The 72,089-nt window shown below is 35.4% G+C and overlaps 1 protein-coding gene across 5 annotated transcripts; it reads right to left on the reverse strand.

The window, feature by feature from the left end:
- Nucleotides 1-20,533: 20,533 nt before the first annotated feature.
- Nucleotides 20,534-60,515, reverse strand: LOC134854188 (uncharacterized). 5 transcript variants are annotated; one of them, XM_063870341.1, is made up of 4 exons: nt 60,437-60,515; nt 27,928-28,176; nt 22,309-22,451; nt 20,534-21,054 (listed from the first exon to the last, which is right to left on the reverse strand). In XM_063870341.1, exons 2-4 carry the CDS (start codon nt 28,106-28,108, stop codon nt 20,806-20,808), a joined length of 573 nt encoding a protein of 190 aa, XP_063726411.1. In that variant the 5' UTR covers nt 28,109-28,176; nt 60,437-60,515; the 3' UTR covers nt 20,534-20,805. The 5 variants fall into 5 exon arrangements, with proteins under 5 accessions (XP_063726411.1, XP_063726413.1, XP_063726410.1 ...); XM_063870343.1 differs by lacking the exon at nt 60,437-60,515 and adding an exon at nt 60,116-60,374 and having other exon boundaries at nt 27,928-28,143; XM_063870340.1 differs by lacking the exon at nt 60,437-60,515 and adding an exon at nt 60,116-60,371.
- Nucleotides 60,516-72,089: the final 11,574 nt, after the last annotated feature.

A 72,089-nucleotide genomic window follows, 5' to 3' on the forward strand; every position in this document is an offset into this window, starting at 1 on the left:
TTCACCAGGACCACGTAAGGTCCTTCCCAGGGTAGAAAGAACTTCTTCGATTTCATTTTCTCCTTGGCCCACACCCAAACCTTGTCTTCGATAGAGTAGGGTTCGCGGTTTACTTTTTTCCGATACTGGCCTTTCTGGCTTCGCTGATTCGTTCCTAGGAACTCCCGGGCGCTACTATGGGCGTCCCTGAATTGCTCATCCAGCCATTCAACAAGACCATCTTGAGTGGGTAGCTCGTCGTGGGGTTCGGGGTTGAAGAGGTCAAAAGGATATTGGCACTCTTGCCCGTGAACTAGATTGAAAGGGGTAGCTACCGTCTTTCTGTGGATCGTATTGATATACACAAAGTTGAGGTACGGTAAATTGGTGTCCGATATCCTCGGGTTGTCGGCGAAGGAATTCGAAACGACGTCAGCAATCACCCTATTGTGACGCTCCACTTGGCCATTTCCCTGCGGGTGATAAGAGGAGAACCGGGTCTTGTCTATCCCTAGTAGTCGGCACATATTCAGAATGAGATTGCTTCCAAAGTTCCTTACCTGATCCGTATGCAGTTAATTCGGAACCCGAACTTCAGCACCCAGTTCTCTACTGTCTCTCAGGCTACCTCCGCCGAGTCGGTTTACACCAAGGGTACCGCAACCGCGGTCTTGGTGAAAAGGTCTTTCATGACCAAGATGTACTTTTCTCTTGTCCGGGTGGCAAGGGTCACGGGTCCCAAAATATCTGCTGCCACCGTGTTGAATCGAATTCCCACCTTGAACGGGACCAGACCAGCAATTCTTCTCTTGCCTCCCGTGCTGCGGGCTGCGCAAGTCAGACACCACTGGACCTTCTTTTTATTGTCTGTCGTCATCCTTGGCCACCAGAATCGCTGGCGTATCGTAGCTAGCCTCTTTTCGACTGCAAAATGTCCCCCACTGGTTTGGGACGAATGCAGCGGATCTCTTTACGCCCGGCAGTAGGAACAACCGTCTGAAGGACTGGCCGCAAGTCATCCTTTTGGGAACCACTTTTTCTAAAGGACCCCGCCCGGATGCTCAGTCCGCTCCATCTCGACCAGTATTCCAGGGCCTCGGAACCGTACTGGATTGCTCGCTCCTTAGGGATAAGGTTCGTCCCTAGCGACGGCAGATCGCTTGTCTCCTCCTCCGTCTGCGCCCAATAAAACACCTGGGCGATCGAATCGTCCTCCCTCTGTAGAGCGGAAACCCCGGTGGGGGTCCTCGTCCAGGAGATCACCTCGTCCCCATCCTCTTCTTGCCCGTCGTCCAGGGCCGCGACTGTCTCCGATTGGAGCCGGGAGACCCTTCGCAAGGCTTCCTCAAGAGACACTGGCTCCGGGCATGGTCGAAACGCCTCTTCCCTCTCACCCGGAAGCCTTCCCACATCCTCGAAAGGTCATCCGCGTTGCCATTGCGTTGCTGCTGCATTCTGAATGTCATCCCGTACGGGTCTTTTTGTTTGAAAAGCCACTGCAGGCTTGAGTGGTCCGTTCTCAGTACGAACTTTACTCCCCAGATGTCGGACTTGAACCATTTGACTGCCTGCACAACTGCTGGAGCTTCCCTCTTGGTCGTCGAGTAATTCTTCTCAGTCGTTGAGAGCATCCTGCTAGCAAAGACTAAGGTTCTCTCTATTCCATGAATGACATTGGACAACACGGCTCCCAGGCTCGTGTTGCCCGCGTCTTTTTCCACTACAAAACTTCCGCCGTAGTCCCGGAACTCAAGCATCGGAGCTGTGATTAACTCCTTCCGTAGTTGATCAAAAAGGCCGCCTGGCACTCATCTGTCCATACAAATGGCACCTTTTTCTTTGTCAAGGAAAGGGGGCTTGCTGTTCTACCGAAGATTCTCACAAACCGGCGATAGTAATTGCAAAACCCCAAGAAAGATCTGACTCCCTTCACTGTCGTGGGCAACGGCCAGTTGGTTACAGCTTCCACTTTATTCTGATCCACTTGAATCCCATCGTTCTCATTGATGTGGCTCAAGTAGGTGACCTTTTTTTGCACTAGTTAGCACTTTTTTGGCTTTAGCTTCACATTCGCCGCCCTCAGTAGCTGAATCTCAGTCTGAAGGTGGGAGAAGTGATCATCGCCGGACTGGCTGTAGACTAGTACATCGTTGAGGAACAATAGCGCCAACTTCCACAAGTGCTCCCGGAACAGCTTGTTCATTAGTCTCTGGAAGGTCCCTGGGGCGTTAGACAGTTCAAATGGCTACATGTCGGGGGTAACGAAAGCCGTCTTGTGGCGATCCTCCTCTGCCACGGGTACTTGTCAAAATCCGCTGGCCAAGTCTGAGGTCGAGAAATATATCTGTCTCTTCAAAGCTTCAAAAGTCTGTTGTATCCGGTGAATGAGGAAAACATCTTTAATCGTTACATCGTTCAGCTTTAAATAATGCACGCAGATTCGCCAGCTCCCGTCCTTTTTCTTCTGTAGAACGATTGGGGCCTTGTACGGATTTTTGGGTGGCTGGATTATTCCTTTCTCCAGCATGCTCTGCGCGTCCTGCTTGATAATCGGCATATTCGCTGGGGACGCTCGATGAGGAGGGATCTTGATGGGGCCCGTATCCCCCGTGTTGATCCGATGGGTAACTAGATTGGTTTGCCCCAACTCTGCGTCTGTTAGGGCGAACACGTCTCTGTGTGACCGGATGAGTTCTGCTAATTTGTCTTTCTCCATGCCTGTCACGCCAGGGACAGTCAGCTCCAGGATCTTCTCATTGTCCTCGTCCAAATGCCGTCCCGCTTGCGCATGTAGATCGTTTTCGCCCATGTCCCTACCTGCCTGAACCTCGTGATCTTTTTCGTCGTCGGTCCAACACTTCACTGGGTCTCCAGGGCCATATGTAGGCTGCTGGGGATCTTCGGGAGCCTCTGAAACTGTCGGTTAGGGTAGGGGCGCAGCCGCGCCTGCTGTTGGCTCGGGAGGACCCGGGGCTGCTGAAGTCCCCGCGGCTATGTCCGCAGCGGTTCGTAATGCAGCGGAACTATCGGCCCTTCTTTTGGCCCTGTCCACAAGCTATCGCCGTGTAAAGCCAGTGCGCATTCGTTTTGCTTGAGTGATCGCATGGCAGGGATCAATCCAGCCTTCAGCTCGGGGACTATTAGCGCCTCGATGTCGTCGTCTATCGATCCTAGTTTCAGGTTTGTAGTAACCCAGCCGTCAACGCTCACCGCGCGTCCATCCGCTGTCTCAAGAGAACCATTATATGTTGGGGGCGGTGCTGCTACGAGTTTACTGTATACGTCGCTTCTGATGAGAATGATGGTAGCTCCAGTACCCACTAACGCTCTCACTGGGGTTCCCCCGACACAAACGTCTGCCGTCAATCCTAAAGGTGCCTTAGCTGCTTGGCCCACGCCGACGAACTCCAATGATGTTTCCGTCTGCCACTGGGTACTGGACACCTGTTTAGAAACCATGTCGGCAGGTGGGTGGGGTTGGTGGAAAAGTGACTGCACTTGCTCCGATCCAGTCGTCCTGTCGTTGCGTTGCAGGATTCGAGGGGGCATCTGAGAATTCGGGGTTTGTTGGGGAGAGCCGCTATGAGGTGGGCACCCACCACTTGACTGTTGGTTCTTGAAGTTGGCCGGGACGAAACCTCCTTGGTCTCCGATCACTGTCCCGGCCCTCAGTAGTTTAAATGATCCGCGGTTTTCTGGGGGCATTCCTTCGCGAAGTGCCCTAGCTGATGGCATGCGTAGCAGTTGCCGCGGGGAGCCTGGTTTTTCTTCCCGTAGCGTCCCACATTGTTGCTCTGGTAGCCCCGATGGTCATTGCCAGTGTAGGGGTCGTACAGCTGCCGCGGCCGCTGAGTCTGTTCGGGTAGGGGAAGATTCTCCGGGTGGAGGCGGGAATAATAGATTTAACGAACCTACCCATCATTGCCGTCATGTTCTGCATTTGTGTCACAGGATCACTCTGCACACTCACCAGTTGGTTTATCCTCGGGTTGTCGTCCCGCAACTATCGTCCCTGGAGTAGTCCGAGCGTTCTGCCCCTGCCCTCCACGACTGACTTCGGCCACTGGCGCCGGTACATCCTTCGCCACTCTTGCAAGGTGCAGCCTCTTACTGTTCCTGGCTCAGGACGATTTATTCACCAGTTCCAGAGCCTGGGCGTAGGAGGAGGTCCTGTAGTTCCACATCAAACAGTCCGTCGATAAACTGTTCGCGATTCGCATTCGCCACGTCGCCAAGGGATCTGACACTCTCGCATTCCTTCCTTGTCATTCTGCATCAGGTATTTGAACGCTGCCCTGGCGCCTGCCTGTGTCTGGAATGACTTCATTCGCTGGTTGAGTTCGTTCAGCATTCCCCCTAAAGGGGGTCTGGTATGCCGTCGACTTCCTTTCTGAAGTGGGCCGGCATGCTTGAGAATTTTTCAAGGGCCCAGCCCGTCAAACAGGTGGGCAGCACCATCTTGGCCTGTTTGTCTTCCCACCAGTTGGCATCGGCAACCCAAGCGAAGTGCTTACTCCAGTCCGCCCAGTTCTGGTAGCTGTTGGAGGAAAACCGGTCAAGGCGGATCGTTTCAAATCCGAACATCCCCTGTTGCCTTTCAAGAGCATTTTTTGCTGCCACTGCAGCTTCGGCCATCAATGCGCGTTCTTGGTCGTTCATTTTCTGTCAAAACTGTCTCGATCAACGCACAGCGTATTCGTAATTACAATCCAGAATATTGCTAACACAGGAGCGCCAATGTAGATTTAGGTCATTTGCTTCTCTAGGTCCGTTCGCAAATGCTTACTTAACGGAACCGCAATGTGATCTCTCGGGTAATGAATTCAGCGAGGCGACCAAGATTCACTTCTATCCAAAGGGTTAAATTGGTGGCAAGTGTTCTGTACCGTACTATGTTACTTGCCCCTTTGTGCAATGCTCTTTGGGCTCTCTCGTCCACTCAGTACAATCGCAAGAAATTCCAATCGTAATTTATTTCAGATAATATAATTTCAAACACAGAAGGCTATAAGTGACCAAGATAAAATCTTATAATTTATTCAGAGGAAAGGGTCCGCGATTTTTTAGTATATTGTCCTAATTACCCAATTAAGATTTGATTAACTCTCTTCTATGATTATGTTTACTTGGAGAACCCTAACAATCAATTACACACAGTAATTCCTCGCTGTTTCTCAGTTCGACCTGCTAAAAATAATAGTGTCTCAACGAATTACTATTCCTTTGAGGTACTTAAACTGATCTCCAAACTTCGCAGTTTCTCGTTCTTTTACTCTGAGAACCAACTATCTGCTAGTTTTACTATTCTTGCTCTCTGCTCTGAGAACCAACCACTCTCCTAATTAGCAATGATTGTTCTCTCTAAAGTTAGGACATTTGATGATCCCTAGATGTTTTTCTTTTTAAATTTTAGTTTAAGTTAGAATTCAATCGTCCCTAAAAGTCTTGAAACTTACTTTGGCATCTTTTTCGCAAGGTTTCAACCGAATTTTTCCTCTGACGACATCATTTCTAAATTCCAAGCTCATCAAAGGTATCTCTATCTAAGTTGTGTGCAAATATCAAGTCCATTTCCACCTCTAAATCGAGTTATGTTTATTTAACCAATCTTCCCAAGGATCTTATTTAATTATCCGATTAACGTTCAAACCTCCCAAGGGTAGGGGAAGACCCTTTTCCTGGATTGCTAATTCATTCCCAAGCATCTAAAATTCCGATATATACCCGGTTCTATCTCTTGCAGCTTCTCAATTATTTCCCAAAAGGAAAGTCTCCTCTCAAATATTAGTAAAGTGACCAATTCTCATACCCAAGGGTTGGGGTCGAATGAATACGCCACTTTCCGGTGTTAATCCCGTTGTTTTTTATATAAATTTGGTCCTAAAAGCCCAAAGGTCAATTAAAGGTCACCCCGGTGTCGCACGGAGTCAATCTTCGAACATCAATTTTAGAATCCCGAGGGGTCCTACCTACCAAGTTTTATCTATATCCCATCGATACTTCCCAAGTTATCCCATTTCTAAGGTCCATTATCACTTTTCCCGGGAAAAGCTATTAACACCGGAAGAAGCCGTAGGAGGGGTTTTACTCACCAGGAGTCTTTTTTTTTGAGGATGAGTTGTAGTGCCTATTGCCGCCGTAAAATCAATATGCCCTCTTTATTTTGCGTAAATTGCCTAATTTCGGTTTCTTTGGTATTTTTCCCAAGTGCTAATAACTTCAGGTCCAACCGCGGGATATGGTTCAAATTACAATACATGATGCACTTTGACACTACCTATGATATCCCAAAATTTTAGGTCCCTCAGTTCAGTGGGAACCGAGAAACGACTTCCGGAATTCGGGATGGGGACTATTTGCATAGGGCGCAGCACCGGAAGTAGGGGTCCAGGGGGTCTAGGATTCTAAACTTAAACTTCCCTCAACTAGGAATGTAACATACTTCATTTCAGTTCCATTCCAAACGCTAGTTACTGAGTTCTGATTGGGCTATTCGCACTTCCGGGGACCGTTATCACTTGACGCGGGGGTCCGAGGGGTCTGGGGTTCTTGCTTGCCCTGGTCAAATCATCTCTACATCTCTAATATTCGAGCTATGAGTTTCATAAAGCTAACCCCGGTAATTTCCATTTGGGGGGTTCCGCCGATCTTACTTCACCTGCGTTTTCCGCCATAGGAAGGACTATACCTTTGGAGATTCGAACTATTTTGAACTTCACTGTTTGTTTACTTTTCTATTCATCTTATTGACTAAACAATCTTCATAGTACGCGCTTCCTTTAGCTGTACATTATTTTCATTCACAAAATACATTCATTATTATGGACTACCAAACCTATAAGGAAATTCTTGCGTACCATAAAAGTAACCCACGAGGTCGAGAGGTCCTTCCCCCTAACTTAAATATAACGCAGCGGAAAGCGTTCCCCGGAAAGCTTCCAAATTTACGTTCAGGCGGCAAAAGTTATATCGGGACGGGAAGGTCGTTTTACAGGACCGGAACGTCGACTCAACCTTAAAAGATAAAAGAGGTACACATGGTCACTTTGAGTCATCGAGGCGGCTATCACCAACTGGAACAGGAAGTCCACACCAGGTACCATATAGAGTACTTGCGCCAACATTGTCGGGCCCTCTGCATTGACTGCGAGCGCTAAGCCGAAAAACGCAAGACTATTGTTAGTGACGGAAGATGATTCACTTATCAGCGGAGACGCGAGTCCGAATTTGCCGAAGGTTGGGGTTGGGGATAGGAAGCAACCCCTTTATAACGGAGAAATACGCCAAAATCGACCCCTTCCGATACGAGCCAATGGCTGTAGAATGTGCTCATCCCTGGTCCAATTGCTTACTAGATTGCATCCACCACCTTCTTACCGGGACTATTGATCGGTCTACGAGGCTTCAGGAGTTGCTCGCGGAACAACAACGGATGCAAATCACCCGTTATCAGTCACCTTTTTACCCGCAATTCAACTATTCAATCCCGGTCAGAGTGTCGTTCAACGCGGGATACTCGAGTCGGATCTTCACGTTTTGGCCGAAATGTTGCGAGTCCACATCTGCGAGTATCGACTCGAGCAGGGTCAGGAGGCTAAATGGAGTTACGTCGCCGAGCATACGGGGGTTCGGACCGGGTCGGAAGCCATTTATTTGCTGTACAAAGTTCAGTCTCAGTCGGGGGAAGGCCACTCTTTACTCGTTACCGGTCTTCGTACGAAACGTACTTAAGTAAGTCTAGAATTATCAATTCTACAGTCTTCAATTGGGCACCAATTTGATCGGGCAATCTCTTAGGACGCTTCAATTATGATCCCTATGAAAGTCTAAGACATCACCTATGACCCTCGGTCCATTGTTGTATATAGTTAAAGTATATTGGGTTAGAATTTTGGAAATATGCGACAAATCGTACATTTTGAAGTTATTTCAAGTCATTTTCTATGTTAAATAGTCTGGATTCATATTTTCAAAATAATTTAAATCAGATTCCATCTTTTATTAGGTTAGATTGCTTATCTTATCGGACAAACTTTCAAAAAAACTTCAAATGAGAGTTTTAAAAAATTTTTTGGGACTTATAAATCATCATGTCTCTGGATAATGATGTCATTCGAAGCGTAATCCCCCAACTGCACATCTATAAGCTCATATCTGGTTTTCACTTACTTTTAGGCAGAAAAACTTAACGTTTGTGTTTGCCACGCTTACACTCTGTGATGCAATCAGTTTTAGGAATTGAAAATTAGTGAGTTAACTAATAAAAAAAAAAGTCAACATTGTGCTTTGTATCGCTGAATACGCTGAATACGCAACTGAATACGCAACTGAACACACAAAACTACGATTATAAGTTCCAATATATACTAAATTCCAAAAATTTATTTCGATGCTGAAATAATGCAATGTCGGTCCGAACTTCGGGACAGCACGAAACCATTGAAATATCTGGCGGTTCAATTTACAAACTTTTTTCAACAAAACCGAGCGAGGCTGTCAAAAAATTCCCGCCACTTAGCCAGCCGATATCTGAAAGAGGATCTACTTAACAATCTCCCCCCTCCCCCCCATGATATCTACTTAAGAATCTCCACCCATAAAAATAAATACAGAGAAATAGCACTGAGCTTTTTATTGAGAAGTTAATTTTTGCTGCATTCTGATCGGTCAAAAAATCAATCGTTTTGATCTACTTAACAATCTCCAACCCACTTTCTTGAAAGGGGTGGAGATTGTTAACTAGATCCCTGAAAGAAGAGATTGTTTTTCTGTTAGTACTCTTTTTCTGTTGCTTTTCAGCGGCCGAGTTATATGCGACGGATGCATTTCACATGATCGCCTTCCTGTTGGCAATCGCCGCCTTACCCATCTGGTGTATCATCATGTGTGGTTGTTGTGCCCAGTCGTCTCAGAAGGGGAGCGGCAAAAAAGGAGGATGTTCATGCTGTGTGTTAACTGTCATCCTACTCACTATGTTCTGCAGTAAGTTATATATAGAGAGTTGCAAATAATTGGAACAGACAAAAGTAATAAGCAAGAGCAAATGACATACTTCATACAATTCTTGGGTGCGAAAGCTAATTTTTTGGCCAGAAAATATGTCACCTAAGACCTTAAATTTGCATGCAACAATTGCTCAAAATGCTAAAGTTGCTTTTTGTTCCGACTATTTTCAAAGAAAATGACGGAATATTTGTGCTCGAAGTGGTTTTTTTTTCTCCGGACGAATTTTGATGTTTTAACTTTTTGGAGAGTTATTTTTTGTGGACTACTATGCCTAATCTGAGATTAACAGTTCATTTAAACAACGTGTATTTGGAGTTTCTCCAACATAAGCTGCTAATCCTATAATTCAGTACGGAAAGCGCTAAGATTCTACAAAACACGATATTTGAAATTTTAAAAGTTATCCCTCTCTCGCATCAGTGCAACTTTTTATGAAAGTAAATTTGTCAAAAAGAGCCTCCAGATTTAGCTGGGCCACTAATTTGTACTTATTGTTCAGTTCATTTAAACAATTCATTTAAACAACGTGTATTTGGAGTTTCTCCAACATAAGCTGCTAATCCTATAATTCAGTACGGAAAGCGCTAAGATTCTACAAAACACGATATTTGAAATCTTAAAAGTTATCCCTCTCTCGCATCAGTGCAACTTTTTATGAAAATAAATTTGTCAAAAAAAGCCTCCAGATTTAGCTGAGCCACTAATTTGTACTCATTTTTTGTTACTGAAAACTTTATGAGGCAGTGAAAAACAAAATTTTGATGTATCGTTCGAAATTGTTTTCTTTTGTTTTAAGCAAAATACACATTGCCGGCGCTGAGTTTATGGGTTCAAAAACAAGATCATGGTGCAATTATGTTCCCTGCATCAGCAGTTACACTCTTAACTTTGTAAAAACCTGGTCAGTTTGGAGTTTTTCTCTTTTTGGACATTTTTAAAGTTTTCTTTTTTTTCAACGAACGGTTCTGTCAATTTCATGTTTGAAAGAAACAAATATTATAAAAGATTTTTTTTCGAGACGCTTAGGATTTGTACTTTTTGAAAAATTTGAGGTTTTTCCCAAAAATTACTGCAACTTTTTTTTAGGAACAAAAATTTTTGCTCTATTGGAATGTCTGGCTACTCTCACGTGTGCCTCCATATTCCGCTGGTTTCTTCTTACATTACACCGCGTTTTACGGCCTTCAGAATTTTCAGTGGAGATGCTTTGACCCGAATTAAGGAAACGTTGTTTCTTGATAACTACCCCGCCAAGTTTGAGATTGAAAGTTCAATCGAGAGAAGATGTCATGGGAACTTCTCCTGCATAAGCCGCGCTGTCGTAATATTCCTAGAGTACAAAAAAGTTATTTCCTTAAAAATGTTCAACTTTTCAAACACTTACAGTGTTTTGGAAACTATTTCACTTCTCTCAAAAACTACCCGACCAATAATGAGAAAACAAGTTTTTTTTTATTTAACCTGTGATAGTCGTTTTTACACCATAAACGGCTACCCGTTTTTTGTAGAAAAAGTTATAACCATAGAAAATGTCCAATTTTGACCAGCTTATGAAAGTTCATGACTTTTCTTGAAAACTTTTGTACTGATGAAAAAAAAGACAAGTGATTCATAAATTCCGTACTTATACAGCTACACCATAACTCTTGTAGATAACTAGTTTTGATCTGAGAGGGAAAACATTTTTCTGCAAAGTTGCCCATTTTTTGGAAACCTAGATTTTAAAAAAAACTACCCTGCCAAATTCGGGATTATAGGTTTCATCACAAGAACAAGTTGAGCTAGTTTGCTTTGCAAAAACGGTTTTTCTCAAAACTTTGCAGTAGAAGATGTTCAAAAATTGAAATTTTATCAGTTTTTATCAACTTTTGCTTTTTCTGGAAAACTACCTGACCAAATCTGCGATTAAGCCATCAAAAGTCCATTTTTTGAAATTTTGAAAATTGAGGTTCTTGTATCGCATCAGTAAATTATATTTCAAAAAATATCAAACAGGTACCTGCCGCTTTAGTTGGGCCATTAGTTCGACCTTCTTTTAGTGTTGTGTGGGGTGATTGCGGCTGGAGTGTGGACGGGGGAGGTGAAGGGGAAGTTTGGGGGTGTGATTGTGGGACTACTTTGGGCCTGTTTTTCACTCGCCCTCATCTGCTTCGTGATCGGAATTGCACTCTGCTGCTGCTGCGGCGCCAAGTTAGTCCTAATTGATAAGTTAGCGGTTCTTTTGCTTCCCCATTTTGAAAAACTTATTGTAACAATATAATCTTACACAATTTATTTTACAATTTAATTTTATCTTACACAATATATTTTACACAATTTTATCTGAAAGCGTGATGTTACGACGTCCCGGGTCGAGGTGCTCGACTTAAGTTTCGACCAAATACGGTCGCGCGAAGGGGATTGCGATCGAAACTTTGCAGTCGCACAGCGGTTTTTGAGTAGCTCAAAGTTGCGCAAGGTCCGGAAAATTGCAAGTGCATTTCCGCAAAGGATTATTAGGTCATTTCTTATACGTATAAAATATGACGTAAATATCCCACCGCAATTGCTAATTTGTTGACCAGCGAACTTCAATTGCGTTGAGACAACGCTAAGATAGCTTCTCAAAATGAAATTTCGGTTGCGATGGTGAAGGTGTAAAAAGCCAGGTCAAAGTAAAACCATAGTAGAATAAGACAAATGCTAGCATCAAGTTAAAACCCCGAATGAAAGATTTTGACTGCAATTCAAAGTCTCTCTGTAAATTAACTCTTTTAACCTGGCATAATTAGCTCTCCCAACTTTGCTCCAAATTATGAAAAAAAGTTTCAATAGCGCCATTTGAAACTTTTTTTCAATTGACTGGAAATCAAAACTAAAAGACTTCAAGATGATGCATCAATTCAGAATCAGTTTAGCGGTGCTTTGATGTTATTGAGTTTGTGTTAATAACCACCGACGAGCATCTGGGTTTTCAGCTTCTAGCAATATTTCCAACCTTCTGTGTTGGCTGTATTTTTTGTTCAATTTTTATCTAATTTTTGAATTTGTTTTGCCATTAGAAAATCCAAAAAACAAGGGGATGTGGGCGACGGAGAAGGTGAAGAAAATGAAGCCAGAGGAGCTTACCCGAAGCAAGAGGGAGCTGATCAGTTCAACAATCAACACGCGGGGGAACAAGATCAAGATCCCAACCAGACATCAATTAAACCCAAAAAAATCGGCTATTTTTTCTACTCCTTAACCCTTTTATCTTGAACTCTGATTGCTATTTTTCCCCAAAAGGTCACCTTTAGTACATTTTAGGACAGCAACTTCTGACTGACCAACACTAAATTTCTAATTATTTTTCATTTCGTCAAGATGTACTGATACCGATTTGAACTGCTAAAAACGGCAAAAAAAATTGTCGAAATTTTAGGCCTAAACATGTGTAAAATTTTTCTGAAAACACCGTCCCTATGTCAAAATTTTTTCCTGTGACTGCCACAGTAGGTACCCTATAGACAAATAGGAATACGCCAATAAGTTTTATTGATCTCTAATCATAGCAGGGATACCCATACAATCAACAATATCCGCCGCAACAGTACCCATATGATCCTAATCAACAGCAGCAACAGCAGCAGCAGCAGCAGCAGCAGCAGCAGTATCCCTATAGCCAACAACAGTATCCCTACGATCAACAAAATTATCCTTACAATCAACAACAACAACAGGTCAAATGGTACATGAGCTGGTTTTGAAAAATGTGAGCTCAAATAGAGAAAATGATTAACTTTCGACACATAGAAGTGGCAATTTTTTGATTTCAAAGAGCAAATGAACCAATTTTTTCTTCACGTTTTTGTCGTTTTCTCTGCAATTTTTTACAATAATGTTTACACGTAATAAAATTTTGACACGTAATGGATGGAAAGAGCTAGATGGATCCAAATTTGAGAAAACTTGTTTTGAAGGCGTAAATTAGCCAGTATATCGGAGTGCATCTCTAGTATTAGAGTTTTAGAGTTTTAGTTCTTCCTGTGGAAACAACCTCGCAAACAGTATAAGGAAATTGAATATATGGGCTAAAATTAGTTCTATGGGAAGCTGATGAACCTGACTTACTCTTTACACCGCCGAAAAATTATAAATAACACAATCAACAGAGTTACTTAGTCCGGAGTAAAAAAGGCTAAATTTTTATGAATAATTTTGCGCTGACGATTGAAATCAGCCATCAAAAATTGTTCTAGCAAATGTTTCAGAAAAATTACTGCTCCAATCCATGCACAGGACTCTCAATAGCGTGAGAATCATTAGCGTGAGAATCATTAGCGTGAGAATCATTAGCGAGTGTATAAGTTTTGTCAAATTTTCCTAGATGTTTGAGTGAATAAGTCGACAAAACAGACGTAACCGTTTCTTGACGCCGGACCAAGTAACTTTATTATTTCTGTTCTCTGTTAATTTTCGGCAACATAATTCCCGCTAATCAGCTTCCCAAAGAACTAATTTGAGCACTTATGTTAAAGTTTATTAAGCTGTTTGCAAACTGTTTCCATACCAAGAACACCTCTAAAACTAGTTATTAGATAGCGACTAATTCACGCCTTCAAAACAAGGTTTTTCCTGTTTTGGTTCGGCTAAGCCATTTTAAACATTTTCATCTACTTTTTGTCAAAAGCTAAAACCTTTATCTTAAATAGTTGCAGAGAACACAAAAAAAACGTTAAAAAAATTTCGTTTATTGGCTTGGTTGTATTATAAGAATCTGAACTACAATAACTGACTCTTAAACAAATGACGTTAACAAATCGAAAATAAAAATCAAAAGTTAAACTACAAAAGATCAAACTTTGCATGATCAACTTTCAAAAACATACACCTGAAAAAAGTAAACAAGCCTGGAAAAAATGGGAGCTGAAAAAAAAAACATACACTTTCGTGAAAAAAAAACAAACCTACTTGAGTGTTTTTACTACAATCATTAGCATTTAATTTGAGAAAGTTTGTTTTGAAGGCGTTAATGAAAAACAGACTCGAAAACTAATAAAATAGACTTGCTCTTTATGTTGCAAAAACGAGAAAAAAAAAAGAAATTTAAGATATACGTGGTCCGGCGTCAACACAAAGTTAGGCCTAGCTGAGCAACATGAACCAACAAAATAACTGTTTCAGCGAGTATTTTTGAAAACGCGGTGCTCTGATCCATGCAAAGGATTCTAACAAGCGTACATGTTGTCTGTCAACTCTGTCATATCTGTCTGGTATAAGCACCTAATACCTTCTAATGTCTCTATCGTCAAAACAGATACAATCTTTTTTTGACCCTTGACCAACTTTTTCAATCTTTTGTTTATCGTTTCTTCGAGACTTAAGAGAATTCAAGCTTACATTCTTCACGTTTTTGTTTTTCTTTACTGCAACTATTTAAAGTATAGGGTTGCAATTTTGACGCACATTAGATGAAAATAAATGGATTAAAGTTTGAGAAATACTGTTTTGAAGGCGTAAAAGAGCCAATATGTCATTACTGAATTCACGGGTGTTCTTGCTGAGGAAACATCTGCGCAAACAAAGAAAGGATTTGAATGGATGGTCTTAAATTGTTCCATTGGGAAGCTGATGAGCTTTGTTCACTATTTATATAGCGGAAAAATGACAGACAAGAATTGAAGTTACTTGATCTGGCGTCAACCAGTGGCTAAAAATGTTTGAGTAATTTCACGCTGATTCAAAATCTTTGTGCTGTTTGCAAGGATGTTTGCGCAGCAACAACACCAGGGAAATAGTTGTGATACTTTTGCTGTTTTGGGCCTTTACAACAAGATTTCTCAATTTGTGATTTGACTTTTTGACCTTTCTGATAACTTCACCTAGCATGCCACAAAATTTGCACCCTATTTCTTATATAGTTGCAGAGAAAACGACAGAAACGCGAAGAAAGTTTTTGATCATTTGCCCAGTGAAATCAAAAAGTTGCCACTTCTATATGTCTTGGCTAGTACGGCTTGATAGTGAATTGAACTTTGTGAAGTTTTTAACACCAAACCATTCGTCCTCTCCGTACCTAGTGTTTGAAGGCTTCTTTCTGTGTTGTCAAACAGTTGCATTAAGAAAAACAATATATGGTAACTGTGAAAACATTTCACACAGAAAGTTCCGACAACAGGGAAGGAAACTGATGAGCTTTCGTCTTAGAAACATTAAACTATGTGCAAATGCTCATAATCTGCTTTGCAGATTAAATCGACAATAATGGTATCCTTTCGTGGTTACATGTCAGTATTTAGACAGCCGCGTATTCATACTGGTCAGTATTTAGACAAATACTGTTTCAACCAATCAGAATCGAGACAAAGAAGAAATTAATAAATAATTATTATTTATTTTGGATTATTTATGTTTTTTCTCGATTCTGATTGGTTCATACAGTATTTGTCTAAATACTGACCAGTATGAATACGCGGCTGTCTAAATACTGGCTGCACTCCTCCTTACGTATATTTCACTCTGGGGGAGGGGGGCTTTAACATTTACCTAACTTAGAAAGTACACCACATAAAGTACCATTTGACCATTTAAAAGTTTCCCTTCGATCCAAATAACCCCCAGTACCACCAGAACCCGTACCCTGGCCAGTACCCGTACCCTCCTAACCAGGGATATCCTGACGCCAGCAACAATCAGTACCCTGCTAACAACCCACCCTACCCGACGGATAACACGGGGGGACAGTCTGTACCCTACCCACCGGTTCCGGTTATGGCTGCTGCTACAGGTTATAACAAACTCAATTAGGGTTTTCTTAGAATGTCATTTACATTCCTCATAACGGTACCTGCTAACGGATAATCAATCCAGTAATAACTAACCGCTGGTTAAGTATCTACGAATACTGTGGGGAGTAGTATAATAACGGGGAAAAGCCATAAAATTTTTCCAGCCCACAAATGGTTTTTACTATTCAACTGCAAATATTTCAATTAAACAAAAATCATTCAAAAAACAAAATTTATGAAAAAATTTGAAACACATTTGGGGAAATTTATTCCATGGAATTAACTTCTAACGATCAATTTTACTGCGTTTAGTTGATCTGTTGTTTCGTTTACTTGAACTTAATGTTCAGGCTATTATCGGACCATCAACATGTCATCATCACTAGTGGCTTCCGGTTTTTTCATGATCATCCGTTTTTGACTAACAAATTTTATTCAGTTTGCTAGTCCATAAATTATGAGCCAGCTCAAACTGTTTCATATTGTGATTATAAAAACTCAAACTCAAGCAGATTCGAATCAAGTAGTAGCATTTGAATACGTGACGCGGCGAATATGAAAAAATTGCTGAGAAAGTTTGTTTAGCGTAGAAAATGTTACATTAAATTGTGCAGGTTCTGCCGCGGCTAATGAAGATAATGACCAGTCGGACCCTCCGGAACGTTCTGTGAAGAGCGATACTTCCGGCAAAGCAGACCAAAAAGACGAAGACGAAGATAATGAAAAGGCGAGGTCAGCCAGTCCAGACGCTGACAAAGAAGAGAGGGGAGGGGCATCGGACGGGGGAGAGGAGAATGAAGATGAACAACCAGCGGCGGCTAAAAAAGGGGAGGGTGATGATGAGAAAGATTACACAGCTGCTACGGGAGAGAGCTCTGCAGTGTAGGTATTTGGCCAAGCAAATAAATCTTTCTCATGGGAACAAATGTTTATCAAATTTGCATGAAATGAAAAAAAAACCATTCAAACTTCACGACAAATCAAAGCTGTTCCGCGTGAATTTCAACATGAACAGATAAACCGAAAAAAAAATAGAGAAGTTGTCAACAAAATATCAAAACTGTTACACAATTTTTCAAAGTTTATTATCACTTTACGCCGTAAACTGTCATGCTTGATTTTTAGGCGAGATCATAAAAATCAGTTTGAAATTTTTATAATTATACAGGCTTTGAAGTATTCAGACAATTGTTCAGACAACTTTTTGTTTTCTAAAAGTTTTTTGTTTTCTAAAATTCTAGTTTGTGGGTCCCATGAGAACTTTTTGAATCAGCGAAAGCAACAATAAGAATAAAGTGAGAAGGAGGTCGAGAAGAGTTAGTCGAAAATCAACTACTGAAAGTCCCAAAAAAGAGGAGCAAGTAGAAAAACCAACGGAACAAACCACGACAACAGACGAAAACAAAGACAGCAGTTGAATTTTGTTTGAATTCATCAAAAACGATCAAATACTAAATAATTGATTAAGATTTGCAAGTTCAATTTCAGTCAGGCTTTCTTCTTCATCCACATCCAAAGGACCGTACTTTCAGATGGTAACGGGGCTAAAATTTTTGCTACTTTTTATACTAATTATGAGGTGAGCACACGCCAAAAAACAATCGTTTTTGAGCTTGAATAATTTTCAATAATTTTCTTTTCCACAAATTTCCATAGTAGAGAGTGCTTTTTAGCCTATAGTTTTGCTAGTAAAAATTTTATGCAAGGGATGCAGTCTGGGAGTTATGAAGTGTTAAGTGATATCAAAAGGTAAAATAGTTTCATAAACTTCGCTCAAATTTTTAGAAAATTACTGTTTTGAAAGAAAAAACTTGTATTTCCTGATGCGCTGGTTGACTTCTATTGTTCTGTATTTTTTTTGTACTTTTTCATTTAAATAATAGCAGAGTTATCGTAGTTTAAGGTAATGTTCGGCTCAAGAAGATGATATCGTCTTTTAAAAAATGAAAAAAAAATGCTTGTTATATCGGTTGTCATCTTACGTCGTTAAAAAGCGAAATTAGATTTGCCTCTTTAAAATCTTTGCCTCTTTAAAAACTTTTGCCTCTTTAAAATTTCCACTGATGTTTTTCCAGCATTCCAGCTTTTTTTTTTCACTTGGTAGCTTTTGTGTTTTTTTTTTCTATTAGCTGCCATTGTTGCATCACAACTGTTGCGAAGGTCAACTTTGCCTCTGTGTAATCAATTTATATTCGTTTTCAATGAACCAGTTTGATTTTTTTAGGGACCGACCATGAAAATCCAACATCACTGAATGTTCCTGCATCCAGTTTTGAGCGTTAATGATCGATTATTTTATGGTTTCAGTAGCAGTCTTACAAAAACTGAAAAAAGAACCGATTTTATTCAATTAGGAAATTATATTTTTTTAAAATCAAATAATAATCAATTATAAAATGTTTTATTCAATTTTAATCGATTCCTAATCCATCTTTTGATACTGTTATTTGATACGGTCATAATCGATTATTTGTCCTAATTTGTACATCATACGGTTTGCACAAATAGATAATAGCGGAATATAATAGATAAAAACTGATTATGATCCTTTTTTTGCTCATTTCGTCTTCAATCTTGCTTCTGTATTGCTTTTGCTTTATCCTTTTCGTAGAGATTGGTTTATGTGAAAAATGAAAAACTTGTTTCAGCAGGGTTCAAATCAATTAAAATTTATAACGTTTTCTTTTCATTTGTTCCCGATTAGAGTTGTTTCAAGATGCACATTTTGAGTTTTCAACCACCAAAATATCAGCACATTGCTTTAGTTTGCTGAATTATTTCGATTGGTTATTTTTCACCTACCGCGTGAACTTTTGAACTAAATTAAAGGGATATCTGTAAAAATTTTGTTTCGAGCTAAAACTTTGTGCTCAGATGAACCAAAATGTGACAAGTCATCTTATTTTAGACATTGTTTTTGACAAAATAGCTAATTTATTTTATAGTTCATTTCTATAAATGATTTTTGTTTTGTGATAATATTTTGACAATAAAAGGGATTATAATCTATTGTAATAGGTTATAAGAGATTCATTACGAGGCCAAACTGTGCATTCTCTGCATTGTATGCGGAATCCGCAACAGGCCAAAGTCAGATTTGTCTGGGAATCGGCAACATTGCTACTTTTCTTTGATCTTCTATGCTGTTTTGGATTCCACAAACAAATATCTAAATCATTGTACTGCTCAAAATCGCTCGAAAAAAAGTCGAATTTGCGAAATCCGCAACTGTAGTTGCGGAATCCAGAACAGTTTGTGGAAGTTTGTATCGTTAAATTGAGCTGTTGTGGAATCAGCAACTGTAAGTGGAATCCGCAAATTGTAAGTCGAATCCGCAAATTGTAAGTGGAATCCGCATTTTGTTTGCGGATTTCCTTTACATATATTTCTATAGGTAGTAGCTTTTAGAATTATATTTTTTAAATACATGATTTGATTTCACTAGAATAGAAATTTACTAGAATAGAAATTTACTAGAATAGATCAGTGTTTGGGATTAATGGAATCCCAAAAATTGACCAGTATTTGGAACCGATGGAATCCCAAATACTGAACTAATTTGACGATTTGCTATGCGTTGGGTTTCTAATCACACTCAACCTAATGACTCCAAATAATGGATATATTCCATATTTATTCCACATTATTCCAATTTTTGGGATTTCATCAATCCCAAATACTGACCAGTATTTGGAATCGATGGAATCCCAAATACTGACCTACTTTGGCGACGTGCTCTGTGTTGTGTTTCCGTACACTCTCAACCCAATGACTACAATTACTGCATTTATTCGGCGTTATGCTTCCAAAATCAGCATTTGGGATTGACGCAATCCCAAATACTGACCTAATTTGTCGATTTGTTTTATGTTGTTCCATACAGCTTTTTATGTTGTTCATGTGCAAGTTCAGTATTGAACAAAATTCGGAATCCACTTACAGTTTGCGGAATCCACTTACATTTGCGGATTTCGCTTACATTTTGCGGAATCCACTTACAGTTGCGGAATCCAGAACAACTAGCTATATTTGCTTGTTGCTTGTTGCGGAGACATGTTTTAAGAATTGTCTCTGGAATCCTGGAACATACAGACACAAAGTTGTGCTCCTATCCAGTGCACAGTTTGGCGTCGCAATGTTGTAAGAATTTTTCGGAAAAATTATATTCATTTATAATTGATTATAATTTAATTTAGAGCCAACAACAGTTTTATCATTATAGTGGATTACAAATCGCTTAAACATCTAAAAATGGAGCTTATCATTAATTAAAATTTTGATAAAAGTACAATTATAATTGTAATATAATTGATTAATTTCTCTTTTTAGTGAGTGCGGGTTATCCATGAAACTCCAGGCATGAAACTCCAGGGGTTATCCATGAAACTCCAAACGTTAATAAAAATTAAGCATACATTTATCATAACTCGAAACGGCAAATTTCAAATCAAAATTAATTCATAAATAGTTTTCGGTGAGAGTTCTTTTTAATTTTGATCTCAAGAGATCCCTTTTTTTTAAGATGGCATGAAAAATTGTGTCAAAACTAAATGGCGTCAAAATTATATATTGAAGAAAAAACCAACCAAGTACAATTGTACTTCAGTACCCCCATCCCCCACCCACGCAGGATAAAATATCTCTCAAAGCACCCCCACATCATATGATTTTCCTGATTGTACGCAAAATAGGATCTTCAATTCTGAAAATGCTTATTTTCGAAGAACTTTTTGGTTGCCTCAAAATTTTACAAACAGATCTGCACTCTGATCTTGTCCAAACAATTTCTTCAAAACTTACAGTACAGAAAAAAACCATCAATTTACTAATAAACAACAAACACTATTAAGTTAGGATGCTAACTTGGTTACAAATATTCATAGCTATCAATCTACAAAAACATTTCCAAATTAAACCGTAATTCTGTTTTTATCAGTAAGCTTTATTTAATTGTTCTTAAGTCTCTAAGTCTTTTATCATTTCTTCAATGAGTGTACATCTTAAATAATTATCTTTTCTTGACATCCATTCTTATTTATGGTTATTTTTTCTTGGTTTTCAGTTTTTTTGGTGTCTAAGTAGAACAATTGCTGTCTCGTCTGATGCTGGCTCTTCGTTCCTGCATCCTGGCCTCATTTTTGGCAGTGGGTACCAGCATCACTGGCAGTAGTGCCATCTGAACTACGAAGTTAGCTACACCGCCCCCCTTGAGCAACTTGTTCTTCACCCCTCCCCACCCTGTACTGGCCATCACTATCATGTCCGCCTCGAACTTGTCCGCCTCCTGGCAAATCTCAGTGGCCATGTTTTCCTTCCCTGTCACCTGCGACAAATTAACCCGTTTTTTTCGAATTCAGAATATATTCAGATTTTTATTAAAATATAATATTTGTGTAACAATTACAACATTTTTGTGTAAATCTTTCGGATCAATTTTTAAGCTTTCAATGAACTTCCAAACTGAGCTAAGAATTAGGGTTAAAAGGTCAAAATAGATGAATATATGTGAATCAAAGAAATTTGAGAGAAACAAATATTGTTCAAATTAAACAAGACTAGTCATTAAAAAACCATAAGGTATATATTAGTTGCCAGAGGTTCAGGGGAGGATCTAGGATTTTCTCGAGGGGGGGGGGGGGCGGATTTTGTTGACCTTTTTTTTTCTAGGTCGACTGAATTGATTTTTTGAGCTCGCCCTAAGCAGGTTTAGTCCCTGTTTTGTTTTGGCCAAATTTTCTGAGCCGCAGGCGAAACTTTGAAAAACAGTCGAAAAAGGCGTTTTTAGGCACTTTTCGGAAAATTTCGACCAAAAAATCTCGTTTTTTCGGCGCGCGCTCTCCCCTCAAAATTAGTATATTTTGGCGCCAAAGGCGCCTTTAGAAAAATTTAAGGGTCGGTCGGCTGAAAATGGATTTCTAAAAAATACCAAAGGGGGGACCCCTTGGGTCGGCAGGAGATCGAATTCCTGAGAAGAGGGGGGGGGGGGCGTCAGCACCCCCCCGCCCCCCTCCTAAATCCGCCCCTGCAGATGTTTGAATTTCATAAACCAAACTGAAAAAGATTGATAGATCAAGTGCATCTAGAAAAATATTTGTCATAAAAATGATAAAAATTTTGGCAACAACAAAGCTCGAAAAGGTAGATTAATAATCTCTTGGTTGAATTATAAATCAAACTTTACGAGCTTGATTTTCTCGAGGGGAGGGGGGGCTGATTCTCAAAAAATAATTGAAAATTCTGTCGAGCTCTCACAAAGCACTACAAAGACCCTGTTTTGACCAAATTTATTGCGCCGTAGGCAAAGTTTTGACAAAACAGGCCAAAAAGGCGTTTTTATGCACTCTATAGAAAATTTTGACACAAAATTTGCGTTTTTTCGGCTCGCGTTTCGCCTTCAAAATTATTACATATTGGCGCCCAAGGCGCTTTTAAAAAGTTTTTAGGGTCCGTCACCAAAAACAGATATCTCAAAATAGTACAAAGGGGGACCCTTTGGGTTGGCAGGGGGTCGAATCCCTGAGGGTGGGGGGGGGGGGGACGCTTCTGATTTATAGGTTGATTGATAGTTCCTCTTTACCTCATTCTGTGAGATGAGTACTGATCCATTTGAAGCTAGTTTGCAGCTGATTAGTTTGTAGTTGTAGTGAGCTTCCAATTCGGTCACTTTCTTCAGCTTATCCTGCAACTTATTTTCCCACTTCTTAAATGGAGTGTTCACGCCTGAAACCATAAAAAACAAACGAGCCTATGAACAGTAATTATATAATCCCACTTCACTAGAAATCATCAAAAAACTGAACGCTAATCAAGTTTTTTGCTCAATTCCTTCTATGTAAAAGATCAATCGATCGAGAATTCTCTTTCGCAAAAGCTCGAAATTTTTGTTGGGTTAAAATATTTCAAATAATGTCCTTTCAACAGTCTATTTTATGATTTAAAAAGTAGTCGTCTGAGACTGAAACTCTAAATTCCGTCAAAATAGCTCTTCCAGGATTAAGATGGCAATTTCGGAATTAGGGAGGCAATTACGCGATTGAGTAGGAGATAACTCCGGAATTTGGGAGACAACCCCGGGATTATTCCTCAATTTTCAATAGTGGTTTTTTTTAAATATACACTGTCACCAGCGGATTTAGGGGAGGGGCGGGATTGGCTAACTTCGTTTTTTTTTCAGGGATTCGACCCCCTGCCGACCCAAAGAGTCCCCCTTTGTACTATTTTGAGATATCCGTTTTTAGCTGACTGACCCTAAAAATATTTCAATGGCGCCTTCGGCGTCAAAATATTCTAACTTTGATTTCGCTAAAAAAACACAATTTTTGATCAACATTATCCAAAAACGGCCTAAAAGCGCTTTCACAATGTGCATAACATCTGCTTCTCAAAGTTGCCTGCGGTGCACAAAATTTGATCAAAATGGGCTCTTCATAGTGATTTGCCAGAATTTGCCAGATTTGCAATCTATTTAGTCGACCTGAAAAAATGCTCGACAAAATTTGCAAAAATCCGCATTTGACACTGTGTATATAATTCCGCTGGTAAAACTGCGTATATTTAAAAACACACTACTAAAAGTTGAGGAAATATAATAGATAATTGGAAATCCGGTTTAAGCGTGGTCCTCGGGTTCCAGTATCGAATCTGGAAGCAAAAATTTTAGAATCAAGATCATGCAGATTTTTTTTATGGATTTTTTGAGAGGTTTATCATGAAACTTACAACTTTTTTCAAAGTTATCTCATTTCCTGTAATGTGCAGTTGCTACGTATTACGTTTCATAAAATGTTACATTTCACCTTAAAATTTACATATTTTTTGCCTCTACTTTTCATTTCATCTCAGTTTACACCCCACTTTTTTCTTTACCCCCCCCCCTCCGTGCCAGTTAACCACAAAGTCCATTCATCCCCCCCCCACCCCTTACGGTTGAACTTGGGGGATTATTTATTGGTAGAGTTTGGTGAAGTATGTTAGTGGTTAAAAATCCCCCCACCCTAGCTTACCCACCCCCCCCCCCCCCCCCCAGTCCCTCCACCCCAGTCCCCCCACACTAGTTCCTTCCAGTCCCACCGTTCTACACCCCCCGTTTAAAGTTTACCATACCCCCCTCCCACCAGTTTAACCCATCCCCCCGTTTAATCAACCCCCCCCCCCCCCCACCACAGTTCACTCCCCATAGTTTAGCCTCCCTCCCTCAGTTTACCACCTCTCTTTTGTTTGCGAGGAGTTTAAAAAACTTGAGGGAAAGACGTTGAGGCATTTACTATAAGACATGGCATACAATTTCAAATTTTTGCTAAGTTTGCAAAACTTCTGCAAAAATAATCGAAATTAGTTCTGAAAATAAAATGGATTATAATCGATTATAATGGACTATAAAAGATTTTTATTTGAAAAACAATCAATTATAATGGATTATCTTGGCAAAGCTAATAGATTTCTTTGCCGAAAATAATGAATTATAATAGATTATAATGGATTATAAAGGCTATTATTTTTTTCAAAATAATCGATCATAATGGCAATAGAATCAATTTCGTGGTGCGAATTTTAAATCTTTAATGGATTGCAATTGATTATTTTTGTCTCGGGAATCCATGGGCGCTCAGTGCGAGTGAGCATTTTTTAAGAAAAAATCTCAGCTAGACAAAGATTAAATCGACTTCTTTCTCTAACAGCGTTCGGCGTCAATTTACTAGATCACTACAAAACAGTTTCCATGAGTTTCAACATGCAATAGTTTCCTACCAACAATTTCAGCCTGACCATTTGGAAGTTGTTGTGAAATACGAAAGTGATCGCGCTGACTTTACTGAGTCTGATTGATTGGCTGAAATTGTTTGGTATGATTTCAAGGTGATTTAAAAAGTTACATAAAAAAAACATTAATTAATGGTTAGAAAAATGTAGGTATAAAAATTTAGACACTCGAACAAATCATTCACAACGATTCCAGATTATAAGTATTGGCAATTATTTGAAACTGTTCTTAGGAACTTTTTCCTCAATTGACTGCGGAAAAACTATTGAAAATTTTCAGAGATACTTGACAATACACTGTCTTTGGATGGGAATAAGACATCATATCGATTTAAAAAGCTTTTCAAAAACGAACCTACTTAGACAATTTTAGTTGACAGAAAACATCAGCAAAGAGAGACAAATTAAGTAAGTAAAAGCAACTGTTGGTAGAAAAAATATCAATTCTACTAACAAGTATGTAAAGGAAGAAGGAAGGTTTTAAAAGAGCATTTGAACCAATTGAAAATGAAACTAAAAACTGCAGAATACAGCAAAAATGATAACTCTCCTCGGCAAAATTTATCAAAATCGAAACAAGGATAGCCAGTGGCTGTGCATCTAGCACCGAACGCTCCGACCATATTCGTAAAAACTATTAAGAAAAAATTTTTCTATCTTCAATTTAGCGTTGCTTCATTTGCATGACGTGACTATAGTTAGTATACAAACGCAGAGAAAAATAGTGAGTTACGCATGAAACGCTCCAATTGACTTGAAAAAACAAATAAACGAAAAAGTGAAGAAAAATACTTAAGGCAGCTTCCAAAACCGGCTATATTTTTGCTAAAATCTTTATTTTTTCTACCTAAATGGCCAATGGTTTTGTATAACAAAGGTTACTCGATTGCTTTACTCGCTCAAAATTGGACTAAAACTTCAAACTTTCAAACCGTTTTTTCTCAAGACTGGGAAACGTTTTTGGAAATTTTTAAATGTCGTTCGAATCGCAACTGGAAGGGTTTTATTATAAATTATCGCTGTACTGACTCCAATGATTATTTGTGGTGCGCAAAGATTTCTGAATTTGCGAAAAAAAGGACAAAAAAAAGAAAAAACCTAAACTCAACCTGAATACAAAGTTATCTGATTTTGCGCGAAAAAAAAGGAAAAAAAGAAAAACCTAAAATCTACCTGAACACAAAGTTTTCACACATTTTCCAAATGGTCCGAAAAAACACGCGTAAGAAAATTATATTGAGTGTTTCATCTAATATAGAAAATTTTAATGTATATCAGCTTAAATTATTCAAATCAGAAAGCTTGATCAAACTTTACTCAATTAGCAGCGCTTTTTTTCAGAAAAACTTAGATGAGACTCTCAAAAATTTTACCAATTTTTTTTGCCTTGCAGTGTTAGTGATTTACATCTCTAGGAAATACCAATAACTCTGTGCAAATGGTTGAAACTGAAGATTCCGTTGAAGCCTTGCAAAACACATTTTCTCAAAAATCTCACGTACCAAAAAAACTAAGACCTAGACAAGTGTTTTAAGTGCTCAAAAAACAAAAAAGTATCATTAATCATACAAATTGGCCTTAGATCAACTTTGAAGAAACAATATTGGATGACTGATCAACTGAAACTAATTCATTAACCAGACCTTTATAGATAACGTAATAATCAAGGTATCATGATTCGGCAAAATTAAACTACAGCTGAGTTGGTTGAAGTGTTTAATGTTCAAATCATCAATTTGTTTTTTTTTAAGCTTTCAACTTTAAAAAATATATCGGCTGGCAGCGGCACTATGCTTGTCGTCTTTTTCCAATTTTTTTTATCCTTTCGTTTTTACTCGATAGTTTTGTCTTTTAGATATAAATTATTGAAATGAATTGAAATAACTTCTCACTTGTCCCAGATAAACGAATAAAAGTACATGAAGACAAAACCTTTTGGATTGATAACCAAGTTAAAATGCAGCAATCAATAAGAATTGGCTTAAAAGTCTTTTCAAGATAAACAGGACTGCAGAGGCTAGAGATAAATAAAAATTGCAAATTATTTTGGTCAAAAATATGAGAGCAAAAAGTAAAAAGATTTTTATCAGAACAAACTGCAGACGCAAGCCGCAAAAAAACAGAAAAGCATTTTTTCAATTGTTTGGTGTTTTGACAAGTGTTTTGCCAAGTGAGAATATTATCACAGATGCAGATTTATTCAACAATTATTTTGTGAATATAGGCAAAAAATTGTGAATATAGGCAAACCCTTTCCATAAACCACACATCAGACAACAGCAAAAAAGATGTAGAAAAAGCAATGTTTTTGAGACCAGTGACAAGCTATGAAACTGCACAAATCTTAGAAAAATTGAAAAAGAAATTCAATCTGTATTACCAAAACATCAATCATGTTTACATTCTTTCAATAAGAGAAATTTTGAAGCCTCTTCTAACTGTTTGATATCAGAAATGTTCTGGCAACAACATTTTTCCGAGCTCATTCACAACTGCAAAAGTGATACCTACACATAAAGAACGGAAATGAAAACGAACCTTCCAATTTTTGACCTATATTACGTTTTCCTGTCTTTGGCAAAAAAAAATTAGAACGAATAATATACAACCGAGTTTTAGATTTCGTTAATCATCAATATATATTACATCAATTTGAGTTCGGATTCAGACAAAAAAGAAGTACTATTGACGCTATTATCCAAATTAAAACCTGCTGTTCTTTTTTGCGCTCAGAGACGTCTGAAAACATGCAGAAATTGTCTAATGACGATCTCCCAGAAGGGGTTCTTTCAACTGGTCATACATATAAATTATATTGATCAATGTGTGAACCTATACTGGAAACAATCTATTATTTTAATATTATTGACATTCTTTTTTTGAATCTAATGGCCTTGTCTCATTCAAAATTAAATTAATTAGAAAATATACAAGAAAAACCGGTTGCGGTGTAAATATCACAGAAAATTTAACAGCATCAAAAATGACCAAAGAACTTATATAACTTTTTAAAAATTGCGCAGTTTATTTCAATGCAATCTTGAAAAGAACTCTTTTCTAATCAAGATTGAAAGGGCTTAAGTATGATATATCACTCTGATGAATTTCGTAGTACCTGATTTTGCGAGGAAAAACTTTAAAACACATCCAAAAAAATACTTCCCCATTTTTCAGTGTACAAAACATCAACTTTGTATATTTTATTTAAGAATCTGAAAACAATATTATTATAATTTTCACCTTTGCCACCGCTATAGTTGAGCTATGTAAGTCCCAATTAAGACATATTCGATAAACATACTTGTTTCGTTAGGATTTTAAAGCCTACTGATATTAAAGCCTACTTTACTCATAAGTTAAGACCTACACTGCGCTTCACAGCAACCGAAAAAGACAAAGAAAGAAAGAAGAGGTCATTGGCATTTTGAGAACTAACCTTCGCTGAGGGTGAAGAGAGGGAGGGAGATTGGTTCGGGTATGTGGAACACCCGCACTATGTCCGAGTCCTGCTTCATATTGGCAACGTACCACGTGAACGCTCTCTCACTGTCCGGACTCCCGTCTACCGGAACTAACACCTTCCTGCTCTTCGTCGGCGACTCAAAAGGATCCGTCATGGTGATTTCTGCGACGCCGACTTTTTTTCTGTTTCCTTAACACGCTTTTGTAAATCAGTTGCAATTTTCTGAAAAAATGTATAGCCTTGGGACATAGAATTGCAACGTTTTATTTCAAACAGCAAATAAAATGTCTTTTTCTTACGTTTTTGTGGTTTTCTCTGCAGCTATTTAAGATTTGAAAGGGACTAGCCGGAACAAGGCTTAAGATATCTTGTTCTGAACAGGTAAATTAGCCAGTATATCGTAACTAGTTTCAGAGTTTATCTTACTGAGCAAACATCCTCGCAAACCAATCAAGGAATTAGGATTTATCGGTTCACAAGGGTTCTTTGAGAACTTGATGGGTTTGAGGGCTTGAATTACTCTTCAGGTTGCAGTAAAAGTCGGAAAAAGAGTTAATAATGGGTCCGTCGTCAGAAAACCAACGTGTCTGTTTGACGACACAGACACATTAAAGTGTTGGGTGCTTATACCTCAATAAATGGACAAAAATTGAGGATAGCTTATTTGCTTATTAAAAACCTATGCATGTATCAGATCAGACTAGTCACTTTTGTAAAACTTTTTGGTTAATCTGTTTTTTTTTGTTGGCTTGTTCCGGTCATCATCGCAAAAATACTCGAAACAATTTATCCGAACAAAGCTTTCAACTTTTATGTCTGTTGTTTTTGTGAATCATGATAAGCAAGTCAAGCTCACTCCACACCTAAGTAAAAAAATAACTTTCGGTTATGATGCGACGAAATTGAACCCCCCCCCTCAGGGATTCGACCCCCTGCCGACCCAAAGGGTCCCTTCTTTGTACTTTTTCGAGATATCCATTTTTGGTGACGGACTCTAAAAATGTTGTAACGACGCCTGTGGCGCTAATATATACTAATTTTGAGGGGGGAGTGCGCTCCGAAAAAATGCAACACCCCCCCCTCACGGATTCGACCCCCTGCTGACCCAAAGGGTCCCTTCTTTGTACTATTTCGAGATATCTATTTTTGGTGACGGACCCCTAAAAATTTTGTAACGATGCCTGTGGCGCTAATATATACTAATTTTGAGGGGGGAGTGCGCTCCGAAAAAATGCAATACCCCCCTCACGGATTCGAACCCCTGCTGACCCAAAGGGTCCCTTCTTTGTACTATTTCGAGATATCTATTTTTGGTGACGGACCCCTAAAATTTTTGTAACGACGCCTGTGGCGCTAATATATACTAATTTTGAGGGGGAGTACGCTCCGAAAAAAAAAATCTAAAAAGTGCGTAAAAACGCCTTTTTAGGCCCGTTTTTTTCAAATTTTTGCCTGCGGTTCAGAAAATTTAGTCAAAACAGAGTCTTTTTAGTGCTTTCGGAGAGCTCGGAAAATCTATTTGGTCAACCTAAAATAAGAGTCGACAAAGTTTTCGAAATTTTTTTGAAACACCCCTCCCCCTCGAGAAAATCTAAGATCCGCCCCTGGTTGTCATTATAATTGATTATGTTTGAAAAAAAAAATCCAGTATAATCAATGCTAGTCCATTAGTCCATTATTTTTGGCACCAAAAGTTTTTTTTAATCCATTACATTAGATAGATTATTTATTAAAATAAAAAAAATCCAGTTTGAACTATTACAATCGAATAAATTGCATATTATTGAATATTCCAGTTCGTCTTAGATCTAAAATTAGTCCTAACTTTTTGCAGAAACCTTGCAAGAAACCTATATGCTATGTCTCTAACTGCTGTTGCTAAAAAAAACAAATGCAACCGTTGTACCACAACTTGCCCTCCGTCCACGTTCACCAACAACGCCCGCCACCTTTACCAAGCTTTAGTATATAAAAACCGGCTTTGAAAATTCAACATCAATCGTTCGCATACTAGTATAGCATGGTGATTTTTATCATCCTAGAACAAAGTATAACTGAAAATCATAAACTGATAGTTTTTAGGAAAGAAATTCAAAAGAATCATAATCATAAGAAAAACATTTATAAGAATCTCAGATGCAATTAGAGCTAAAAGAAGTGTCGGTCAATGTGGTTCATTAATACAAGGAGGCGGTGATCAACATATAAAGAAACAGACACTAAAAATTGTTGGTCATTTTTTTCTTAAAAAGCACAGAAATTAAGAACAGCATAACGTCTTATTGAAATACTATGCATGGACGACAGCTCTTGTTTTCCTGTTTTCTTTTTTCGGTGTAAGTGTTTGTTGGATTGTTGTTACGACTTTCTTAACAAAACTAACGGAATATTTGAGCTCGGAATTTTTTTCTAAGTTAAATTTTGATCTGTTCTATTGAAAAAGGTTCCAATAAAAATTGGTTTTTTGTTAGAATCAAATACTTTTATAACAACCACGAAAAAAATTAATCTTGTTGTACAAAAAATTAGATTATTATTTGATTATTCGAAGCCGTTTTACTTTAACTCGAGGTTCTTAAAGGCGAGGTTGAGAGCTTGGACGGGAGGTGGGGTGAGATTGGGGTTTGATGGTTGCTGGTGTTTCTTTGAGCACGAACAGTTCAGGCCATATCATAGAATTTCAAGCAAATTTGAAAATATATTTTACCTGTGATGATCATTTTTCGTAAAGTTATGGGGGTTTAAAAATTACCATTTTGGCCAATTTGGGACAATTAACGCGCGATATTCTTTGCGCTATACGCGTGTAAGCGGAGAGTTAATCAGTCTTAAAATCGTTCCAAATTGGTTGAAAGAAGCTTATTTCCCATAATTGATTTGTTACAAGGAGCAAAATCTATTCTTTTGTAGTTTATATGGCGTGTGGGGGATGATTTTCATAGAAAAAATTTCAATTTTTTTTTAAAAAAAATTCATTTCTTTATTATATTTAATTTGTTAATGATATTTCTGTTATTACTGCTCTATAGACCTTAAAAAGCAGTCGGAACAATCAGGGCTTTGCCTTGATACGAGCAGTCTTGTTTTGATTATCAGCGCAAAAATAATCACCTGAAACAACTTTTTCCGTTCTTACTTCTGTTGTTTTTCTGCGGCATAATGAGTAAATCATGCTTTTCCGCATTTATATTTAAAAAATTATACTCGAAATTTGTAGATTTTGGAGAGAAAACGTAACCATTCAATCAGTTGCGCTTGTAAACATTAGAACGCAAAATGGAAACTATTGTCATAAGAATAGATTTTTTTTGAAAATATATATTTAATCATAAATCATTAAATTTGAGTATTTCGCAGATTATCGCTTATCCTTTTGGCGACGGACCAAACAACTATTTCAATTTTTATACCTGTTGTTTTTCCGTGGCATAAAGAGTAAATCAAATTTTCCCGCAATTGCGTTTAAAGAATAACAAGACTGCTTGTATCAGGGCGAAGCCTTGAATATTCCGACTGCCTTTTGAGGTCTATAGAGCAGTAATAACATGTAAAAAGAAAACATAAAAAAATAAAACGAAACGAAACAATAAAACTCAAGTATGGCAAATAAGCTTCGTTCAACCGTTTTGGAACAATTTCTAAGACAGATTAAATCTCCGCTTAAGCGTTAATAGCGCAAAACATATCGCCCGTTCATCGGCTCAAAATGGCCAAAATGGTAATCCTTAAATCCCCATAACTTAACGATAAATGATCACAGGTAATTTATTTTTTCAATTTTAAGCTCAAGACAACAATAACTTTGGAATGATGTAAAAAAATTAATCAAAAATGGCTTTTTTAAAAGTTGAATATTATCTGAAGAAAAGAAAACCACGCCGAGCACAAAAATTTATCGTTACTTCTAAATTGAACTCGAATAATTTGCCGATGATTGGTTTTCCTATTTTGTTTCAGTTCTAAAATTGGTCAATTTTGGAATTTTTTTTGCAGAAAATTTGCTAGAAAATCTATGAAATGTCTTGAACTGTTCGTGCTCAAAAGAAACACCAGCAACCATCAAATCCGAATCTCACTCCACCTCCCGTCCAAGCTCTCAACCTCGCCATTTTTAACAACCTCGAGTTAAAGTAAGAAGCTTCAAATCATTAAATAATTTTCTATTCCCTTGTATCGTAACTTCAACTTTTATCCTGACTGATATAAAAGTAATTGATTTTAACAAAAAAAATTTTTTTTTTGAAAAAATTTTCAATTGAATTGTTAAAAATTCAATTTATAATTTTAAAAATTGATTAAATAAAAAAACGCTAAGCGAGGTAAATGGGGGATGTTTTCAATGTAGAAAGAGAGGTAGTTGGTTGATCACAGCAGGGACGTTCTTTGATGAAACTTGGGGCAGGGGGAGCTAATGGTGAATGTGGTAAAATCGAAATGAAATGATAAATGATGTGAGTTGAGAAAAACTGAGAACATATAAAAATTGATGTGAAACAAAAAGTAAAGAAACGTTATATTTAGCAACTGAACTAAACCGCAAATGAGATGATTCAAAAACGAACTTGTAAATCTCGTCAGAATTTCATCGAAAACTTATTTTTTTTGCAATCAAGATTATTTGATCAAAATTGACCATACAGACGAAAAAAATATATTTGTTATAATCCATTTAAAATCAATTATAAACGATTCTGTTGTAATTTCTGAGAAAATTTTAAAATGGCAATAGAATCGATAAGAACTCATCGGCACTGAGGGCGAGTCAGCTTTCAAATAACCATTTTTAGCCCGAAAAAAAACAAATTCTTGAGCGTTTGCGAGGGTGCCTCTACAGCAATTTAACCTTTGAAACTAGTTATGTCATAATGGCTAATTTACGCATCATAGCAAGATTTCTCAACCATGGATCCGGCTAGCTCTTTTTAGATATCTCAGTGCAGAATGTGTGAATGATTTAACCCTATATTACAGATAGCTGAAGACGAATAGTCAACTAGACTATTTTCTCGGTGCAATCAAAAAATTGAAACTTTCTGTCCCGTGACTATATATTTGAGACATTAAAATTCAAATTGTTGAATGCAACAAGATAAACATATCAAAAACTATCTTACCAAGCAAATGGTTTTCTATTTAGATGCTGTTAGTTTAAATGGACAAAATTATGTTAGGTAATTGAGAATTTTTGTTTCAGAAAAAGTACAATTGCAAGTTTGCTGGGTTTGTTATTCGGCAGATTTTGATGGAATTGAAGTTTTGAACAATGGAAATTGAGGCAAATTAAATACGGCGTAAGATGGTTAATTCGGTATTTCCTGGGTGCCTAAAATTGACTAGTGAACAGAAAAAAAAGACGAATATGCAACAAGGATGTAGTCAAAACATACCAAACGTAAATGAGGGTTTTTTGTCACGTTTCAGAGGATATTGGAAAAAGTTCAGTAGTTTCCTGCTTCATTTTTTTCAAGGAGCAGAAATATCATACGGCATTGCCGTTGAAAATTTGATCTCATTTCCTTCTGATCTGTTTTAACGACCAATTTATCAACAATTTTGTTGAATTTGCTATATCGAAGAATTCAACTTTACCTTGTGTTGGATAAAGCAAACAAATGAGCAGCAGACACTGAACAAAACCAACTTTAATTTTGTATAAGATTTTTTTTAAAAACACTAAAACAACTGCACGAAAGTGGTTAAATAATATATTAGCTCTTCTAAGTGGTATAAAAAAGACACAAAATATAATGTATTTTCATTCTGAAAAATTGACAGTAAATTATTAGGCTTTCTATTTTAAGCAAGAAGCTTTTTGAGAACTAATCAGTATTTGAACTAATCAGTATCGGAATTTTGAAGCAATTTGAAAAGATGTGGTCCCATTATCGGATTCAATTGCATTTTCAGTAATGCTTGTTCAATAGCTATAAAAATAGCAGAATATTAGGTTTTTTGGAACCTGATCTAAACTATATTTTATGATTGGATAAATTAGATATTTTACCACTGTAAAGTATTTAATATTAACCAATCATGATCCATCTAACTAACAACCCACTTATTTGTAAGTGCTGAAATTACTTGTAATTTCAGCACCAGAGAGATTTGAATTTAACTTAGAAATTAGTTGTCTCTCCAAGAGAACTTCAGCAGCCGCAACAAACCAGTATACCCTAGATCTATTGAGCCTAGCAGAGACTAGTTAAACACCCTGAGACTAGAAAGTATAAGAGTAAGATTAGGATCGGTATTAGACTAAGAAGTTGCACGAATCTATCCGGCCGAAAATAAGAAAGCGTGACGAGCAGACGGTGTACCCTATCCGAAATTACTCTATGAGTTAACCACATCGGACCTAACTCATCTGGTGCGACCATAAGTCTCGAATAAGACCTTAATAGCTTAGATTTAACCAAAAAGGGATTAGAATTTAGACAAAACATTTTAAAAATGTTATACGATAATAATTTAATCGAAATGTCTCTACGACTCAATAGATCAGAGCCGATATTCCGAACGATAACAGAACTACCCGGAATTGTAAGAAGGCCTCGAACAAGAGACGACATACGACAAAGTAGAAACTTACCATATAGTTTTATGATTGTACGGCAAAAGCCAACACAAACTTTGATATTTAGAATCTTATTAGCAATGAATTTAGAATTTCATTTGCAAACATAAAATTTTGAAGTCAATCTTCATGATCATTTCAGTTGCTAAACAAAATTATTAATATACAATAACGATTGATAAAAAGATCTCAGATCGTTTTCTTAATTTCTGCAGTCTTATATAAAACATGTTTGAAAAATATTTATTGAAAATGAAAATAAAAATTAGTAGCATGACAATAAATTGTTAGTAATCATAAATCATCTGTTGTCCCAGCTTCATCACCTAAACATAACAGCAATCATAAGCTCACTAATATCATTAAAATACTAAATCTTTTTCTTAAATAAATTTAAACCATTTTAAACTTAAATTCACTTAATTTTAAAATCAGATCATCAAGGCTTATCCTTGGATCTTAATTAATTTTCTATTTCACTAAATTTAAAACCTGATCATCAAGGCCTATCCTTGGATCAAAAAGAACAATTTTGTTCTCCCACACCCACTTAGCAAGTGTCTAACGACCTCAAACGTCGATTCACTATCCAACCCTTCCTAAAGACCCAAGATTAATAGAAATTTTTAAATAAAATTAACCATTCAAATTAAGAAAAACAGTGAAGAACTTCGGTTATTCATCCTTCACTTGAACCCTCCTCTTACCAGACCCAGGATAAATATTAGACTTAGTAAGTTTAAAATAGTATCTAACGAATTACTTGCGTTCTAATTATACCTGAACCTTGTGGATCGATTTACTATTCTCCAACCCTTGAACACAATCACTACCCCTAAGTAAGATTAAGTAAGTTAACACCTTAGCTTAGACTAGCCACGAGAAAGTAAAAATCATTCTTCGGAATCGATATATTTTTCTCTCCAACCCTGAACAAAAAGACCCAGGTTAAGCTAACCAAAAAATCGTAAGGACTAACAGTCTAAGAAAATAGAAATCACCTAACAACTTTTTGCATCCCTCATCCTAAACCTTATGTCATTCAAAAATCTAGGAAATAAACAAACAATCGTTTTACACAACTGTGAGATAGATAACCAAAAATACGATCTTGTAATCACACCTCATACACAAACAGTTGGATACATTAGAACAAAACGACTGACAATAAAAAGAAAAATAATAAACAAACAAAGACAAATCACACGAAAAAGATTTTCGAAAAATAGAAACGCATTTTCAAAATCAGAAGCTAGCAATTTAAATGAACTCTACAAATTAAAAGAATCGAGTGATAAAAATTGTCCCATTCACGATCAAATATATTTTTCCGATTCAGAAACAACTTCAAATTCATCAAAAAGAGGAAAAAGAAGAATAAAAAAGCAATATAAACACAAACCAGTACACTTATATAACTGGAATCAACCAATTAGACACATCGATAGTTATATATTAACAGTCATTAAACGAAAAAATGAGCCACACTCAAAGTGACGATAGTCCAGATGACGAAGAGGTTTTTCCTTCCTCATAGATGCACCCGATAATAGAGGGCAACATGATTTTGCAAGAATTTACTCGTAAATTTGTTTGAACCCGGAATCAGCCCATGCAAAGCAAAATTCCCAGATGTAAAAATCAAAAGACAAATTATTGAACATTATCTGAAGATATATGTAATTTAACACAACAATATGGAATCTACACCATAGAATTCAGCACACCAAATACGAATCATCGTAAATATGTAATTCAAACAGACGATCTTGAATAAGAATTTTCAAAAGTATTCTAGGAATATATTAAAAGCATACAATATCATAATTCACAAAGAGCAAACTCCATATTCACTAACGAAGTTTTTGCAATAATATATACCTATATTTCTATATTAGAAAAAACAGAATTTCAAAGTATCTCACCAACTGAAACATCCAAACATACAAAAGTACGACAGGAAATCACAATATTTTCAACTTTTCTACATATAATCAAAGAAAATTTCACTAAAGACGATGTTTCACAACACACAAAACATGACTTACAAAAAATTTTGGCATGGTTTATAATAGATTATTTCACACATAATATAGACTTAATTTCACAAGCAAGAAAAAATTTCAGACCTCAAAATCCAAGTGATGATACTGCCATTACAGAAGAGTGAGACTACGTTTGGGACCCTGAATGGTCTCATCCTGCATTTATAAATATCCCACAATCAATCTCAAGTCAAGCAATAAGTACAATATCTTACCAAAGAGATTATGTAAAAGTAGTACCACTAACCATTGATGCAACACCATTAAACTACAATACATTTCTACCTGATACGCGAAATAACAGTTTAAATTCGACAGTCATACACAATGAAAACCTAAATGGAACTAGGAATCTTACACAACAAGATATCCAAACACCATCACACTTCATAAATGAAGAAATTGTCCAAACAACAACAACTACACAACAAAGTATTTCACCAATACATCCAAATTTAACAACACCAAAAAATACAAACACTTCACTGGCACAAGTAACCTTACAATCAACCGTTAAACCTTCGGTTGCTCCAAAATATTCACATACGGATTATCAAACAAATAGACCTATGACAGTACCATCAAAACCACGAAGAACGTTCACAAGAAACACTTTTGCAGAACACAATTATAATTATGCACATTCGTCAAAAACAAACTATCCCCCACGAAAAACTAATAATAATCATGTATGTTCTCACTATTAGGATAACCCAATGACAACAACCAACTCAGTAAATTTTCGGACTAATTCACATCCTCCACAGGATCATAGTGAAAATTACCCATTCTTTCAACAAAATAAAAATAATAAGCAAGCACCTCATCATACGGAATGCTTATCATCTGATGATGATTATTTACAACCAGACATTTTTGCACCATATACCCAAGAATATTGCAAACAAGGATCGCGACGACCTTATACATATAATAGAATTTTTTCTCCAAATCCAACGGATACACGAAATCAACAACCAATCCATATGCCAAATCCAACTAATACACAATCTTTTCAACCAATTCAACCACAAAACCCAATGACTATGCACTCGTATCAACCAACTCAAATGCAAAATGAAATACCACTCCCATATTACCTTCAACAACACGAAATAACAAAAAATCAACTTTCAAATTTTTCGGAAATGCCAAATGCCGCAGAATCACTACAGATGACAATGAATCTATACCTTATGGGTGGATCATCAATAACATCAAATAAACCACTAATGGTATTCACAGGAACAGACCCTGAATATTCTGTAGAAGATTATTTAAATGCAGTAACAGCAAATTTCCAATTAATACACCAATTAATACACCACTACATCAAAATTGGATACATCGACGCACAGCGTTGATACAAACAACCTTAGATGGCGCAGCTCAAAAATGGTTTTCAGTATTACCTATAGAAATAAAATCAGACTGGAAAAGATTTACACAAGAATTTTCAAAAATGTTTGACTCCGAAAGAAATAAACAACACCAAAGAGTTTTATGTAATGCAATTCGCAGATTACCAAATGAAATCATCAAACAATTAGCAGTACGTATCGAAACACTAGTTCAAAAAGCATATTCATTAAATACACATGACTATAAAAACACAAAAATGACAGAAATTTTAATGATGACCTTAACACCTCAATTAAGGAAAATAGCAATAAAAAAGAGAGCATCTCATCCTTCTTCAATTCGAGAGCCAGATTTAGATTTTCGAAAACTAGTAGACAAACTAGAACAAGCGGAAATCACAATGAAACTTGAAGAAACAGAAAATCTAAAACTACAATATGTTAATCGAATTGAAACAAACACTACACATATCAATAACATACAGGAATCACATACAGACCTAGTTGAAAAAAATCACTGAAATACTAAATATTTATGAAAAGCACCCAAATTTTAAAGGCAAACCATCTTTCAAAAAATGGTGTAATTATTGCCGACGATACGGACATAGTATTTCCGAATGTAAACAAAAACAACAAGATAACCAAAACAAACCTCGAAAGTATAAAGAACCAAATAAATCATTCTATCAATATATGAAGAAAGATCAAAATTTACCAAACAAAAATGTATACAGTAACAACAGTTCAGGAAAACCACTTCCGAACAACACCAATTATACAAGAAATCAATCACCATATAACTCAAGTTATAGAGGAAGATCACCAGAACGAAGAAATACACAGAATTCTTCACAAAGTCATTATAATCGGTCAAATAGTCAAAATAGCTATACGAGATCAAATTCAAATGCAACACAACTTGTTTCTAGATCCAATGCCCAATCAAACCCAAGAAAGAAACACTATTCCAATAATCAATCACGATCCTCATCATATAACAGAAAAAGAAACTATTCACATAATCGAAATAGAAGTTATTCGAACAATCGAAATCAGAATTACCCGAACAATCGATCAAGAAATAACTCATATAACAGATCAAACTATCACAGATCAAACGATAATTATCAAAACAGATCACGAAACAATTCACAAAATCAACATTCAAGTTATAATAATCGATATAGAAACTATTCTCAATCAATTATTCTAATTATTCATAATTATTCCAATTATTCTAATTATTCCAATTATTCCTCCTCCCCACAAGAACAATGGAGCAAAATAAAATTCTAAACAAACCATTTAAACAAATATTTCATATCACTGATATTAAACACAATATCATTGGTATACCATTTATATCTAAATATATACCAACAATCAACATCTTGAATAGTAAAATACTAATCAAAGATAAGTACACAAAAACAAAAAATACAGCTCTAACATTTTTTCAAAGATTAAATAAACAACCACCATTCTTTTCAAAATTTTATCCAATTTATAACCAACAACGGAAACACCTGAAACCACTATCAGGAAATATATATAACTTTTCAATAAAACAAGTTCACCGATATGATAAAAGTCAAAATAAACAACAACTCTTTATGTCAAACTTTGAATTTAAACCTATTCATAAGTTTTTCAAAATCACCATTTCGTCTATAAAATATTTGAAAAATACGAATTCAGACATCATTTCGCTACATGTGTATAACAATACACCGTATCAAGTAACATTACCCTTAGGACTTTTAGGATATTGCGAAACAAACGCTACAATATCACCCGTACATGAAAAAGCATACCGCGTAAATAATATACTCCAATTATTAGATATTTGTCAATCCACAATTCTTAACGAGGAACTATCCATAAATAATATAATAAGCAATGAAAAGAAGAACACAGACTATTTCACAAAAACACCATATTTTAAACCAACATTCAATATAACAAATTACACGAAAGAACAACAACAATTTTTAACGATTTTTAACTTTGAACACTCGCAAATTACACAAATCGAATTTGACAAACTAGCAAAACAACTGTTAAAATATTCAACAGTCTACGCAACATCAAAATTTGATGTTGGGAAAATCAGTTCATCACTACATCTCCCGTTAAAACCTGACGCAATTTTCAAAAAACAAAGAGCAAGTAAAGTACCAATTCATTTACACGATAAGGTAATTAGATTACTGGATATTTTAGAACAATACAAAATTATCTCACCAGTAAACAAAGAATAACAACCAAAAGGTATCACTTTTATCAACCCTGTTATCATTCTAGCAAAAGGTGAATCATTAAAAATAGTTTTAGACGCTAGATACCTCAATTCACTAATTGACGAATCGAAATGCAATTGGCCTATTGAACCAATACAAGTTATTTTAACAAAAATAAACGGAAAATACTTTACAACCGCAGATATGAATAGTGCATACAATCAAATGCCACTAGATGAACAATCACGACGTTTAACACAATTTGTTATTGGAAATCAACAATATGAATTCAACCGCCTATTCTATAGAATATCCATAGGACCAGCAGCATTTTCAGCTGTTATGAGCAAAATTTTTAGACCACTAATACTTAAGAAAAACGCAATCACCTATTTAGACGATGTTTTTATGCAATCACGGACAAAAGAAGAAATGTTTACAGTTTTAGAACACTATCATAAAATACTTCAGAACGAAAATCTGAAGGCCACCCCCGATTAATCACACTTCTTTTTAACACGAGTTAAATTTTTAGGACATAATATAGAAAGAAACACAATCACATATTAAAATCACGCATTGATGCTATTCAAAAACTTCAACCACCAACAAACAAAAAGAAAATCCAAGAATTCCTTGGAATGTTAAATTTCTTAAGCAAATTCTTTTACAAAATGCAATTATATTTAAGACCATTCTATAATATCCTCAGACAACAAAATAATTTTGAATGGATATACCTAAGAATACATACCTAAGAAATTAAAAAACTTTTAACTGAACAAATTTCAAACACAATCCCAGATCCAAATCAACCATTCTATGCAATGTGCGATGCTTCAAATTTTGGCATCGGCGCAGCATTACTACAATCACACAGTGGTACAAATAAAATGAACCTTATATCAGCAAATTCCAGATTATTCACTCAAACAGAGCTACGACTCTCAACTCTAATGAGAGAATGTACAGCTATAATTTATACACATACAGAATATGAATTTCTGATACTTGGATCAAAACATCCAACAGTTCTATTCACAGATCATAAACCAATCATTTTTCACTTTACACAAAAGTCAAATCCTAATCATCGAGTTTATAGATTTCAATTAATACTAATGAAATTTCCAAACTTACATATAGTTTGGACAGCAGGAAAGAATCTTGCATTACCAGATACATTAAGTCGAAATACACCACCTGAATTACTTACACGAAAAACTACAGTTGAAATACCTAAAAATATAAAATTTTACCTTGCAAAAGACGAAACATCACCCCGACTAGAATGCAAATATGCAGTAAAAACTGACATTGAACAATCACAAATAAATAATCTACAACACTTCCCACTTTACTTAGATTGCCAAAATAATCACTACGAAGTTGATCTACTTAGAACATCAACTTGCAAACCAATTCCATACTCACAATGGATAAAAAATAACACCCAACAAAAACGAATAAAACACCACTCGCATAAAAAAAGCCTTTTTCCGTTAATTGAAAAAAAAAATTTAACTGATAAAATAAATTTATCAGGACCACAAACAAATGATTCAAAATACACAATAATCAAGTTTTTGACCTCCATGACCCACTTGACACAATTCCTTTATCTAAATTAAAAATTGAAAACATTTTTTTCCCTCCAACAGATAAAAATACAATTAATATCTTGAAACAATATCAAAATCTTGACCCAGTAATTAGACAACTAAATCATGGCACAAATACAAAACTAAGCCCGTAAAGGCAAATACCACAATATTAGGAAATAAAACACTCCTCCGATATTTTCGAAAATTTAATAATACAACAATTAATGAAAACACAGACCCTCTAGAATATCACTTAAACGATACTACAGTTCCCTGTCTCCCTTTAAGTATGATTCTAATAGCTTTTAACATTTCACATACACAAAACATTAAAGGACACTCTGGATCAGAGAAAACATATTCAAATTTTACACAAAATTTTTATTTCCCAAATGCACCAATTTGGATAAAAGTACTATGCAATGATTGTAAAGTATGTCAGCTAAATAAACCTTATCCAAATCAAAAACAAATAGCACAAAAACAAGATTTTAAAGGACAAATTTATATTTTAACCAACGTATTTCATTCGATACAAAAGGACCAATTTCACCATCCTCTGAAGGAAACTCCTACCTTATGGTAATTGTTGACGCATTTACACATTATGTAGCACTCAACCCAGTACCAAATTGTAACGCTTATTATGCTTACACAACACTTTATGAACACTGGATAGCCAAATTCGGATTTTAGTTACAGACAACAGTACAGAATTCATACATAATGAAATCATCACACTATGTCATTTATATAACATTAAGCACAAACCGCGTACATCTCATGCACCTTGGACAAACGGTTTAGTCGAAGGTATGAACCGTTCACTACAAGAATATCTTAGATGTATCATCAATGGAAATGATACAAGATACACAGAATGGTCAGCAGATGTAAAATTATCTCACTTAGCATATAATTCACAAATTACGACAACTCTAGGAATGTCACCATACGAAATGGTTTTTAATCAAAAGCCACGTAAACCAATTATGTTTACAGCAAACTCTCATAAAAATACACAAGGTCATTGTCAACCAAATAAAGACTCAATTTGTTATAACCTACCTTTACACACGCATGATGAAGATCATTTTCATCACCCACAAATCCTTAAATTAGCCTCCGGTACACACACCGAATGGATTTTAAATAGAGATAAAAAACACAATGAAATTTACCAAAGAGTGACAAAAAATTGTTACAAAGGCAAAACATTAACGAACAAATAAATTCACGCTTTACACCAGCCTCAGATTTAAAAATTGGAACATTTGTCTTTATACCTAATTTTAATACACAAAAAGGAATTTCTAAAAAATTACAACCCCTTCGTAAAGGACCATACCAAATAATCGCCAAACCCACTGACGTAACATATAAAATCACCGATTCAGACCAAAAAGAAATTGTTCAACATAGAAACAATCTATTGCCTTACTACCCAAAAGAATACGCACTATCGAACAAACTCAATTATATTCTTTCACAGGTTTAAAAGTTATTCAAAATAACCCACATACGAAAAATGAAATAAATGAACAAAATGACATTCACCTTGAAAAACAAAATAAAAAACCAACTACAAACCAAAACAATACAAAAAAGCTAGATCAAAAAATACCTTAAAAAGAAAGGAAAAACAGAAAAATGATAGAAAAATTTATACCACAAGAACAAGTCAAGAAATCAGAACATAGAGAGTCAACACGACTTAGAAATCAACCACAAAAAACTACAAAACATGCATCCCACAATCTAAAATATTAAAGAAAGTTGAATTTCAAAAACAACTTTAATTTTTAAATTAATAATCTTTGCACCTCTGAAACATTTTCAACTTTCATTTTTCAAAAATAACATGCTGAAAAATAACCTGCAGCGATTCTAGTTCAAAATTAGCCAATAGGATTCATTCAATCCGTCACCTTCTATAACTCTAGCACAAACCAATTAGACGACAAATATTAAACTCCAGGCATATCTATAACTATAACTTTACAACCTCCAGGTCAGAAATAAGCAAACCACTCAAACTTGACAACTAAAATAAATACCACCATAATATCATAACCCTCCCTTATCTAATAACGCAATGATCAACAATATTTTCGAAACTCAGACCTCAAAAACCCCCCAATTGTTAAATTAGCCTAAAGTAAAAATACGACCATATAAATTTAGCCTAAAGTACAAAAATCTCAAAAATACCCCAGATCACCTGACAAATAAAAATAAAGTTAAAGAAGACCTCCCAAACACCATAAAATTCGCCCCAAACAACTTTTCACAAAACTCAACCCACTTGTCAAAAAATCAATAAATAATTCGACGACACTTGAAAATTGCCCCAAACAACAAAAAATATTCGACCAAGAAGCCATTTCTTAAATGCTCTTCTCTCGATCAGTCAACACAATTTTCAACATTTTCATAAACTTTTTAACAATACTTAAACTTTTATTCATATTTCTCTTTGATACTTTTGAAGCTTTTATATTAATTTTAATCCTTTTTGCGATATTTTTTAAATGTTCTACTCCCTAGTTGAAATATATCTCCAACTTTCCCAAGTCATTGACCATATTCACAGGTACGAAAACCCAAAATTTATTTAAATGATACGAACCATTTTTAGTAGAACAGATATTTTTTACTATTTAAAATTTTTATAACATTTTTATCATCCCTAATATTGACAATATGCAAACGTATAAAGAAGGCAATCATAACATTCGCCTTAGCAACAATCCTTTTAATTCTTTTTCTTGAAGAATACTACAATAAACATAAATTTTTTCACTAAAAGAAATAAATCAAGAACCCTCAAAAATTGCTAACCAACAATCACACAGTCAGTCTTCACCGACAACATCCCAAGAAAACCCGACAATACCTACAACTACCCAAAACCCCCAAATATCTACACGAATTTCTTTCCAAGATAACCCATATACCCTTGAAGAGAGACACGCTCGCTTATCTGAACCATTAGAACCAGTTCAGCGACAGGCACCTCTAAGTGAACCAACATATAACTTGTACCCAACACTACCACAAGAATTAAGTAGAATAAGAAATTTTATTCAAAACCAAAATACAGTTGAAACAAATAGACAAATTATACAACCACGACAAAATAGAAATGTTGAAACCCCCCGAGTTCATTTTGATATACCCCAATCCCCATCATCAAGTACTCCAGAAAACCCAATTAGCATATTACCGGAATACCCAACACTTCTTTCACAACGTAGCACCTCAAGTATACCCTCAGATTACTTAGGTTCAACACCAACATCTGAACAAATACGTGAAAATCCCTTTAACCCCCAAAACCAAACATCACGACTACCATATTGGACAACACAATCATTCACACAAGGTGAAACAAATTTAATAAATGACCCAATAGATATTTCTACGGATACAACAACATCATCATCACTACCAGAAACATTATCACTACCGTCAACACCATCATTAAGCCAGATTTCACCGACGCCTTTCCCCCCTTTATTTTCCAAATGACCTCGACGCTAGATATCGAGAACAATCATCAACAAATATCCCTTTAAGATTAGATTGGAACACGTTCACAGCACCCCCACCATTATTTGGACAACACCCGGAAAGTAACCGAGTCCACAACTGGGCACTCCATAGACTACAGTATAGACAAGATATCCACGAAGACATTCGTGCCCATACCATCCAAATAATCCAACAAAATAGTCTACAATTAAAATTTGAAATCACGGTTAAACTAAACAACATTGCTCAACATCCTTACCCATTAAACCCACCAAATATAACAGCTCAATCGCTACCACCACCATTTATAACAACTGAAGTAACATATAAATACGACAGATATACCAAAAAGACAATTGGTTACATCACATTTTATAACCCGTACTCAGGATTATCATACACATGTATATTCTAAAAATATTGATATTTCTCCAACTCCTTTTTCTAATAATCTCCGATCAGAACATAAATCCTTCTCCCCGCATAGGACCCCAAGACTTATTAGTACACATTATGATTGTGAAGAAAATGAACAAAAAACGCTACACAAATATGGAACAAATCAAGTATCACAATGCGGAACCACAGGCTATAGAAACTACAAATGTAATAGCGACACTACATTCAAAAGCCCGAGAAACAACAGTCATAGGATATAAATTTACAGCAACGTTTTCCGAAAAGAAAGTACATTGTTCACAAGTTTCAAACGTAAATAAAAACCGACTTGACCACGAATCATTCTACCAAAGTAATATAGAACGACTTCTACATCTAAATCCCGATGATTGCAAAAACGAGCTACTCAGATTAAACATCACAAGAAATAAAAAACACCGACAGAAAAATAGTATATTTTCAAGTCTTTGCCGATTCTGTAAAACAAGCACAACTTGAAAGATATCAAGGACATATAAAACTAGATGAAAAATTCCCATACAACGGCGCACACGGAAGATTAACTTATGACATACACGATAAGCACTGGATACCACACATTGGTATAAATAAACCATCAAACTGCAAAGCAGACACAAAAAATAAAGGATATCAAGAAATAATGTTTTTCGATTGGAAAATACAACTCGAAAAAATACAACTCACGTGCGATTTATCTGACAACACAATGATCTATCAAGGAATTAGACTACCTTGTAAAAACGATCAAGGTTATTGTGATCCTACAACACGGACACAAGCAACAATTGTTTGGTTCCCCGAAGACACATGTACAACATTTCAAGTAGCAAAAATACACGCTCGAATGATAAAATTTCACGAAAAATATTTTATACAATCAATTCCATATGAACAAGTCCATCCATCACGAAAACAAAGTACTGATTTTCGAAATATCCATAATATAGAAAGTAAATTAACACGTTTTCAAATATATCAAGAAACAGAAATCGCATGCAAATACAGAACCCCACTTCACAAAACACAATATTCTGAAATATTAGTTGAATACGAAAAAGGTTTCGACATGACCACTGGAAAAATAAAAATTGACCCTTATGCCACAGGTCATCCTCTAAACGAAGGAACATCATACATACCAGTTCATTTTCAAAAAAATACAGGTCAACCTGGTGGAGATTTAAAGCCCCAAGACGATCAAAGTACACGTTTACAAGAACACAAAACAAAGTAATGAATTTAGAAATATTTATGATATAGAAAATAAATTAACACGTTTCCAAATCTATCAAGAAGCAGAATTTGCATGTAAATACAGAAATCCACTTTATAAAACACAATACTCTGAAATACTTGTCGAATACGAAAAAGGTTTCGACATGACCACTGGAAAAATAAAATTTGAACCTTATGCCACAAGTCATCCTATAAATGAGGGGACATCATATATACCAGTTAACTTTCAAAAAAGTAATGGTCAACCTGGTGGACATCTAAAGCCACATGACACTAGAAGCACACGTTTACAAGAACTATCACTAATGAATAATTCTTATTTTGGTAATATCCACTATGATATCCATTTAGATATGAAGTTAGAATACACGATTAGTCGAATTTTTCAAGAAATGTCACTCTCCAAATTAGAAACACTTCACCAACTATGCGAATTAGAAAGGACACAAATCCTACAATCACTTGCACTAGCAGTGTTAAAAATACCCTACGCAGGATATTTACTATCAGGAAATAGATCAAATTTTCTAGACTACGAAGGAAACATTTTATGGTTTTATACTTGTACCAAAAAAGTGTCACCACTATATGTTTTTGAAGATAAAAGATGCTATAAAAGAATCCCTATCTTTTATAAAAAATAAAGTACATTTTGTTGACACACTTTCAAGACGAACATATTTTTGGGATACCGCAGTCCCATGTGGATCAGAAAATAGCCACAATGTAGTACAATTGAACCCTGATGAAGATAAATATTATCTTCTTACCCCATACCCCACGTTAATGCAATCACTCAAAAAATTTTCACCCGAAAGCATCAGAGCTATTGCTCGTAACCCAAATATTGATTTACAATCAATTGGAATATATTCAAAATCCGATATCCAACACCACATTAGAACACAACAATTCCAGGAATTATTAACACAAATGGACACTATACAAAGACAACCAATTGACCAAAACTTACACAAACTTGCCGAAACCGCAGGATTTGCAGATATCTATACACAAGATTATAGCGGATATTTTAAAGACATTAAAGACTATATATATCTAAACGGTGAAAAATACAGACCACAAGATATTTCACCTATAAATATTTTTAGCTTTGTTACACTAAAAAATGAAATTCTCGATTTTCTAGGATGGCCCTATTACATCTTAGAAAAATTAACTATCCTATACGCAATGTTTAACTTTATAGGATTTCTTTTTTCACTTTTAAAAGGAGTTTATAGCACATGCGCTATACACACACAAGTAAATAGACAAGCAAGTGTAGCACGCATACTATTTGCAGGATTTTTTGGAATTTTTTTATCATCATTTAACAAAATTCTTCTAGACGCACAAATCAAAGAATATAATACAAAAATAGCGACAACACAGAACACATACAACGAAGAACATAATAACATAGAAGTAACACCTACAGCATCACAGTTGCCACCCCTACCATATAACCATCCATTATCTTTAGTCCCACGTAATTTCCGAAGCCTAGCAATAACACATAACCCAAATTTTAGACCAAACATATCGCAAAGTCCCATACAACATATAATGACACATCATTCACAAGATGATAATACATAAGAACAAATTATAGAACAACCCATACCACCGCTTTTCAGTCTCAAAATAATAATTTTTTTGCCCACGATGAGCCGACAACTTGGATCCCTACACCGCTCAAACTCCCATCCAACCAACCTCAACACTCCAATCACAATAATCCCACTTTTTGCTTTCCCGCCACCCGATTTTCCAACTATTAATATAACATCAAGCATGAATTCGGATACTAATTCAAATACTTCAGTTTTATACTCCATTTCACAACTTAATAACCCTAATATAGAAACCCTGACGAATTTGCAGACTCCGAACCATCTCCATCCAATAATTTTCAAACCAACTCCTCAGTTTTTTCAAAGCCCCCTTTTCAACCGATCCCACTCAATAATCCACTCCCGTCCGTTTCTACTCCCTCTTATGCTTCACAAGTAACCCTAACCTATTCTCCATTTCATTCCGACCGATCATCTAATTCTCCCGATACTCCCCAAATCTCCCAAGAACTCGATAATTTTATCACCCTACAACAACAGCTAATACACCCTAACACCCTCAATATAAATCAAATTTCATCCACAATAGAATCCTCAAACCCACCTACTCCTACACCCTCCTCAGCCTATACTGCATCGTTAGCACAATCATCCACATCCACCGAATCATCAAGTAGCAATCACCGAGCTTATCGCACTTTCAAAAGAAAATTCCCAAACCATCCGTTCCCGACCAAACCAGGAACAGCCTGCGAGTATATTAATCATCCACACCACACCAACACGAAAGATTTTCTAGCAATCACCTTACCTTCATTCCCACAATATACTTTAAACACACCTAACGACACTAACGACACACGTAGTTTTGTAGATGAACATGTTTTAATGCCTACACTTCATTGGACAACATATTACCATTTTACTAATCCCCTTTGCCTGCCATTATCTAATACTCATAACGATATAGAAAAGAATAAAGATATGCTGTATCGACTCACCACACCACTAACACATAGACAATTTACTTATATAGGATATAAAAAATCACTAAAAACATTCACTGCACCCCGAGCTAACGAATTTACAATAGAATATTACGACCATAATATCATCCGAACTAATCAAGACCAATTTTTAGATGACGACCGCTTCGCTAACCCACAATTAACAGAAAAATTCTTCATCAAAACATCATATATATTCACACTCAATATTTTTGATAGAAAATATGATCACATCATTTCTGAAGCACTAACTGATATGCAAGCTTACGAAAGTTTTAAAGAAAAATTTCAATTATTTTCACTAACCTTTCACTTCCTTGCACCACATGAACGCGATTTGCACTGTTCAAACGACATTATGTTACGCACTAAACAAACTCACACATATACATACTATCGCTTCATACAAAATCATTTTGATCTACATACTCCATCAAGACAACCACACCATCGTTTTCAGTTTCTTAACTCGAAGTACACTTCACCAATTTTTCTAAATTTCACCTATTGCATCAAAATACTAACCTCCACGGCATCCTCCGCAATTATGACCCAATAACACAAATGTATATATTTTGTCCCATCACGAAGACCTTTAATGCCGAAGAATCCAGACCCTTCCATATCCCACATGAATTTATCCAACCTATAGAAATCCCTATATTAGAATTTATTCACAATACTAAATACAATCACAAAATATATAATCTCATTCAGAACACACCTTATGACTTTGCAGTAGGCACCGAAGAACTAAAAACTATTAAAGCACTTCAATTGCTTTGGCCACTGCTCCAAACTAAAAACATCATTCGCATACTAGCAAAATTACTAAAAAATTCAGACATGATACACGACATCTTCCCCACGGTTTTTTCCCAGACGATTAACAGGTAAGTATAATTTACAAATATTCTTCCCTAATAAATTTAAGTTAATATTAACCATTATTTACTCATGTTTTTTTTTTAGATTTTTAGTCTTCATATCACGATCATCTGCAAAAAACAGAAAAGAAAAATAAAAAAAAAAAACTTGTTAAAATTATTCTAAACTTCATTAATATTTTCCACAAGATAATCTGATAAAATTTATACCAAATGTAGTAAATTAATTTATAAATTATTCCCCCATAAAGCAGTAAATTTAAATATGATGAAAATTTATAACTTTAAATTTCCCCCAAAAACACAAGCAGTAAAATTGAAATTCTATGTAATAAATTGATAAAATGAAAATGCAGTACTAACCTTTTGATATTTTCATTCATTTGCACAGGAATTCTATCCAAACTCGCACAGCTCGCCCACGAAGAATTGTTTAAATAATGAATTTCAGTTTCAAGTTTTCACACTCAACAACTCTAACACACGATAACTAGTTTCAAACTTTCCTTTAACCCGGTTGGAAAGGAATTATATACTAAACCAAACCAACCAACGCAGCTTACTAAACACCACAAATCATAAAATAACAGCATGACTAAGAAAAGAAAACCAACGGTACCCAAACCGAATTAACCCAGTTTAAAACTGGATAATTTATTCTTTTGAAGACTATTATAAAGTCTAAGAAAGAAGTAATAAAACACAAAAAAGTCGAAAAACAAACCCATAACAAAAACAATTTGACTTTTGAAAAAAGGACACAACCAAAGGAACATAAGAAAGACCAACACAAACCCAACATAAAACGTTATCACATAACAGGACCTCTTAAAGAAACCGCACGAAATCATACTCCCATTCCTAGCCTAACCCACCAGAGAACGACGTCCTGGGCATGCTTATAGCCGGCCTAACCCACCGCGCTACATCCACGCTTTGTGAGCACACTTCAATTTTTAATAAGAGGTACTCAAGGGTGAGTAACTCTTCAAAATAACCGAACTAAAACAAAATGCTTTTGTGAAAACAACTAACTAAATTCATAATTAAAAAACTGAACTAATAAAAATTTTATAAAATGTAAATCATACCTTGCAGTATATAGATCAGCACACAACAACAAAGACGAACATCCAAAGACAAAATGACCCCACTACACTCGAACAAGAATGGCTAACCACAACCGATATGCCGTCCACAATCACAACTCAAAGGATTTAGAGTACGACTTGACTTCGCAGAAAAGGACTTCATTGAACTAGACCAATGACCACCTCGATGTTCAAGTATACGTACAGATCCGAGTTACAAGGCATCCCCTCCACGCACAATCTCCACGCCATTCCCAATCGAGGTTGAACAAAAAACAAGTTCTCTACATAATACAGAAAAACCCGTCATAGCAAACCATTTTGAAATCAGATTGATTTCGTTGGGAAACACAGTCGTTGTCACAAGAATACACAACGATTGATGCCCCTAACTCCAGCGTCCTGGAACTTCTCTAACAAGAGGAACCGGACAAGAATACGATGTTCGTCAAATACCAACGTTCATCATCCATCCTTTGAATTGCAGAAAGATAATTCTATAAAACTCTGTAAAACCCGGATGGGTGGAACCTGATCTAAACTATATTTTATGATTGGATAAATTAGATATTTTACCACTGTAAAGTATTTAATATTAACCAATCATGATCCATCTAACTAACAACCCACTTATTTGTAAGTGCTGAAATTACTTGTAATTTCAGCACCAAAGAGATTTGAATTTAACTTAGAAAATAGTTGCCTCTCCAAGAGAACTTCAGCTGCCGCAATAAGCCAGTATACTCTAGATCTATTGAGCCTAGCAGATATTAGTTAAACACCGTGAGACTAGTAGATATAAGAGTAAGATTAGGATCGGTATTAGACTAAGAAGTTGCACGAATCTATCCGGCCGAAAATAAGATAGCGTGACGAGCAGACGGTGTACCCTATCCGAAATTACTCTATGAGTTAACCACATCGGACCTAACTCATTTTGTTGAATGAAAAAAAAAACAATGTACAAAACGCGCGATAGAATGAGGGAATTCTTTGTTTGCTGCAAATACCTATAGAGATACCACCATTTTATTTACTAATTTTTGTCTATTGTTTTGGTGGTTCTCATCTAAAACTTGAAGACTCCTTGTTTTAAAAAAAAGTGTACAAAAGATACGTTTTCTACATCATTTTTTTCAGATAACCTCTTTTTTCACAATTTTCCAGAGAAAAAAAGTTATGCGAAAAATGTCTTCCATACATAGCACCATATATGTTGCGACGTATGATTTGCATAGTGAAAATTTTTCATATCTTACCAACAGCTTGCATAACGATGAAAAATCATTTTGTTACTAATTTAAATTGCCCAAAAAGCTATTTTAAGGGTTTTCGAAACAAATGTATGTGTGCGACGCATGATAAGCCATGCGTATAATGTGTATGGTTGCGCATTATTTTCTATGGTGGGCAACCCGGGTATATATATGTATATTTGTGGGGAGTCTTCTGTGTTGGCTCCAGACTATACTGAGGTCAGATAGAAGAAAAACTCATCAGATATAAAAAACGTTCGAATGGTGGTCGTATACTAATTAGTTAGTTAGTCGCATTTTAGCAACAGGGTACTTTTGTGGCCCTGTTTGTTCATTCGTTTTTTTATTAATTTTCTCAATTTGTTCTTTTTCAACGACTGCATCTTCTCTATCATCGGTTGAAGCCTCATATCCAATCTCAGTCTCTAACCCCAACACTTTAATCATAATTGCTCTTAAATTTTGCGTGCTAAAATATTATGCTTTTAAATTTTGAGTCCTAAAATATTATGCTTTTAAATTTTGAGTCCTGAAAGAACTTCGATGGGTACTCTGATAACACGCAAGAGCTGATTATCCTGTTGAGCAAACTGGTAAGACTATACCGGCGTTAGTTCTCTCGTGATCAATAAACTGCCAGACAGCTAGAACATGTGATTCTGCATTAGAAATTTCAGCGATTAAATAAATTTCAGAGCTGAGAACAAGGATAAGACACAAAGAACACCCGAGAAGACTGTACGTGAGTACACAACCCTGCAAGCTGCGAAAAAGGATAGAGCTGAAAACAGTGGTCCAAACTATTCAAACAAATCAAAAGCCCAGAAAGCAAGGATGCTTTAAGTGTGAGTATTTCAGATATTTTGCAGGTGGCTGCAAGAGGTGACACCAGATTTTTTAGTTGTCGAGCAGCAAATAAAATGAAAGCGACCTTGATGTTTTGTTATATGCAGCTCTTAGCTTGTAATGCAAGACATGGTTTTTTTTGCTTTGAGAAGGCACAGATTGAGAGCAAGTTGTAAGTGGAAATTAAGATTAGAGACTATACCAAGATGATGTTAGGAGCTGCAATTTCCACGATGAGCTATTTCTTTTTCACTATTGTGCAATCCTGATGAGTCTCACAGACTTTCTTTTCTCTAGTTTTAGAACCTCAAAGAATGCTCGTAGAATTTGTACCATGTAAACGAAATTGAAATATTTGAGTCTGAATTTGGAATTCATAAAACATCTTTTCCAGGTAAACACAAACATCTCCCAAATTTTGCCATTCAGACTAAAATTGAGCGAAGAGCGAAACAAACGATGAACTTTACATTAGACGGTTACACAAAAATACCTAATTACCACGCGCGCAGGGGCTAACTAATCTTGGAATATTTTTGTTCCTACTATCGAAGAAAGTGAGGAATATGTTTTCTCGCTCGGGGCTGTTATTTATACTCCCAATTACCAATTTTAGCAGAAAATTTGGACATAGTATGGATCCACGTGGTATTTTTTGACTGCCGAGCAACCAGCACTCAGTAAAATGAGAAAATAATCGATACTTTTAGAAAAATTATAATTAATTATAAGCGCCAACTTCAGATGTTTAAACGATTTATAATCTATTATAATGATAACATTTTTGGCGACAATTTAATGAATTAAAATCAATTATAATTGACTATAATTTTTCCGAAAATCTCTTATAATCTCTTATAATCTATTATAATCTATTATAATAGATTATAATCCCTTTTTCTAACAAAATATTATTTTACAAGAAAAATGAAATATAATGGATTATAATTTAACTATTCTGCATGAAAACACAGTAAAAATCAGTATAAAGTAAGAAATCAGTAAAATAGGGGCGGATATGAGATTTTCTCGACGGGTGGAGGCGGATTTTCAAAAAGTTGCCAAAAAAAATTTCGACTTTTTGTTGGAAAAATTTCACCAAAAAATCGCGTTTTTTTTGGCGCGCGCTCCCACTCAAAATTAGTTTTTATTGGCACCAAAGGCCAAAATGTCTGTCGCCAAATATGGATATCTCAAAACAGTACAAAAAGGGAACCCTTTGGGTAGACAAGGGGTCGAATCCCTGAAAAAAGGCGTCCCCTTTAGTAACATTATAATCTACTTTTAATCGATTATAATCAATTTTTTTTGAAATTTATGGAGAGGGACAATAAAAATCCATTATAATCTATTATTGTTAGATTATAATATACAATATACAATATCTGAAAGCTGTATATTTTTTACATTTGGACTTGACCTTCTTCCTGAGCCTGAAACCGGTTGCCTTGTTCAGCACTTTTGAAAAGCTGGCTTCAAAACGTAATGCTTCAAAGATTTGTCAGCCATTAGTCTCAACCTAGAATCCCTCGGATTTAGGGATTAAATCTCTTACTGTTCGAGTCATTGGATTGCGTATAATGTGTATCCGGGATGTAAATATGGAAACATTTTTTTATCAAAAAAGCCGATTAGTGAACTTAAAAATGATGAAAAAACTACAAAAAATGATCTCATTGGTGATGTATATGGTTGTGAAGGGACTCCTCCTGCATACAACTCTCGGTTCAAATCGCACTTGCGGTGAAATCTGCACTCTGAGCCATTGCAACATCGCCATCGCTAAAAATAAGCTCATGTCTAGGTGAGTTTTTGTTCAATCAATAAGCAGTCTCCGAGTTAACGAAAATTACGGAATATTTGTGCTCGGGGTGGTCGGGGTTTTTTTTCTTCAGACAAATTTCAACTTTTCATTTAGCCATTTTTGACGGAATTTTTTATATCACTCGAAAGCTATTGTTGTTATTTGAAAATATATTTCACCTGTGGTAATTTTTCATAAAATTATGGGGGTTTAAGTATTGCCATTTTGGCCAATTTGGGACAATTAACGCGCAAAATATTTCGCGCTATTAACGCGTGGGCGGAGAAATAATCCGTCTTAAAATCGTTCCAAATTTTTTGGAAGAAGTTTTTTGCCATAATTGATTTGTTACAAGGAGCAAAATCTAGCCTTTTGTGTTTTATATGGCGTGTGGGGGGTTGATTATCATGAAAATTTTCAAATTTTAGAAAAAAACTTTTTTTCATTTTATTTTTTTACATTTAATTTTTTGATGTGATTACTGCTCAATAAAACCTTAAAAGGCAGTTGGAATATTCAGGGCTTCGCCCTGATACGAGCAGTCTTGTTTACTTTTTTTACTGAGTGCGGGAATTTTGCTTGCCATTGCTCAATTAAGTCTGATGGTTTTATTGCGCGTAAAATTCATGCGAAATTTCTCGCAATCATAATCGTTCCAAATTTGGATAAGGTAAGCTAATGAGGCATAATAACTCAAATCAAACTGCAGTCCTTTATACTTGATGTGGTCGTCAAAAATTTGTATTTTAGCCAGTTTTTATTTAGCAAAAGCTATTTTAGACGTGTTAAGGGGAAATCTGAATATTCAGGGCTTTGCTATGATATACGAGCAGCCTCGGTTTGCTTAAAAACAAATCCAAAACTAATTGTTTCGAAAAAAATGAAATGCAGCTCTGACTGTTCCAAACTAACTTGACGTCTGCTGTAACTTTCAAAAAAATCTTTCAACTGCTTCAAAACAATGAACCACTTTTAAAAATTCTTTTGTTTTTTTTATCCCCCGCGGTTTTTGATTTTTATACCACACGTTATGTCGAATTTATAATAATTAAGTCAAAGGATTGATGACTTGTATAGTTTTCTATTTTCCTTGTTGGCCTGCCTGTTGGCATTTGCATCGGTAGTTATAGTGCATGTAAAAGATTGCAGTTATTTTGTTACCTTAATTATTTCTTTTGCAATAAGATGGTTTTTGCAGAGTTTTCAACAAAACAAAACTTGACCTATCTTTCCCCTAACGAGTCATCTATTTCGTTGAATAAGTGTATATAAATGTGAGTTGGTGTGCTTATTGACACGTGGCTTCGTTTTTACGCCCTCAATTTTGATTGCGCTTCAGTTTGTCCCAACCGCCAAACAGAAAAAGAAAAGTAGCGGGCGGTACTCATCCTTATTTGACGAGGACACTAAAAACGAGAGTGCTCGTATCAGGGCGAAGCCCTGTATGTTCAAGACTGCGTTTTTAAGTCTATGAAGCAGTAATTACGTGAAAAAATTAAATGTAATAGAATAAAACGAAATGTTTTTTTTTCGGTTAATTTGAGATTTTTTGTGAAAATCATCCCCCACGCGTCATATAAAGTACAAATGGATAAATTACGCTCCTAGTATCAAATCAGCTTCCTTTAATCATTTTCGAAGGATTCCATCGAAGACGGATTAAATCTCAGCTTACGCGTTAATAGCGCGAAATGTATCGAGCGTTAATTGTCCCAAATTGCCCAAAATGGCAACCTTTAAACCCCATAACTTTACAAAAAGGGATCACATTTAAATTATTTCTTGAAATTTATTTTCAAAACTACAATAAATTTTGAATTATATATGAAAAGTTGTTAAAAATGGCTAGTTAGAAAGTCGAAAAGTGTCTGAAGTAGAAAAAAAACACACCGAGCATAACTATTTCGTTACTTTTGTTACGAAAGCCGGAACAATAAAATCATATAGTTCAAACTCACCGATACAGCTATTATTATCTAGGAAAAAAAACAAGTTTTGAAACAAACACAATTTACCTGCGGCCATTTTCAAGGATGCGTAGTGGAACAAAATGTAAATGTGGCGGAACAAATTTAATTTCCTAAGGTTTTCAAAGGAACAAACATAACAAAAATTATTTTAAAAAGCTACTTTTTTGCTCTGGAAAAAAAGCTCTCCTCATTTTAGCGCAAATACTAAAATTACACGCAGTTTTTAAACGTAATTTATCATTGTTGTGAACCTGACTGGGAAAAGTATGGGAAAAAAATTCGTCCTCAGCTACAAAATTTTCCCCTGTCTTAAAATTTTAATATGATCTATAGAGAATTTCTACTATCTTGCAGCAATCTTATCTCTTATAAAGATAGCAACTTTTCCTCAAAAATTGACACATTTAAAAAAATTGTCAAAAACCTTTTGAAAGAACGGCTAGTTATTGAAAAAAAAATTCTTAAAATCAACAAAAGGCTCTAGAAACAAACAGGGTGGATGGGTGTGAACGGGGCGTGTAAATATGGAGGGGTGGGAATGTAAACAAGGATGTGTAAGCGGGGAGCGGAGGGGGTGTCAACTGTTACCTTGTAAATTTTTGAATAAACTGCGCTGCCTTTGAATATACTGCGCTGTGTTCAGAATAATTTACAAAAAAAATAACAACCCAATATAGGTGATTATAATCGATTAAAATTGATTTTTCTTGATTTGGCAAAAAATAAGATTGTAATCCCTCTTTAATCGATTATAATCGAATATTTTTGAAATTTATAGAGTCTCGGTAATCCAATATAGTCAGTGGCGTGCGAAAAAAGATTTTTTGTAAGGGGGGGGGGGGGCGATTTTCTCAAAAATTGGCAGACCATTTTTTGGCGACCTATTTGATTTTCCGAGCTCTCCGAAAATACTATAAGAACCATATTTTGTGAACAATTTTCTGCGCCGCAGTCAAATTTTTGAAAAAAAAACAGGCCAAAAAACTCCCCCTCAAAATTAGTTTAAAAAATGAGAATCTGAAATTTTAATGAGAAAAAAATGAGAACCAAAAATTGAAATCGAAGTAATTACTTTCAAAGCCAAAGTAAGTCTTGCTGTATCTGATATAATATGTATTAACGAAAAACGACTGTTTAATTTTGAATAATATACTGCACTGTGTAGGAATTTTTCAGAATAAACTAAGAAAAAATTGATTATGATTCATTATAATCGATTAAAAATTTTAAGGTCAGTCAGCCAAAAATGGATGTCTCGAGTTAGTACAAAGGCGGACACTTCAGATCGGTAATGGGGTCGAACCCCTGAGGGAGAAGAGTACGTCCCCCGCCCCCAAACCCGCAACCCCCCAAACCCGCAACCCCCCAAACCCGCAACCCCCCACCCCCACCCCCACCCCCACCCCCCCCCCCCCCCCCAAATCTACTGGTGCTACCTGCATCAGTGAACCATAACAAGTTTCGAGTTCAGACAGCTCATTTGTTAGGGCGGAGGAAAACTTGTGCTTTGCGTGAACTTTTCGAAAAAGCATGCTTTTTTGTTAGTTCACAAGGGCCCAAATGGAGGTGAAATCCTTCAGATCAGATCCGTACCAGCATAATGAATTGTTGCAGAAGTTGATGCAATCGTGCGCGTTGGCAGCCATGTTTAACTTGGAGGAGTAATATTTAATTATTATTTTGTTCATTAGATTCGATAACCGATGATTTTAAATCTCGCTATTCAACAGACGAAAAATTGGCAGACGCGTTTTCCTCTCCAAAATCACCTGTCATTTCTAATACTACTTACCTGAAGAAGCTTGCAGCATATCATTTCTTATCAGGTGAACTTGTTTGATCGGTACTACTCGATGAAAGCATTGACTCCCGGTACTACTCGATGAAAGCAGTTGGGTGTCGTTAAATGGAGGAGTAAGATCCCTTTTTGATCAAGCAAAATGAAATTTCAGTCTGAACTCCAATCCTCAGTCTGATCGAAGTGACATGCCGATCAGAATTGTAATCTGAAGACTGGGGGTCCAACAATCAGTCCAACAAACCTCGGAGGTCACCATAATTTAGTTGCATTTGTGTTCTTGTGTTCCGCCAAAAAAATTCACCCGAACCGCCTCAAAATTTTTTTGTGTCAAACAATTGAAACTCTGACCTGCGAGGGCAGTATGCGACAAAAATTGTTTGGGGAAAAACAATCCAAAATATGCCAAATAACCCATGAAAGTATAGCTGCAAACATTGAATTCGAAATAAGTTCTATGGATATCTAAAGAGAGCTTAGATAATCACTTTGGTCGACCTAAAAATTATTGATACAAAAAATATGAATTCCTCAAAACGGTCTTTGATCTGACTCTAGAGACAGTACCAGATCAAACCTTAGAGACGAGACATTTTTTCCAAACTAGCGGACCAGATATATCAATCGAGACTGACGGAAATTACGAAACATTTTTTCTTCCGATATCAATTTGGTATACCAATTTTTTTTTGCTTTTCAACTCAAAAACTTTCTTTGTGAACAACCTGAAAAATGCAAAAGGGAAGAAAAACGAGCAGACTTGATGCTATTAATTTCGAATAACTTAACGGAAAAATTGTGCTGGTCTGTGAGATTTTTTTGGATAACAATTTCGACGGTTTAACGAACTACTTTTTAATAGTATGTATAAAAACTGGAATTTCTAAGCTGAAAAATAAAATTCTTACCTGCAATCTGACAATTATGAGAGTTTGAAATACAACGCAGAACTTATTGTTCTGCTATATTTTTGGTTGATTAAAAGCGTATCCATTTTAATCACCTCTGTGTTTGCAATGGTTTTTTACCCATTTGCTTTCATTAGGGGGATAAGCAACAATTACTATGGCTGCTGCGTCACTTTTTGACGAACCAATTATAAAAAGTAAAAAAATGCATGTTCAATTTGTTTATCTGTTCAGGCAATTGTGTCACTAATACGAATAACAAAAAAAGCGGAAAAAAATCTGCAGACGAATTTTTCAGAAAGTGAACTGCAATAGACGTACCTGTTTGCATAAATTCAAATAGGAAAGCAAATACGAAAAAAAACTAGGCAACTGGTTAATTGGAATTCAAATCACATCCTTGCAATTGCTAGTGAAGTTCTTGAAATGAGCTCTCAAGAGACTATTTTACACGTCTGAAAAACGAAACCTTTGCCCCTGACGTAACCATTAAATTATATTGGACGCTGTGACCAAAGATAATTCACATAAATTTGGTAACGATTTGAAATTTGGTAACGATTTCTCAGTTCAGAAACTAATTTATGATAATTGATCTCAGTTGATTTTTTCTCTCTCAAATTTCTTTTTTTTAGATCTGCAGCATCAAAATACTGTTTACAAGATACTGAACAAAATATTTTCATCAGATTCATCAGAAAACTAAAATTGAAGAAAAAATTTTGACATGGAAAAGAAGGTTTCACTGGTGTTGTAAACATTTCAAGCAGTACATCAGTTAATTTTTTCAATTTAGTTTTGCTCGTTATTTTGGGCTTAATTCATTAACATCGTGATATCACGTATAGATGTGTCAAGTTAGATTTTAGGAGCCTTAGTTAGAGTCTATCACGGCCGTTTTTGATGCCCATGTTTCTTCTCGAATAAACCACTGAAAAAAAAAAGATCGGATAAGCTTTAATTTGCTTGTTTAGGTTTTAATTTAGGAAACTGAACAAGAAAAAATAAGTTTTTAAAATTTTTTGACCATAATTTTTCAATATAATCAAATAAAGAAAAATTTGATTGATTCTAAGTATTTAAATGTAAATGTTTTTATTTTTCTGATTAATCATTGTAATTGAATACAATCAATTAAAACTGATATTAAAATTTTCTATTTGAATATATTCAATTTTACATCTTTTGATTTTGTGCGCTTCTATTTGCTAAAGCTGCGTCAGCTTACTCTGATACAGTTGGGTAACTGAAACTTTGAAACTTCAGAAAATTTTCAATTTTATAATTTCAACAAAAAATAATTATCATATTTAAATTTTGCTCTACAAATGCTAGCCCCTATGGTTCCTATCAAATTAGTTTCGTCTTTCAAAGATTTTTTTTCCAAATTTCGATTTACTTAACACCATTTAGGCACTGAATTTATTTATACCAGCAGCAAAATAAGTCTAATGACACAACTTCAAGTTGACAGATATTCCACTTAGACAGATATTTCACTTGCTTATCTCTTTCTATCAAAATTAAAGGCAAAACTTGAAATTTGCATGTTTGGGATAAATATTTTATCTATTCTTTGTTTTTTATTGATGATCTTCAAAATTTATTGATGACCTTCAAAAATTCGTACTGACACGAACAGTTTTGTGACCGTTCTTACGGATGATATCAAACTTATACGATGTTTAAATTATTTTTCTTGTGATAACAAATTTCAATCAACAAAATATATATAAGTAGATTTAAAAATAACTTAATAAACAATAAAATATATTTTATTGTGAAATTTATAATAAGAAATATTTTATTAGCTTGTATTTTTTTTAACTCTGTGCAAGCTGCACATTTCTAAAGCAATATGCCCTCGTTCGCTAATCTGGTTGTGCCTAGAATCTTTGTTTTACCAAGGGTTTTCAATTAAAACTAAAAGAATTCGTTATGTGGTTGAAACGCTTGAATATTTCGATCGCAAAACAATAACAAATGTGAAAGCTCAATCTATAGTGCACGCTATTCGTATAATATTTTGTTTTGGATGGAAACAAGTAAACTTTTTTAAATGTTTGTTTCCATACACAAACAGAAGGGTATCAGGGTGGTGTAATATTATGTATAAATATTCACAACAAAAGCAAGAGCGGGATTCAAACCTACGCATTGGGTTGCTAACCGAGTTCGTACTAGTTAAATTAATTTTGCCAGCTGTGTAATCAACATAGAGAAATGAAGATGCTTACTGCGAGAATTAACCCAAGTTTTGCACCTCTGTTTTTTTAGGGACCACTGCATTTTTGAGGGACCAAACAAAAAAACTAGTACCTTACTCACAATTTTTTTTCAAAAATGGTTCTGTTGCGATCAATTTTTATGTACAAACTTTTACATTAAAATCATACATTCTATCACAATTAAATCAGAAGAGTTCCTTAGCCGGCTCTTAAACACAATATTGGAACGATCCGAGTCTTGGAAAATGAGCTTGGCAAAGTAACCAATCCATAAAACAGATTATCTTCCTGAAATTTCTGTTTAGAAATCGTAGGTTTTGTAGATTCAGTTTTAACATTTCAATTAATGCTTATTTTCTTCTGTTGGACTTCTAAGGCCGAGACTTTTAAACAAATATAAAACAAAAATTGAAAAGGACAAAATAAATGAAAACAATAAGTTGGTATCATCTGTTTTTGGCACCAAGAGTAATTGTTTTGGTTCGTTTTTGTCTGAAAGTTCAAAAATAACCATCTTGACCCAAGAGTGTTAAGAACCTGCACTGTAGTTTCATGGATACTAATAAACTATTTTGGATTTTCATTCACAGTCTCGATGAATTCATATATATTAGATTATAAGCGATTAAAAAAGAATTACAATCCCAATAATTTCTGCATCATTATACTACATTATAATCAATTATAATCACTTTTAATGATTTTCAGTGGTGTTTGATGAAATTTGCAATTTTTTCAAACTTGTCTCATTTCCTGTTTAGTGCAGTTGCTTCATTTTATGTTTCACTAACATTCATTTTTCACATAACAGTTTAAATTATTTTTTGCTCCCGATTTTCTCAATTTGGCAGTTTAACAGTTTATTTAATTGTTTTTAATCATCGCCTAGATAAAAATTGCCATTCGCTCATTTTTACTATGGCAATCGTTAAAAAAACAGAAATTATTTAGCCCTTTACTACCCCTTCGCCCTTTACGCCCCCTCACTTTCAATGCTTGAACAAGGTTTTATGCGGGAAGGTGGAGGAGGGTGGTTGAAGGGCGAGGTGACTTTTAACCTCAACTTTTAAAACAAAACAGCCTTATAACCTCCACCTTTTAACTTTTAACCTCAACTGTAAAAACAAAACAGCCAGAAAAAAAACAATTTTTCTGAGTTGATTTAGTTCTTTTTTTGGTTTCGTTATGCTTAAAAATTCAAAATTGCTCTTTATTTCTTCTGAGTAAGTTATTTTATGATCAATTATTATGAAATTTTGTAGAGAAACAAATTGCTTATGTATTTATGTTGAGAAAAAGTTGATTATATTGAAAGGAAATTCGATTATCGTGGATTTTTCTATTTTGAAAAAATGCTTTTATCATCCATTAAAAAAGGATTTAGGTTTTTGAATTTGCCATGTATAATAAATTATTTTGTCGATTATTTTTGTCACTGAAAAACCACTATAATCGATTTTATTGATGAAACTCCAATGCGGGAGCATAGATTTTGAAACACTCTTGTTTTAAAATTGAATTCTGATTATCCCTGCTAAGTGGTGTAGTTTTGGTGCAATATCTGATTGTTTGATGAAAAACAAATTGCGACTATCATCATTTTCTGGATTTGAGTTCATAAAGAAGTTTATCTTAAAAAATTGTTTCGCAAAAAAACGAATTATGTTTTGTAAACTGTTTCAGGATTTTTGCAGACCTGATGATAAAAAGTAGGACTTTTTTGTGTTTCTGGCATTTTTGCTCCCACTATCAGTAATCAGTATAAAGTTTCACTATAGTGGACGCTATTCGTATAATATTTTGTTTTGGATGGAAACAAGTAAACTTTTTTAAATTTTTGTTTCCATACACAAACAGAAGGGTATCAGGGTGGTGTAATATTATGTATAAATATTCACAACAAAAGCAAGAGCGGGATTCGAACCTACGCATTGGGTTGCTAACCGAGTTCGTACTAGTTAAACTAATTTTGCCAGCTGTGTAATCAACATAGAGAAATGAAGATGCTTACTGCGAGAATTAACCCAAGTTTTGCACCTCTGTTTTTTTAGGGACCACTGCATTTTTGAGGGACCAAACAAAAAAATAGTACCTTACTCACAATTTTTTTTCAAAAATGGTTCTGTTGCGATCAATTTTTATGTACAAACTTTTACATTAAAATCATACATTCTATCACAATTAAATCAGAAGAGTTCCTAAGCCGGCTCTTAAACACAATGTTGGAAAAATCCGAGTCTTGGAAAATGAGCTTGGCAAAGTAATCAATCCATAAAACAGATTATCTTCCTGAAATTTCTGTTTAGAAATCGTAGGTTTTCTAGATTCAGCTTTAAAATTTCAATTAATGCTTATTTTTTTCTGTTGGATTTCTAAGGCCGACACTTTTAAACAAGTATAAAACAAAAATTGAAAAGGACAAAATAAGTGAAAACAATAAGTTGGTATCATCTTTTTTGGGCACCAAGAGTAATTGTTTTGGTTCGTTTTTGTCTGAAAGTTCAAAAATAACCATCTTGAACCAAGAGTGTTAAGAACCTGCACTGTAGTTTCATGGATACTAATAAACTATTTTGGATTTTTATTCACATTTTCGATGAATTCAAATATATTAGATTATAAGCGATTAAAAAAGAATTACAATCCCAATAATTTCTGCATCATTATACTACATTATAATCAATTACAATCACTTTTAATGATTTTCAGTGGTGTTTGATGAAATTTGCAATTTTTTCACACTTGTCTCATTTCCTGTTTAGTGCAGTTGCTTCAATTTATGTTTCATTATCATTTATTTTTCACATAACAGTTTAAATTATTTTTTGCTCCCGATTTTCTCAATTTGGCAGTATAACAGTTTATTTAATTGTTTTTAATCATCTCCTAGATAAAATTGCCATTCGCCCATTTTTACTATGGCAATCGTAAAAAAACAGAAATTAATTAGCCCTTTACTCCCCCTTCGCCCTTTACGCCCCTCACTTTCAATGCTTGAACAGGGTATGGGATTTTTCATGGTTTTAAGCGGGAAGGTGGAGGAGGGTGGTTGAAGGGCGAGGTGACTTTTAACCTCAATTTTTAAAACAAAACAGCCTTATAACCTCCACCTTTTAACTTTTAACCTCAACTGTAAAAACAAAACAGCCAGAAAAAAAAACAATTTTTCTGAGTTGATTTAGTTTTTTTTTTGGTTTCGTTATGCGTAAAACTTCAAAATTGCTCTTTTATTCTTCTGAGTAAGCTATTTTATGATCAATTATTGTAAAATTTTGTAGAGAAACAAATTGCTTATGCATTTATGTTGAGAAAAAGTTGATTATATTGAAAGGAAATTCGATTATCTTGGATTTTTCTTTTTTGAAAAAATGCTTTTATCATCCATTAAAAAAGGATTTAGGTTTTTGAATTTTATATCTATAATAAATTATTTTGTCGATTGTTTTTGTCACTGAAAAACCACTATAATCAATTTTTATTGATGAAACTCCAATGCGGGAGCATAATTTTTGAAACACTCTTGTTGAAAAATTGAATTCTGATTATCCCTGCTAAGTGGTATAGTTTTGGTGCAATATCTGATTGTTTGATGAAAAACAAATTGCGACTATCACCATTTTCTAGATTCGAGTTCATAAAGAAGTTTGTCTCACTTTGTAAACTGTTTCAGGATTTTTGCAGACCTGATGATAAAAAATAGGACTTTCTTGTGTTTCTGCCATTTTTGCTCCCACTATCAGTAATCAGTATAAAGTAGTACCACGAAACAAAAGTTTTATAGAGATCCCTTCATATTAGTTGAAAGAATCACGCGTTAAGTGAAATATAACACTTCTATATAAATCATGAAATGAAAGATGTGCTGACTTTTTGGTGGTGACAAAAAGTCAAAATGTGCATCACGAAACAATTATAATCCAGAAGAAAAGAAAAAGTAAAACGTTATAAATTTTGAATTGATTTAAAAATTGTTAAAATAATTATTTCCATTTTTCACATAAACCAGCGTCTACGAAAAGCATAAAATATAAGCAATTCAGGTGCAAGGTCGAAGACAGAATGGGCAAACAAAAAAGTTTATAAACAATTATAATAATTTATAATAGATTTTTTCTGCAAAACAAATTGAATTAGAAATTATGATGAAAATAATTGCTCGTAATCGATTATAATGTATTATAATTGATTATAGTTGATTTCAAAAAGAGAGATTATAATCAATTATTAATTTTTTAAAATCAATTTTTTCTCAATCTTTGTATGACTGGTACTAAAATCCTATTATAACCGATTAGCAACGCCTGCAACTGGATGCGGGCTGGTTCGGGCAAGTTTTCTGCGCCGCAGGCAAAAGTTTGAAAAAACAGGTCAAAAACAACTTTTTTAAGCACTTTTTGGAATTTTGGGAAAAGTTTTTAAGCAAATTTTGGAAAAACGTTTTTAAGCACAAAATTGGCGGCAAAGGCGCCTTTAGAAAAATTTTGGGGTCCGTAAGCAAAAATTGGATATCTTAAAATAGTTCAAAGAGGAGACCCCCGCCCCTAAATCCGCCCCTGGTTCCAGTAATTTTTTCATCGATTGATAATATAAATCAATATTTGTTTGTTTTTCTGTTATTGGCCTACCAACATAAAAACATGATGTATCAACCAGAGTTTGGTGAGTGAATAGTGGTGTAAACTATTGCGAAAGAATAGCTGTGTATAAATGTAGGACGACCCGGACCCTTCCTTCTTTCCACTCAGGAACTCACCAAAACTATCCACAATTCGGTGTCATATTTCAAAGTTTACTTTTTTTTGCCCGATTGATCATAAACTTTACAGTTCGCGGTTAAATTGGTCAACACCAAAAAGAAAATTGCTCTAAAATTTTATTATAATTTTGAATTTTTTAAAATTCAATTAAAGAATTAAGTAAGTTATATATATATTTTTTGAGAAACGCCACAAAACAGTGCTTGTTTTCCAATTAGAGCATATTTCACCAAGTAGCGCAGAATGATCTTTGAAGCGCTCGAATATCTAAACTAGTACTTCGACGCAACTTCAAACACAGCTTTAGATAATGCTTAAACCTATTTTTGCTCATTTCTATTCAATAAACGCATGCAGGCAGTATGTTTCCGTTCAATATTTGAAAAACATAACTTGACACTTTTGCATACGAGATTGATCTTGCAGAGAAATTCAGTACTGCTGCAGTACTGTTACAGTAAAAAAAAAACAGCATTGTTACAGTACTGCGGCAGGGTCAAGTTATCTCTGATCAGAGATAAATCAGCGAGAAAAAATAGCACTGTTACAGAGATAAATCAGCAATGTAACAGCACTGAAAATTGCAAAAATAGCACTAAAAAAGCAGAAGAGTATGTTTTTGCTCTTTCACACATGTTCTTTCACGACAAGGCATGAATGAAAAATGAAATATTAGAACGCAAGAATGAACAAGACTGCTCGTATCAGGGCGAAGCCCTGAATGTTCCGACTGCCTTTTAAGGTTTATTGAGCAGCAGTAATACATAAAAAAATTAAATGAAATAAAATAAAATGAAATGTTTTTTTAATTTGAAATTTTTTATGAAAATCATCCCCCCACACGCCATATAAAGTACAAAAAGATAGATTTCGTTCCTGGTAACAAATCAATTATGGCAAATAAGCTTCGTTCAACCAATTTGGAACGATTTATAAGACGGATTAAATCTCCGCTTACGCGTTAATAGCGCGAACTATATTGCGCGTTAATTGTCCCAAATTGGTTAAAATGGCCAAAATGGCAATTTTAAATCCTCATAAGTTTACGAAAAATGATCACAGGTGAAATATCTTTTCAAATTTAAGCTCAGGACAACAATACCTTTTGAATGATATAAAAAAATTCCGTCAAAAATGGCTAGTTAAAAAGTCGAAATTTGTCTGAAGAAAAAAAACCCACCCCGAGCACAAATATTCCGTTACTTTCGTATCGAAAGTCGGAACAAAAAAGAAGTCGTTTGCTTGGTTTCGGGCGCTTTTCTCAATTTTCCTGGCTCTTTTCTTTGAAAGAAACCCGATTATAACAATTGAAAGAGCAAAAACAAACAGAAAGTGCAAAAACATACTCTTCAACAGTTACAACATTAGTTGAAAGATGGCCTCGGGCATCTTTCAACTATGTTCTAACTACTACAAAGAAGTTCTGAAAACAGTACTGATTTTTACTGGCAGACCAATCCGGGCAGTATTGGAAACATTAGTGCAATGTTTGAAACACTAGCTTTTGTTTTTGAAACAAAAGAGCAATATTTTTCATAGAACAACCTAACAAAACGAATTACAAAAGTAATTAAAAATCACCTTTTTACCTGCAAATGTTATCTAGTGTGTTGCGAGTGTTTTGTTCGAACTTTTTTAAATGTGTTTCATACCAGATAAGCAAGCCTCTTCTTGCAGCTCCGATTCATCGAAAGCCCAACAAAAAGTTTTTAAATTTTAAATAAGGATTAACTTAGCAAAAACAACGTATGGCATGAATTAAAGTTCAGTTAAAGCATCATGCTTTGCTAAATAGGGCAACGTTGACAACCTATAGACGCTGAAACCATGCACATATACCTCAATGCAAATGTATTCAAAGCACTGGATTTTTTGTATTCAATCAGTTTTAATAAACTGAGCTGTCATTTGATCGGATTTATTGCTGTGCAAAACAACATCTTGTTGAAGTTTTGACTGCTCCAAGCTTGGATATTTCTGCAAATATGGACCAAAAGGGTGGAAACAGTAAAAGTATGTTAGTTTTGTCTTGTTTGCTCATGTCCGGGTAAAAATTATTTCAGTCAGCGACCTGAGTTTTCCCTTGAAGCAAAGTTTGTAACGAAAAGAAGCTACAAGTTTTAACTCTCATTACCAGAGTAATTGAAAAAGAAGTGGATGCTTGCTGAAGGTATTCAAGGCTTAAAGATTTTAATTCGAACGAATCTCCGTTTTGAGAATCATTGAAAAATGTTTGAGGTCCACCAATGACAGTATCTGGGCAACGTCCAAAAGCGAGTTTTGATTTGTTAAATCTAAATCAATGAAAAATATTTCGTTACTTTCGTATCGAAAGTCGGAACAATAATAGAGAAATTTTTTCATAAACGTTTTTATTTGAGTTTTTTGAAAGAAGTTTGTCATTTTTAGTTTTCTATAAAATGAGCCATATGACTTTTTGCGATAAGTCTGATATTTTCATATTAGGTTAAGAACTCAAAGTACTGTATGAGCAAACCCATCTATCCCTTTTTCATAAAATAGCAAAAGAAAATCATACGCTTGTGGACAAAACTAAACGCAAATTCAGGCTGTTTTCAGCGACCATTTTGGACAGAAATTACTTCGAATTTCTGCAATAATTATACACAGTCCAAAAAATGATCAGCGCTACCTTCTATGAAGTTACCAAACTCTGATGTATTCACAGAGTATGGCTCTGATTGATTTGGGCTGATCCTATGTGAAAGTTTTAAGTTAATGTTGCCGAAATGGACATAAAAATTAATCATTTTAAGAGATAAAACCTGAGTTTGCAAACTTTCATTTGTCCAGTGGTGTATTCAAAAAGTGCTTTTCATCGACAATATTAGTCCACTAGTTAACATAAGTTTTTCTATGACATAGCTTACAATTATTGTTTAATCGACATTGTTTTGATCAAGAACAAAGAAAAAACGAGGTAGAATTCCTATAAAGGGTGTAGTGATATCCGAAAAAATTAATTTTGCTTGAAATGAAAAAAATACGATATAAATTCAAGTTCAAAAAGTTGAAAAAATAAAAAACATAATTAAAGATAAACAGTTTTTTTTAAAGATAAACAGAAGGTTTTTTTTTTCCGTAATGCGTAAGCAATATAACAATAATAGATCAAATTTATTCAAAACTTTTTCATATTTTTCTAAATTTCATTTTGGATATTATTCTTCTATATACTGAGTGATGTTGGAAACAAAACAAAAGTTTTTTAAGATATATTTTCTTGAGAGTTTGCAAAAAAATTTGCATTCTTGTAGAAGACAGCAAAAATTGGCAATTTGCATAGAAATTGAGTTTTCGAAATACATGTAAGCAGTAGCGGATTTAGGGGGGGGGGGGAAGCCTTCCCCCTCAGGGATTTCACCCCCTGTCGACCCAAAGGGTCCCCCCTTTGTAATATTTTGTGATGTTCATTTTTGGCCGACTGACCCTAAAGTTTTTCTAAAGGAGCCTTTGGCGCCAATCTAAACTAATTTTGAGGGGGGAGCGCGCGCCAAAAAACGCGATTTTTTCGGTCGAAATTTTCCGAACAGTGCCAAAAAACGTCTTTTTTGGCATTTTTTTCAAAACTTTGCCAGAAATTTTGGTCAATTTTGGGTCTTTATAGTGGTTTGGGAGAGCTCAGAAAATCAACTTGCTCGACCTAAAAATACAGGTCGACAAAACTTTTAAAGTTTTTTTTTTGAAAATTCGCCTCCTCCCTCGAGAAGTTCCTAGATCCGCGCCTGCGTGTAAGGCAAAAAAACGTTTAATCTGATTCATTTTAAAGAACTAAAAGTATTACTTTTTTGGCCACAGTTCTGCAGAAAAACCTTGCTCTTTTCAGGTCAAAAAAACTAAATAAAACCGAAAGATATGCCAGAAGCACACCAATTTTTCTTTGGATCCAAACTCGGTTTTCTTGGTAAATTTCAGACTTCTTTTTCAAGCTAACAAGCAAGCTAAGTTTCAGAAAACATTAAAATGTAGTTTATTAGGTAGATTGTTATTAAATTTGCTTCAAAATTGTTAGTTTGTAAGATTTGACAGTTTTTTACCTTTTCCATTTGCGGAGAGACCTTCATACTAATTTTTGAGATCCATTTTTTGCTCAACGACCCTAAGGGCTCTTTGGACGCCAATACATACAAATTTTGAGAAAGTAGCGTGCGCGAAAAAGCAGTTTTATGGAATTAACCTTCCAAAAATATCCTAAACGCGTCTTTTTGCCTCTTGTTTTAAAAGTTGTGCTTTCGGTTGCAACACTGAAAATGAATGAAATCTTTTTTGTGATTTGGGAGAGCTCGGAAAATCAATTTGGTCGATGTTAAAAAGATCGTTAAAACATTCGAAAATTTTTTGAAAATTTGTTCCCCCTTCGAGAAATATTATTTCCGCCCCTGTCAGTATGTAATAATTTCGGCGAGTTTCATTCATTTTCATGTATTTCAATACAGGACACGACAATGCTCGTATGAGTATTTTGAACGAACTCAACTACGAAGAGTTGGTGCGGCAGCATCACGAAAACCAGAATGACCTGGTCAATCAAAAATATGCAGATGAGAAGTTCTTCGATATCCCAGACGAAAGAGGACAGCCGGTGTCGAAACCTCCGAGGACCGAATAGACGACGAAAGTACTTTCGGAAGAAGGAAAACAAAATTCAAGCTGGCATTAATTCTTGAAATTTGCTAATAGAAACGCGTAACTTTAGGAGTCGATTACCGTAGTGAAATCTCTTATATATGAGTCGTGATGATTTTTTTGTTTTTTTTTTTCAGGAAAAAAAGTTTGATTGCTCAAGTTTGATTTTTTCGTGTTTTTGCCTTGACTTTTTGTAAAGTTCAGATCTTTTTCTTCGTTAAAAGTAAAGCAGTCTCTACTGTCGTACAGCAAAGTTTTAAATGTCACAAGAAAACTTCATCCACTTCTTGTTTCGAAAGTGAATTTATGTTTTACAGATGTGCAAGCGGAATAAAAAAATAT

This window comes from Symsagittifera roscoffensis, chromosome 9, assembly GCF_963678635.1.
Source record: "Symsagittifera roscoffensis chromosome 9, txSymRosc1.1, whole genome shotgun sequence".
NCBI classification, from domain to species: domain Eukaryota; kingdom Metazoa; phylum Xenacoelomorpha; order Acoela; family Convolutidae; genus Symsagittifera; species Symsagittifera roscoffensis.

Excerpts from the sequence above, each read along its gene's own strand:
- LOC134854188 (XM_063870341.1), bottom strand. The coding sequence starts at position 28,108 with ATGACGGATCCTTTTGAGTCGCCGACGAAGAGCAGGAAGGTGTTAGTT. Across the intron at positions 22,452-27,927 it reads TCTCTTCACCCTCAGCGAAG|GCGTGAACACTCCATTTAAG; the intron begins GTTAGTTCTCAA and ends TTATGGTTTCAG. Across the intron at positions 21,055-22,308 it reads TACTCATCTCACAGAATGAG|GTGACAGGGAAGGAAAACAT; the intron begins GTAAAGAGGAAC and ends AATTTGTCGCAG.